This window comes from Ptychodera flava, chromosome 8 (genome assembly GCF_041260155.1).
Source record: "Ptychodera flava strain L36383 chromosome 8, AS_Pfla_20210202, whole genome shotgun sequence".
Lineage (NCBI taxonomy): Eukaryota > Metazoa > Hemichordata > Enteropneusta > Ptychoderidae > Ptychodera > Ptychodera flava.
Window position 1 is genome coordinate 29,217,422 of NC_091935.1, and position 57,580 is coordinate 29,275,001.

The following is a 57,580-nucleotide window of genomic DNA, read 5'->3' on the forward strand; positions in this document are numbered from 1 at the left end:
TTAAAAGTCTATGGGCGAATAAACAGGTAGCGTACCCAAGAACGTCAGGAAAAAGAAGTCTGATAAATATGTTAAATTTGAAATTTCGAAGCCAAAGAATGGTGAAATATCTGATATAACCTCAGAGTGATTATTTGCAAAAACAGCATACATCACCAATGAACAACGGAATAACCTTCGTAAAACTCAACGTGTAGGGAGCAATACTGAATCAAACTGAAAAATAAGGGCTTATCGTTTGACCTAAAGATAGCTTGACTGTGTAGCCTGTAATACCCATTTTTTTGTTCCACCAGCTATCGCAGTTCAACATCACCAATGCACCAGTGGGAAATACGTCGCTCGTGTGGGTGGAACATTTTTCAAAATGCCATCAACTTATGCTTACTTTTGATTTTCCAAAGATTATGCATTCCGTGCAAATATGTGTCTTCATCTTCTGTCGGCTGACAGTTGCTGACAATTTCTCTCAGCGTCAAGTCGGATACGTTCTAATAAATCAAGACCGGTCTGGCACAAAGAATCCAAAGTATACTTGCATAATGGATACCATATTATTTTCTGACGAAGGAAGGGATTGATAAACAGATGCATTCCATGAGCAATGCTGTACTTCGACTTTGATAACTTAAGCCAGGGAAACGTTTATTTGCTACTTGAAATGTCTTAATTCAGAAAGCTTCGCAATCTCAGGCTGAAATAGCTTAAATTTAAGGTGGTGTAATGGTCTTTCGTGATACATTACCATCAAAGACATCAGCTTTTTATGTTTTTGGGGATGAAAAGCCTTTGTGCACGACTTGCAAGCGCGTGAGCCTATGTTGCCGGAGTGTGGTGAAAGATATTAGGTACGGACCCGAAATTGAAACAAGGGTACATCACTATTAATGTGCCGTCCCTCAGTGGCTGTTGCTCAGTGCTCAGTGGAGGATGCTTCTCCTAAGGGACACACAACTGAGAGCCTCTGTATGGTGTATACGATGTGTGTATTTTGTGATTGAATTTGAGAAATTGGGAGCTGGTTTGCGGCATGCAGTCGAACAAGAATTTCTAAGAAAATCGGCATAGTCGTTTTACACTAAAAACTCAGTTGTACAGGAAAATTAGAATTCCTGTACACAGAAATGATTTTACAATAAAATCTAACAAACTTTGTGTATATATTTATGAAATTTTCTTGGATATATGAAAAGTTACTCCAACTGTAATTTGATGCATTTTACGGTATTTTCGTAAGTTTGTGTTCGTAAAATACATATTAATTAATTAATTGTTCTGTTAATTGTTTTTCTCCTAAAATAATGTTGAAAAGCTTGGATGTAAAACATGTCAACATAGTCTGTATGTGTTCAATGTTGTTATTAACAACTGCATTGATTTCAGTCAAAACTAGGGTTTTTATGTCAACACTAATACTTCATGTTGTACACAAGTCATTGGCAAGGCGATTGGTTTGTAAGTCAACTTAATGTATGTGGAGAAGAATAATAAATTAAATAGGTTTTATGCAAAAAAAATAATGAAAATACCATCAAATGTTCTTGTTAATGTTCCTTCAGCATAAACTCATGAGCTTCGTAGTTATGGGTGTATGGAAGTGAATTTTAAAACAAACTTTATGTCTGACATCAGAATGACTGCGCCGCCGGGTTTCGACCCGCAATCAATATAGGGACACCGGCGTCGAGATAGCTGTGTGTACAAGGTAAGTAATACTCCCACCGTTGAGATTAGCACAAATGCCGACGACATTGACTAACATGTTTGTCGGGTCGGTGAAGTCGTATTTTCGTGAAGTTGAAGGACACAGTTGTCATTTTGTCATCAATTGCGGATTTTACAGGACAAGAGCATGTAGGCCCACTACTTAGGAAATAGAATATGATGTCAGATTGCATATTACAACATCGGCGCACCTGATACAGTGGCAATACCTTCAGGAGACAGTCTCTCTTTCCGCTAGAAATTTATGTAGTAACGGCGCAAACCCAGGCTTTTAAGACTGGGTAAACAAGGCAACTTTTTAATAACTCTCTGTCGCCGGTTAAGTCGAGAAAGAGTAAGAGCCATTAGTCCGAACAAACACACTAGCAATCGTCTGGCATCGATGATAAAGGAGGACCCTACACCTAACTTGAACACCGACCCGGCACTGCCAATTTTCTCCCGGAGCCTCTGTGGATGATTATCAGTTCAGATAGCGAAAAACCATTTTCTAGATGATGGATTTCTGCTTTTATAACTGGAAATGCTGTTTGTTTAGAAGGGTCCTCGGAGACTATCACCGCTAGTATCCATTACCATTACCCCATTAAGATAATAATTATTCCATTTTGTGAGTCAAAGTGTGCTATCCCCACTTTATATCACTCAGTGCTTTGTCGACTGTCGAATCGCTTCCATCGATCATTACACACAACCTCTCCCAACAGTTTAAATTTCATGCACTATCACAACCGCTAGACTTGCCTGTCTTTTCTTTCTTCTTCCCTTGTTTTCCACCAGGCCAGAACTCTGGTGAATAGCTAGGCTTATCTAGCCAGATCATCGTGTGTCTTGTTTGACCGCGTGTCTAATCGACCACATAATCACTTTAGTACCGGTATATTCATAGCGTATTTTTTCGTTTCAGGTTTCTTAACAAGATCGCCATTATATAATGTAACACAAAGGTCATCTCGTCCTGTTATCTACCAGATAGAGACAAGCGAGATTTAATTTGGAGAGCAATAGACACAAGGTTGGTTTAATAAGTTGCATTTTTTTTCGTCTGTGCAAAGATAGATTTTAGATATGCACAGGTTAAATGTTGAACCTTAGATATATTTGTTTCAACTGTGACGTACTTACACCGTTTGAAGAATAATTGCTATGGTCACTATTTAGCTTTGAAGATACAGGTTAAGTCGACGGTAGTGTGAGTTTTTACGTCAGCTGTTTACCGTCAAAAGTCTTCGTGAACTCAGGATTGGCATCGTGCTTTTGTCGAACTTATTGAACACATAAACTTACTGAACTAAACAAACAGACGAGAGGGTTAATGCGGTGTGTTGTGATGATGATGATGATGATGATGATGATGATGATGATGATGGTGATTATTATGATGATGATGATGATGAGGAGGAGGAGGAGGAGGAGGAGGAGGAGGAGATGGTGGTGGTGGGGATAGTGATTATAGTGAAAGATTTATCTTCAGGTAAAAGTAATTATTGATAATTATTAGTAATTATTAAATGAAGCAGGTGACGTAAGGAAGATGTACAAATTGCCTGAGTATGATACCATTAATGATGATGATGATGATGACGATGACGACAATGATGGTGGTGGTGGTGATGGTGATGATGACGACGACGATGATAATTATGATAATGATTACGATGATAATGGTGGTGATAATGTTACCGTAGACAGTGTATCTTGCATGATACATTAAGCCAAAATACGGAAACTTCAAACTGATTTCATGATACCCTGCAAAACATGACAATGAAATATTATTATAAAATGATTGGTTTTCTTGCAGGAAGACGATGGCACCAATGAAGACGATCATGATCAAGTAAAAAGGTAGCGAGTTATAATTGATGTAACAAAGTTGACGAGATCAAGGTTTGTATTTTTATTCAAATCGCTGCACGGCACTGCCTGGAGTCAATAATAATTTATTTTAATCACTAAGTTTCGATAAATAAGCCAGTCGCCTCTCTTTCTCCCCATTATGATAAAATCGTTGTATTACTGAAGATATTGCACGATAAAGAGTAATTTTTTACCTTAGATTAAATTTCCCTTGATTTGATGACAATAGTCGATTAGATGTTACAGAAATCTTAATCAAACGGGTTTCGCTGTGAAGATTGCACGGAAACGATGCCTTACACTTCACAATCAAAGGTTTTTTATCGCTATCGACATACATCACGCTAGGTCTACGATTCCGATCAAGCCTTGATTTCGACTGCCTTGATGGCCGGAATGCGCTCAATGAGATCCTCTAACGAGCTCAAGCCCAATAAAAAATAACTTCAGAATCAATAGCGGAATAACTTACTTAGTGTCCTCTTCTCACGATCTAGGGGAAATTAACAAAGCCGACAGTACTGTCTCCTAATTATTAGAGCGCCCACGACAGCCGGACAGACAGACACAGAGAATATCAATACTAGTAATATCAAATTGTGGAGAGCATTGCCCATTTCGCGGATTTGTTTGATGAGCTCTTAAAGTGAAAGATATCTCAAGAAAATCTGATACCTTCTTTTTTTAAAAATGTAGGAAGAAAATTTTTGTCGTCCCAGTTTGTGCTGCTGTAAAAACAGATTTCATATGGAGCAAAGTTTAGAGACATAGTTATTCCCGTGTAAGGGAAGATCGTGAAGATCAGTATCTGGCCAGCTCCATGTCAACAAGTTTTACGACCTTGCACCAGTCGACAAATGGGCATGCGTTTTACACGGAAGAGAAGAGCATGGACATAAAATAAATGTTGCCGAAGAGAATATGAAGTAGTGAGCTTGAGCTTGGAGATGGAATAGATGACCGGTTTATAGCTTGCAAAGACACTGGGATCAAGAACAAGTATAGGATAACACAGTTACAAACTATATAGGCAGGCAGACAGACAGACAGACAAACCAATAAATAAATACAGTAAGTAATCAACGAGCATCATGCAAGAAAGCGAGCAACTGTATATAAATATATAAATATATATGATATATATATATATATATATATATACAGATATATATATATATATATATATATATATATATATATATATATATATATATATATATATATATATATATATATGAATGATTTAAGTTACACAAAGTGCAATTGAATATTAGGCTATCGATGGAGAGAAAAACAATAAAGAATGTTAGAAAGACACAAAAGGATTGGAGATGATTAAGGCCTTTCGTGTCTCACAGAAACTCACGGAAAACCAGGTTGGCCTGTACTTGTCGCCTACGCTAGATATGTGTTGTTTGTACTTGCTGTTTCTGTCAACCCAACTTAAAATAAACCAAAATGTGATAAATGCGTGTGCTATATTTAATTTAAAAATATGTAAATCTTTAGAGAAGTATTTTTGGAACATCAAAACGTAAGAACACGTCATTTTCCTCGTACGTCAATTAGATTTTAGTCGTAGATGCAAACAATGTACAACTTTTTGTATGTTTAAGTCATCGTGTACCGTCGAAGGCGACAACAATACTGAACTGAACAACAAACAAATGAATCTGAGTGAGACAGAAACTGCGGTAGTTGGGTAGCTCCAGATTCCGCCGCGGCAAATTTGCTCTTTGCAATGTTGACCTTGTATCTTGTTGGCGATATCAGACGGAACATCACAGACGGCATATCGCTTAAAGTAGCCGTAAAAGCTGCTTGCTAACTTGACCAACGATCTGTTGACTTTGACCGCTTGAACAGAGCCACTGGGCACAGTTCAGCTGCTCAGCGGGAGCAAGTTTTACCCAGTCTCAATATTTCCAGTATCGAAATGTTTCATGTGCCGATTGGATTCATACACAATTCTACAACGGGTAAAATAAATCAATTTTGATTCAATTGGTGGAAATATGAAGCATTAAATTTTTGGAAAATCTGAGGTTTCTAAGATTTTGCAAAAAAAAAAATGTTACAATTTACTAGTAAATGCGGTTGAAGTTCGAAACCGTCACCCACACCCAGCACCCACGCTCAGGCCCTGGGAGGGATATCTTGGGTGCTATTTAACTTCAGGGACGTACAGATATTCTTACTGTCCAATTTTCACAATCCTTTTCTGATCTACCACTACTGGGGACTCATTTTCAAGCTCTTTTAGTGAGAAATATTTTTACAATCCAAAAATCGAAAATTTTATGTTTCCCCATAGAGTTAACACAGGGATGACAGCCATTTTGAATTTCAAATATCGGTAAAAACGTCAGGCAATTTGTTTCTGTAGTACCAAACTTTGCACAGTAACTTCTGATATCTGTTCTCAATTTGGTAAGAGGGTGGTTAAAAGTTTCATTGGGGAAAGATTGAGCAAGTTTAAGTATTTCACTTTCGAGGCGCGTACATTTTCAAGTTTTTGTTGTTTTGAAGAAAGTTAGGTTGACTGAAATATTTTCAATACTTTTTGAACTCATATAAATTTCTATGACGTCACTAATTTCATTCTTGGATTTGTCTTGGAGTCCAGCTTCTCGACGCAGCTGGTATCCAAGTCAGTTCGTTCCGGTTTTTCAGACTATTTACAAGTCAAGACTTACATTTAAATGTTGCAAGTTAGGGATATTTGTACTAACTTTGTGTTCACAAACTTTATGTACAGCCGGCCCTGGGGGGGGGGGGGTACTCCTATAGAAAAGGTGTACGGGTGTGTGCCGCCCGAATGGGTCATTTTTTCACGAAAATAAACATGGGTTAATAACAAAGCAAAAGCTCCATGCTTTAGGAAAACCTTCACACGCAACAGAATAAAGGTGGAAATTCCCCAAATTTGTCAAGGAAATCCCTAAGGCCAAAAAAAAATTGATTTGTTTCTGGTCATCGCGCGCATCATTTCAAAGTGTGCGCGTCAACTCTTTTTTTCCTGTTTTTCATTTTCCCCTTTGGAAAAAAGGGAAAAATGTATCAAATTCCATCAAAGTTAAAAAACAAACTGAAAAACAAAAATCGCGTCACCGCATCATTTTTGCCACATGTCAATGACCACAAACAAACCTATAATTTGTTTTGGCCTAAATGGGTCATATTTTTGGAATATACATGAGTAGATGTTTTTAACTTGGGCGGCACACCCTCCGCATGAAATTATCAGAAGTACCCCCCCCCCCCCCCAAGGAAAGATATTGTTCCGATGAAGAAACCACAATAACGCTAAAACTCACACAATTCCGAAGGCCCTAGAAACTAAAATTACTACACTTGTGGTGAACGTGGCATGGAGAAAGTAATGTTAAGCCCGTCATTCTCCCTGTGAAGCTTCAGGCATCTTGGTGGATACAAGTGGGCAAATACATGAGTCTTTTTCATGTAATGAACGCGTAATGTAGACGTCACGTAGTTCTGGAGATGACTAGATTTCCTATCAACCACGGCACGTATGACGACTGCCTAAAACCACCAAAGTGTAAGTACCACCACAGACCCTAAAAAAGAGGGTCTATGGTACCACCTCACACGTTACAATATCACCACATCGTCGTTGAGGGCGATCTTCTCTCTGGAGGGTTCAGTACTGTGGACAATCTTTGCTGCCGGTAGATGTGCAACTCGCATGAATCCATTCTCAATGATGGATGTACATTCGTCTTATACTTTAACTTTTTAAAGAGTTTCGACGGACATCTATTCTTCTTGAAATGACCTGTCAAAGACAAAGCCTCATTCACGAGGTTCAAACGCTGAAACCACAGAGATATAAAAGATACTGCATTATAAAACTCAAATATTGTCTTCCTTCCAACCCAAAAGGCAGAGATGGGTGACAATATGGTGAAGTTGAACACTTGAGGGTAAACATTAAGAATTTTATGATCTATTCCAAGAGTTCGAATTTTATATGGAACATGAAACTGAGCCAAATGGGATTTTCCACCTACTTATTTGATTATTCAGATAGCATTTCAGCTGTTTTCAAATGGGTTAATTTTTATCTTGAAACATTTACTCAGCTATTAGGCTTGGATCATGTAATACTAGGTAATCATGAAAATTTGGAAAAAATCAAGCAAAGTATTTAAAATTTACCAATTTGAATTTAATGGCAGTTCTGTCAGAGACTCAACGATTCCTTGTCACTTATCCAGTCCACCACAACCAGTCCATACAAAATTTAAACATTTTTTTAAGGTAAAGATCTAGCACCATTTTTCATTACCTTTTTTGTAAAACAGGTCCAACAAAGATCTAGAGCATTGATAGTACAATAGAACAATTGGTAGTTCACTGGGGCAAAACACTTTGGGAAAGGGGAGGGAGGCCTTCCAATCAATGTGCAAGCTTCCCTACCCTTGGAAAAAATGAGAGAGACAAGGCAGTAAAATTCTTATACCAGTAGCTGTGGGTTTTAATACTTGGAATGTCAAGCATACTGCTTTGTACAACAGTATAACTCTCATTAAAGACCAGTTCATATATCTCCTACAGAAAATTGCAAATAAATGCAACCTTTTTTGTCTGTTAAAAAGAGAAGAAAGCAAACAAAAACTATACATTTAGTTCTCTGTACACATACATGGCAGTTTGAAATTCATTAATCTATCTATCCACCCTCCTCCCCAGTAAGCGATATGGTACCATTGTACAGGGAGGGGAGGAATTGTACATTTTTGGAAGACAGTACATCACTTTTCAAACTAGGAACACACAAAATATGAAAACTACAGGAGTGAAAATTACATTACACAACACCAGACAAGGATAAGTAGCAACAGTACTGAAAGGGGCATACAACAACAACAACAACAACAACAACACAACAGTATACAACAAAAACAACCTGACAAATTCATCACACAATCCTGGTCTGATGCGGCAAAAACACAGAAAGTAGAACACTTCATTTCACGATTCTGAAATGCTTAACTGGTGTATTAAGACAAGAGGTGTCACATTTTATCGTTTTAGAACATTCTCCCTTTCAAAGGGTCCACCATATTCTTTTGCAAGTTGAGCCGTTTTCCCACAATCCTTACATAAGATGCTGAAGCTTTCATCTGTGTCCATTGTGCTATTTTCTTTGCAGTCTTTTGTGAACTATAAAATATGCAGACAGTCTTTCTCCACTGGAGATTTTGAAGTAAGAAAGAGTAACAAAACATTACAGAGGTGACTTGGGACAAGTGGCCATTACAATTCTCCTAGACGGTAGATGCTAATTGAGTGTGGCTGAAGATACACAGGCCTTGGAGAAGGTTTACGTTTAATTATACATATATATACACAATCCAACATGATTCACTGGCTGATGTTTTGGGAATACTCCCTATCTTGTCTGGTGCACATACACATCAGTGTCCCCAATCTTCAAAACTCATAGCAATCATTTTTTTAGTGCCGGTAATAATTACACTTGAGGTACGCGGTACTCCTGGGCTGACCTTTTCCGATGGAGTTCAGCCGTCAGGAAGATGAGCCGAGTCTCAGTGGGAGCGCTGATAAGATCAGCGCAATTGTTGTAGTAAGAGATACATGCAGACCATTAAAACCTTACAGCAATAAAGATGAAGCAGGCTTGTTGTTTCCCCTAAGAGGACTCTTGGACAATGAAAATTTTTTTTTTTGTTCACTGTACCTGCAGGCAAAATGTACAGTAATAAAACAAGATTTGCAGCAACAAAGTGAATGATGTGAACCAACAAGAGGGTTTACGGTGCCTAAAATCATCTGTGGTTGATTAAATTAGAAAATGAACCGTATTATCAGATCAGGTAAAACTAAACATCCTCAATGAGCAGTTTGTCAGTTGGTCTCCCATTTTTCTGTCAATCCACAGACATTTCATACTTCTTTCAGCATGAGTCAACGTCTCATTTTCAAACTGATTCAAAATTGTACATGTAAATGAACTTGGTAATGATTAAACCCATGGCACAGTGCAGTGGTATAATATATTTACATCTCACAACTACCGCACTGAAGCTACAGGGATGAAAATGTTACAGTCGACTGAGATTGAATCTATGTGCACGCACTCACTTGCTGGCGAGTTTCTACCAGACTAAAAAGCAAAGAATGGACTTTGGCAAGCCTGTGTGAAAGCATTACTCGTATACTGGTGGTTTTTTTTTGCAGAGAACTGTCAAAGTTGATAAGTTTGTTTGTTTGTTTCTAACTTTCATGTCTTTTCTCCAACTGATATGCTGCAGTGGTAACATCAGAGTGGTCTCATTGTAAAATCTTGGATTATTGGGTTTCAGTAGAAAAAACTTTCGGTATGCAAAAAAATTTTTTATAGCTCACTGTTATACAAATGTTTATGCATATATTTTTCAGAGTTGTGGAAATTTTCAAAATACGCGAGTATTTTGAATATGTATAGTTGAGGAGATGCATTGTCTGTCCTTGATAAAATTGCAAGACTGTAAAGGCACAATCACTGACACACTTGACCTTGATAACTTGTACAACCAGTAACTGCCTCACAGAGATCACTTTCAAAGATGCTGTGAGTGGCACATTGATCTGGTTATCAATGACATCTAAACTTAAATACTGACAAAGAAATGTTAGTACCTCTTATTACAATATCAACTCCTGACATTTATCACAAATGACATTACGTTTTCTAACATTTCGATTCAAGTCCATATCATTATAACAAACTCTTCAAAGTAAGATTTTTCCTGATTTCTGTGTGTGTACAAAATATCCTGTCCATTTTGGATAGTATGTGACATTGTTTAGAGTTATTTCATGAAATTCGCCACATCTTGTGCACATCTGGATGGGTCACTAGACTGGGAAACGTTTCAATGGAAAACTTTATAAAAACACAGGCTGAAATAATCACTGATCTGCTTGTGATGATACTTTTGCTCACACAGAGAAAACGGCTTTTGTGTTTCTTTAAAGTTAAACATCAGAAGAGCTGAAAATGAGAACCACGAAACAGTCAGCCTTGTCCCTATAACCGTTTCTTTTCACATTCCTTTCTTAAAAGTAATTTACCTACACACTCTTATTTTGTTTGTGTATTCTTGACGCACTATAACCCTCTCTGCTAATTTGCATTACTTCACATGGCATGAATGGGATACAAAACAAGTAGCTTCCACATGATGAAAATATTCAATTCTTTTTTGGGAAAGTATTCCTCAACATAAGCCAAATTCTAACCATTTTATAAGACAGCATGGAGGGACACTGCCTTGCAGTAACATGCAAACATAGCACAGAAATACACTTATTACACAGTTGGTATATCTATACCATCTGACAGAACATACTAGTTTTTTCTTCTTTTGCAAGTTTCCTTTATCATATCCTTGAAAAAAATGGTAAGATTCCCATTACGCCTGTTTTTTCTATCTTAACTTGAGATTTTGCCACAACAGTAATAACAATCTGATAAGAAATAATAAGCAAGGATCAGTTTTTCATATTTCTCAGATACAGCACTGGCGAAATGAGACTCGAGGGGTTTAATATCATGCTGGATATTAAATTTCCTGAAAAACTAATAAACCGCGATAAGAGAATTGTTATTCTTGCCGTCTTATCAAGAGTTGCTATAGACTAATCGTTGGAGTTGTGCAAAAAACTGATGCAGACTGTATGGTGGTGGGTTGTCGTTAAAAGAGAAGTGCAGTTGGTGTCATTTTGCCTTGTGGTTGGGTCATCCCTTGAGGATAAAACTGATCACTCTTTCAAGATAGAGCTTAAGATGTCAGTCCTGATATCAGCAAAACCTGTTCTGCGTAAACCTTGCGCTTTATTCAAAATTTTTCACTTCGAGCACGCAGCAATGGTGTCGGTCAGTAAAAACTATTAATTTTCCAAGTCAGTATGTCATTGTCCTTGTCAGAATGTCTCCTAAACAAACAACGTCAGCAGTGAATTTTCGAGACAAAATTTCTTTAGAGTAGAAATGTTGCACTTGCCAGAAGGTTAAAACTTGAGTTGTTTGGAGATTTTTCCTGTCCCCTTTCAAAGATTAAAAACAAGGGAAATTTGTCTTCATCAGTTTCAGGATGATTGACAATAAGTTCACAAAAGATATTATAATGCAAAAACAAGGCTTTCATACAGGGCTCCTTATCTATTTTGTTCCTAACCTGATTATCAGCAGACTCCCTAGGTTAGGGGTAATATTACAGTCAACCGAGAGCTTGAACTGGTTTTGCAGGCTTGCCATATTTAGCACATGCTTCCCTCAAAAAAATTCACCCTTTGCTTTTTTGACAGAACAACTGAGACGTGACAACACAGTACACTACAAATCTTGCAAGACAAAAAGTGACAGAGACAAAAACGTGTAGGAAATGTTTGAAAAGAATATACTTGATGGATATCTGAAGACCGTGCCAGCACTAATATTTGCATAGGAAAATATTTAAAGATACAACTCACAAGACATCTAGAATACTCAGACATTAATAAGATAAAGAATTTCCCATATATTGCTGTAATTGAGAACATCTTCCAATTTTATACATATACATTTGTTATAAAACAACTTACTTGGACCATCCAGCAGAGAAAATGTTTATTTGAAAGTATCTTACAAGCCTATTCAAAAAAAAATTATTTAAATCTGAAAATATATGTTACTGTTTTGTAGAACACTGATAGTACAGTACAATAGTATTAGGAATGTCAGACATAATACTTCTTAAGTATCGGTATCAGAAATAAGTTCAGAGGGCTTGAAAAGTAAGTAAATTTTTAGAAACTTAGGGGAGCTTTACAGTGGTAGCACTGATTTCATTGGTGCATAGGTATTTTATAAGTGGGGCTCCCCCTAGCTTGGTGAAGATTATTCTTCTACTGAGGCTCTTGAGATCGACTAAAGGAGTAAATTTGATCAAACACAAAACCAGTATGTGACACATACCAATGTGATATTATCATTTTCTTTTATAAAGTTGCTCTTAAGTCGTATATTCTTTAAAAAAATATTTGTAGATGAAATTCATCTTACTGGTATGCTGGGTGTGCTTGTGTGCACACAAGTGTCAGTCATTTCATTGTCTCATTTCAATACAGACTCACACACAGATACACACACTCAGACACACACGCACACACAAACAAGCATGCACAGACAACCGTCTGATTTCAAAGTAAATGAAGCTGTAATTTTACACTCTGATCCCTTAGCGCCCCCCTCCCCCTCACTTCCCCCATATCTTTGTCCGTCAAGCCTATTGACAACACAAAACAGATGTGTCCGAGTGGTTGTGGATGGTAATCGCCTTGTGCCTAGGTCTGATCAGGAGGTATGTTCCAGAGAACAACTGAAGGTGAGAGTGATCGTAAAGTTCAATGTACCGACTTCAGTGAAACTGTGTTGCAACAGAATAAACAGACCCAGTGTGGATTATTAACAAGGTAGCTACTAGCTTTCTAGTATTTCTGGGTGTCTTTTTAGGGAACACCAAAATCCTGGTCAGACCTATTCAAATTGTTGTTCTCTAACTTCCTGTGCTATAACTACAGTTCAAGCTACACAACACATGACACTAAGAGAGCTTCAGACAAGACTTTGCAATGCAAAAATAGTGCTGCATTTTGCCAAACTGAAAAAAAGATGATAGATTTGGCACTTGGGACTGGACCATCCACTCCACATATCAACACACCTCTTGTCCAGCAAACTTGTGTTGAAGTTGCCTGATCATGCTATGAACGGTGGAAAATGAGGGTCTGTCCATGGGCAGCATTCTCCAACACATTTTCATAAACTGGTAGATCTCCTCAGGAGCATTGTCTGGACACTGTAGAATTTGACCCGACTGGACATGCCTGATTACCTCTGTGTGCGAAATGCCATAATACGGCTGAAGTGCGTATGTGAAAATCTCCCACAGCAGCACTCCATACGACCAAACATCCGAGTACGTGGTGAACTCATTATGAATCACAGCTTCCGGAGCTGTCCAGCGTATAGGGATGGCGTCTCCCTCTGTTCCTTTATAATGGGCGTGCTGGCCAATAAACCTAGCTAAGCCAAAGTCAGAAATTTTTACAGTCATATTATCACTAACCAAGCAGTTTCTCGTCGCCAAGTCTCTGTGCACAAATTTTTTGTCCGAGATGTATGCCATACCAGCGGCTATCTGTTGTGCAAAACTCAGCTGTTCTTTCAGACGTAGCCCAAGCTTTCTGGCAACTGGATGCAGATGATTCAGAAGTAGTTGCTTGGGATCCCGAAGTCGTAAAAATTCATTCAAGTCACCCTGTCCCATGTATTCAAGTAGCAGACACGCTGGTCTGCCTATAGAACACACTCCTAGGAGTTTGACTATATTTGGGTGGTTAAATTTTGATATAAGCAAAGCTTCTCTGTTAAAAGCCTGCAGCATCACAGGGGATGCTTGAGACTTCAGCATTTTCACAGCAATAATTGTGTATTCCTGTCCCGCCGTCACTCTGGGTGCCTTAGCCATGAAAACTCGGCCAAATGCTCCTTGTCCCACATCCTTGATATACACAATGTTATTCCGCGGGTATTCCAATGGTTCCAGGTTCTGGCTGAGAGTCCTCTCCATTATTGGTTTCTGGTACATGGGGTTCTCAGGCAGTTTGCTGATGTCAAAATTCTTTGGGAACTCGTACATAGAATACTTCCGGTGCTTTTTGCATTTGCAATACACAAAGGAGCCAGCCACGATGATCAAAAGAGTCACTACCACACTAAGAATTATGCTGATTTTCAGTACTAGGCCGTTGTTACCGCCCGGTGAGTGCCTTGAGATGGTAACTCTATCCACAGATGGTGTGGTCCACTCCAGGGTGTCATTTTCTGAAATATTAAAACAGACATGAATGAAAAAAAAAAATCATGATCTATTGCTCGTTATTTTCTCTATCCCTCTCTTCATTATACGCAATAATTCCACAAGGACAGACCACATCATTCTTCTTACAAGCCAAGTAAATCTAAAGCACTCAGCGGAGACTAGATTTTAAAACAACAAAATAAAGAAATATATCAAAGATGCCCTTGGCACTCAGCAGAGATTCCCTGTCAAGTACATGGATTGATATATCTTGATAATTATCTTTTCAAATGGGCACTGACAGACTTCTGCACCTTTATATCTGATGGACTGGCTTCATTTTTTACATATAATGATCAATGTGGATGGTAAAATCACTGCATTGCTGCTGCAATGCTTGCTGTCATAGCTGACTTTTTTTTTCAAGAGGACTTACCACAATGTGATATGTTGCAGTATTCCCATCTCTTCCCTTCCTGGGTGTAACACCATGGCTTGTTCACTTCACCGGCCGGATTCCTACAGTAGTTTTCAGTCTTTGGCAAATCAGGAAAGACATCTGGAGTATAGTCATGCATATTGGGTGTCTATGCAAATGAAGGAAAGAAATGATAGTTACTTGAAGACTTTGTAACCATCACTTTGTGTCACAGTTTCCTCTGGTACGATAGTGGCAATTAGCCTACAGCCAAACGGCCTGGCATTGTACAGTTACTTCAGCAATTTTTGGTTAGGGTGGTGATCTGTAAAATTTTCAAAAGATTCTCAATCATTTCCACAATGCCCCTGGACATCAAAGAGCAACGATATTATGGGACCATATACATGTCACCATTCTACCTCTCTTGTTGACTTACTGCCACAACGAGTCCACTCACAGAGACCTGACATAGTGCTATGCTTAAATTCAGTTGTACATAGTCCAATAGGCGTACAAAACAAATCAATTTAGAATTTAATTTCAGACGTTGACAGTAATAAACACAACACACTATATAATGGACTTGACATGTTGAATTCTGTGCTTCAAGTTCAAGTATGGGAGTGGAATGAGAAAATCGTTGATGCTGAAAACCCAAAATACTGAATTATTAGGACAGCTACTGATGTCATTGGAAAGATGGAATAGTCTAAGTCACAACATTGAAAGGACTTTTTTAACCATTTCACCACCTCACTTTAGTAGAATTCTGTTTTCTATGGCAAAGTTCAACAACTACACATGGAAGTGGAGGGGTGACTGGTTTTTAAGGTTGTTTGTGCCTGGAAACTAAAAGGCTTAAAATGTTGCTCGAACTTTCAACAATTGACTTTAAAAATCAAGAATAAAAATAGGAGGACAAGGTGCAAATTTGGTACTTGAGACATAAATTATCCAAAATTTACAGATATTTGAAATTCAAAATGGCTACCATCCCTTATTATCTCTATTGGCGGAAATAAAATTCCAGATTTTCACAAAACTATTAAACCCGGTTAACATGTTTTACTCTCGATAAGCTTCAAAATACTCCCCACCCAGTGGTAGGTAAAATGAATACTGTAAAAGTTTGAGAGCCTGAATATCTATCCCCGTCACATACTCTATAACTTAATGAACACCTCTTACGTTTTCCTTGGCATCTGCTGCTGCTTTCAGCTATGAAGACGCTTAAAAACTTACATCTTCCAGAGAGCATTTTCATTGCAACTCTAAGCGCCACTGAGCATTGTTTAACTTTGGATATTAGGCACTATACAAATTTGCTAGATAGATAGATAGATAAATAGATATGAAAGACTTACATTTATTGTCTGCATTCATATAAAACATTTTGAAATCCTTTATGTAGTAGAAACAGAGACTCCCCGAGACGTTATAGATATAAACACTGCTACATGTCCCTGTGCACTTACTATGGAAATGTGGCATAAATCAATTCTTACCTGGGACGACCAAGATTGACACGGTAATCCACTTTCCGTAATATTTACTTTTCCTCTATAGTATTCACCTTTGCCCAATACACACGACTCTGTAGGCAATGATAGCAAAACGTACAAATGTTACAATGCTTGATGAAAGGATACCAGAGACAAAAAGTTTGTCCTGAAAATTTTATAAATCATTAGCATTTTTTTTGGTATTAATTTTGTTTTTGGGTTTTTGAATGTATGTACTGAATTGTGAAATGTGACCACCAGAGGGCTCCCTTGATGTCGACAGTGATAAAATCCAATTTCTGTATGTATCAACAGTTTTGACAGATGCCCTGACATATGAAAGATGAAAACATTTTTGTTCGGTTGATTGAAAAACTTAGCATGCAGAAAGTGATATGTGACATTTCTCCTCTCTTAGGATAGTAGTTGAACTCCTGTCTACATTACACACTTTGAAAACCAGCACAAACGAAAGTACGAAATACATAAACTGACAGTTACATCACTGACGTGGGATGACATAGAAAGATGAAAGGAATGTTATAAAAAGAAGTGTGTGAAACAAGAAGCAACTGACCTGTAGTTAAATCTTTTCTCTCCTCTGCAATGGAAAAAATAACCTCTGAATTACAATCTACGACTTTGTTGGGAGAAGTACCAAAGCATGGCAGACACAATGTCATATTAAACATCCCTTTTCATGGTCACTGCATTTATCTCATTCATCTTCTGCCCTAACTGGGGCAATTTTTCAATGACAGAGTGCATATTAAAAAAGATTATTGATTTGATCATCATCTGAATTATTTCCAATCCCAGCAAACTTTGTGAAACAGACCTGGAGAACACAGACTGAAATACAACTTACCATAGATGTGTGATGCAGAACACTGTAGGCCCCGGCCTGTTTTGTCGTGCATACTTGGTAGTGCATAGCAGTCTGGAAGACGGTAAGGCCCCCTTGACTTCAGATGGATTCCTTGGCTGATGTTGTCCTCAAGGAGGGGCCAATCGATTTTGCAGTAGGCCTTCTGTACAGCGAGACACTCTTCTCTGTGAAAGAAAAGGACATAAAATGAAGGTTGAGTATTCTTTTATTGGTCTGTGTGATGGCAAAGTTAGAATATTGTGCATAATGTACTGTCAGTGGTGTTGAGATGCAAATGATACAACACAGAAATTGTTAGCTCTGGCTGCTCACTTTCAATACTTCAAATATGAGATTTTACACAGCGCCCTCTATCATTAGTTTTGCAATTATGATTCCAGCAATTTAAATTCCTTTTGCAAATCCCCAATCGCTATTGGTACGTAGGTCTGTTCAAATTTGAGTACTACTGCTGTTCACGGTTACGCCATATCAGCATACTGACTCCTTAGGCTTGATTTTAGTCTGACACATGGATGCATAGAAAGCAAGTAGGCCATCCCGTCTGAGCCGGCCAAGGTGATAATGACAATTTTTTTGGGGGATTTACAAAACAAACATGACATATAAGAAAGGACCGCAGTTGCCAGTCCCTGTTTTATAGGGTCTACGTTTGAACATAAATTCATACACTAAGAATATACAACAAAGTGAATTTGTCAACGTACTTGCATAGTGGTTTTGGCATGGGATAACCAGGGACTGTGTTGTCACAGTCTGGAAATGCATAGTGGCATAAAAGTTTCTCCGCTTGGTGCCTACAGCCTGGGTCTAAGGTGCTCAACAGTTCAACAGTGAGATTGCGCACTCTCACTTCACTGATGTCACTTGCATAGCTGTTGTTGAAGAATACACGCTGCCTGGCGCCGAAATGTTTTGCACACACGTTGCCTTTGTAAACGTTACAGTAACCGGCTGGCCTGCAAAGGAGAAAAGACAAATAAAGTTTATAAGTCCTGGTTGAACAAGTTGTTTGCAATGGCTATTACTGTACATAAGTGGACATAGTGACAGTCATTGGGAGATGAAGTAAGGCTTTGCTTTAGATATATGGGCACGGTGAACAACATTACAAATCATTGTAATCCTAAGGGGTCAAGTGGCTACAAAAAAGCAATGAAAGGGTTCCCTAAGACAACAAAACAGTATTCATGTGTGCTAATATATGTAGCCAGTTTGATCAATGCCTTACACGCAAAAATTCTTTATAAAGTTTTTTTGAAACATTCTGATGCACATAATGAGGTAAAATTAGATGCTTATTTATTTTCTGCTATCTTAACAGATTATAAATTGAAAATTACTTACTTTCCTCTGTCTGTTGATGCCACATGAAAATACAAATGGGAAAAAAAAATAGAAATGATACGTTAGTATGCAAGATGAGGTCACAAAGCCATGCAGACGTGATGTACACGATAGAGTCCAGTTTGCGGAATCATACACAGCGCCATCTAGAGACCAATATTGTGCACTGTCAGGTACATCACTTTCAGATCTGGCTTTACTTGTTGACTATAACAAAGAGACGTGCTGTATGCTACATAATTCCTATAAGATCTCTCAACAATAACATCAGAAGCTTGTCCTTACCTGAAACAGTTATCACAGCAACATCACTTTGTTCGTAAATGCTAACCATGTTGACTGGATCATTTGAAGCAGCACATGTGTAGTTGAGAGGCATGGTAACATTGACTGTAAGCACTGGTTCATCATAAGTTTTCGTTCTACTGGCAGAATACTGCGGCAAAAGAGTAAATAACCAAATCAAACCTTGAAAGCTTGATTTTTTGAGGCATAAATTCTTAAAAAACTTGTAAAGCAATGTTTCAGAGCACATTTTGTATTGATGTATTTTTGGGAATTAAATTAACATGTCTGCTATTGATGACATCACAACTCACATGTTAGAAGATTAAGTCAAAAAGCCCTACACATTATTAAAGGAATCTTAACTAAGGGATTCCCTCAACACCTTAAATTTCAAACTTCATTGTTCTATATTCAGACTTACCACTAGTGCACCATTTCTTTTCCAAAATAACTTTGGCGTTGGAATCCCAGTGGCCTCACAGGTTAGATTGACCACTGTGCCAAATGTGACATTGTAACTCTGTGGACCCTTTATAATTTTCGCAGGCACTGTAGAGGAGAGGAGAGGGAGGGAGGGAGGGAGGGAGGGAGAGGAGAGAGAGAGAGAATCAACAACAAGTTATAGAGAGCATAAAATACTGACGAAATGTAGCATTAACTCTCATCCCATCAAGCCTGTCACTTACCATCTGAAGTCGGTAAAAAGCGGCATGGCACCAAAACCATACATTTATTCAAGTATTTGGCCATGTATGTCACAGCAGATCAACTAGAAATCATGTTTACAGGAGATAAACGTACTACTGCAACCTCGTCTGGTATTTGTTCAAACTAGGGATACTGAACAACATGGTACAAGCTGTTTACTGAAAATGACACTGATATTGACTAAATTAAAACATACACACATAGTAGAAGCGATAGTTGTATGTAAATTATTACCACAAAGGGCAGTTATTTAAACATTTCTAAACTTCTCCAATTAATAAACTTGTCATAGGTTTGGACATGTTTCGCTCAATACATTATATTTAAACAGTGGGCACTGGTATTTTGATGGCTTTATGCTATAATCATATTATTATTCATCATCGCAGTCTACATCCCATTCTGATCAACTGATTGGCTGAACACAACCATGCAATACATTCATTTCACTTTGGGTTTTTTTCCCTGGCTACTAAGTTGAAAGATGCTCAGGCAAAGAAACCAACCTGATGATGTTTTTACAGTCATAAATTCTATGCTAGAGCAGAAAATCAATTTGAACCAACAGTTTCAAGGCTACTTCGAAATGTCACAAATTTCCAGGAACTCTGTCAGAAGGCTCTGCCATGAAAACAAAGAAACGCTGCCAGTTATGTGTTTATGGTTGGCCAAGTTTCAAATCTTTATGGATTTTATGTGTGAAAATCGTCCCTGTAAAACACTCAAAATGCAGATTCCACATGAAAAATACAAAAGGCAGCCATACTTACCATGCACAGTGAGATAGGCAGTCTGGGAGTAGGTCGTCCCCATCTCATTTGTTGCTATGCAACGATAAAATCCAGCATCCGCCGGTTCAATATTTTTTAATTTCAAATTTCCATTTTTTAAATTAACTCTACTCTGCATATTTTCAGGGAGCGGCTCGCCATCTTTCTCCCAAGACACAACAGGCTCAGGAGTTCCGCTCACCACGCAGCGAAATGTCACCTTCCCACCAGCATGCTGAGTTGCGTTGGAAGGATGCCTAGAAAATTGTGGTTCTAGAGAAAAAAAAAGGAGAAAAAAATTCCATCAATTGTAAATTACATGCATGCTACATATAACAATAAATATAGATCCTCTGATCATTAACTAGCTGTAAACAGGTTGTTTGTCGACACTTGTTTTCTTCACAAGTGTAAAATGCTGTAAAGTTCACATGACAAAGTTCAAAGGTCAACGACTTGATAAGACAGCTGTCATGTTAGGCGCTCGGTAACTCCTACCCATGACCCCATTCCACCAACATGGCCTCCAGAGATACACCTGCAAACATCCAAACTATGTGCTTTGATACACAGAAACAGGTACATTAATGTCTTTAGTCGGGTGTGCAAAGAACGGGAAAGAGAAATCAAAAAGCCCCATGATTGCCAAATATTGTGTTATAAATTTACAACAGATAAATATTTTAGGGGTGTATTTTAGCAGCACAGTCGTAAATTTTATGACCCTTGGATTACCACAATGCTTCAGGATACCTGTAAAGAGCCCCTCCACCCAACCCTGTCTTCACCTCTGCTACCTCAACCACAAACACCACCACAAACATACAACACACATTCTGAAAACTTTTTACACTCAAAAACTTACAATGAGCTGACAGGAATTTGTTTAGAACAAAACAGAAACGTTTCCAATACCTTCTGACGATGCCCACACCAATCCAATCACAATGACACACATTGATATTTCGATCCATATTTCTCATCTCAATACATAACTTTTGTCAAAGGTGGTAAATTTTTTCAAATAAAATTCACATAATTTGATTTCCCTAGTTTACAAATACTAGTATTATACGAAGGCAGGCACCATGCACATTTATTCTGAAATGTAAGGCAATGGGGAAGGGGCAAATAGATGATGCAAGTCTGGTCCATTTCCATGGATACTTTCTTAGGTTTCTCATTGACGTATCATACAAGGAGACAACAGTAATGATACAGATCTTTCCATCTAACTTTTATACCAAAAGTCAGCAAAACACTGAATTGAGTAATCAACAATGAAAGAAAGATATTCAGAAACAAACAAATGACAACATAGAGGGGCAAACAGTATTCTATTGAACTGGTATGAACCTACATATAGTAAGTCCTGCAGCCTACACAAAGTCTGCAGTCCCTCTAACATATCTATCATTTCATTCCATTGGTAATTATACAGGGCCATCTGCAAGGAAGATGGCAAGTCCACTGTTCTAGGCAAACTATTTGTTTATACCATGGGACTTGCTGAGCTGTCCATCATTCACACCTAAGACACACATACAGCTGTGACATCCCTGATCCATTCTCTCTTTCCCATAATACTTTTAATTTGCATATAAGAGAAAAACCACGATTCCATTCATTTTCCACAAAAAAGTGTACAAAGTGCAATGTTATTGGCGGACAAACCAGACTGAAAGAATCAAACTAATGCATGCACAGCTGCTGTACTGCTGATGTAGATACAAGCTGCAAGCTATCTGCCTGACAGCCCTGGCTATAATTAGATGGGACAATATGGCGGTAGTTTCTGATGCAGAAAATAAAAATAAACCATGGCATAATATCACATAAATACTGGTACAAAACAACAGCAGTAGCTATGCATTTGAATCGCAGTACCACTCAGAATGGTGTAGACATCATGAGATAACAGCCTTTGCAAGTACCCTACCGGTACAATCTGATTACAAGTAGAATTTATAGTGATTCACACGAGAGAGGGGGACATAGAGCTGGACAGCTGGATGGCAGAGATGGTTGAGAAAGAAGAGGTGACTATTACACACAACACATAGACTTCCTTATCTACATTCAGCAAATGCAAGATAAATGCGCTTTGCTGCTTCATCATAGTTGGAAGACCACGGCATGGCATGACTGGGTTTTGTAATCAGTCAAGCAGTGGAATGCCGCACATTGTTTACCTAGAGGTATATCTACTGTCAGAGGTGATGAAAAACGAGAAGTCGTGGTATTTTTATGACATACCTAACCATACCATCTTCCAAATAAACAAGTCTATACTCATGAGGTATGTAAGACCCCAAAAATTGACAAAGTGAGCGTCAAAGTGCTCGATCGAGCACTTGTGGAAAATGGCAAACTGAGCGTCAAACTGAGCGATCGCGCACTTTGTGGAAAATGTCAAACTGAGCGTCAAAGTGAGCGTCAAAGTGAACATGATGGCGCCTCCAACGATAGGATGTGGTATAATTAATTTTGCCATCAGCTGTGAGATTGCGTCCCGCCAGGTCGATGCTTACATTCACTATGGCGTTACCCAAGGAGTCGTCAATCCCGCAAAATGATTTGGTATGAGTTGACATTCCCTGTTACTGTTGCCCTGTTTAGGTAGATAATCTTTCCGAACAGATTTCGCTTCAAGGCCATGACATTATCATTTTTATACCTCTGCCTCGCTTACCGCCAGGATTACCGCTGCTCAGAGACTGAATATTCATGAAAGTCATTTACCACAGACTGGAAGTGAATCATTCACACCTCTTCTACTCCTAACGATCGCGGAAATACCAGCAGGCACAGCGCTAAATGGCATGAACGGCTACAGTTTGCAGTATTTTTTTGAGAGGAGAGAGAGAGAGAGAGAGCGTGTACATGTACGTCTTGGTCAAATAAACTAGTACGTTGTCACTGTTGCGTAGCTTATGTTCAGTTCTCTTCCGTCTGTAAAATATTGCAAACTAAATACCGAACAAAAGGTGCATTTCACGAACACCCCCTAACATGTCTTAGGTGTAATCGATGTCAAAAAAATAGTTGACAATTTATCAGATGTAAAGTTCAAGTTAATTACGACATCCAAATTTTGTTCAATTGGTGCGAGATCGGGAAGTAAAACTCTGGTCATACATCGGTAGAGCCATTCCATGACAGCAAATATCGACATCGCGTCTGGGGACAATTGTCGTGTCTATTTTATCTCTATATTTGATAGCAGCATGAATGTCCCTGTACTCAATAAAGAAGGCAATGAAATTACCAGTTAAAATTGGCTAACTGCTACGATGGGTTGCGACGGATACCCGGCCCAAAATGAACCAACGATTTTTATGAGCACGCTTCACGACCAGTCGTACGACCGTTATCAGTCGTGAACTGCTGCACAATGCTATGCGCCTTGTGTGATGAGATCATGTTTAAAAATACCCGGATGTGGGATTGATATTGACCGAAAAAAAAGTTTATTCATATGTCCAGCTTCTCTGCATCCCGGAGTTGTACAGATAGATGGAGATGGATAGATCTTTGGGTCGTTGCGATGCACATGGGTTGAACTAAAGTACTTTTTGAAAGTTTTGAAATCACTAGCGTCTTGGGTTCGTGGCGATAAATGTCGGGAGAAAATAAAATATGCTAAATCATATTTAAACAACATGCACAGCTTCTCTGTATCCCTTTGTCGTACGATAGCTCGTGGGGTTATTGCTGTGCAAATGGATAGAAATAAAGTGTTTTTCAAATTTTTTCCTTCGACACCTGTCGTGGGGTCGTGGCCATGCATGTCAGGACATAGCCTAATAAGGTAGTTTCTCAAAGTTATTCTTCAGCACTGGTCGTGGGGTCGTGGCCATGCAAACTGAGAGAAAATAAAGTAGTTTTTCAAAGTTTTTCCTTCACCACCGGTCGTGGGGTCGTGGCCATGCATGTCAGGAGGAAATAAAGTATTTTGTCAAAGTTTTTCCTTCATCCCTGGTCGTGGGGTCGTGGCCAAGGTTGTCGGGAGAAAATAAAGTTTTTTAAAGTTTTCCAATTACGACCGGTCGTGGAGTCGTGGCCATGCAAACTGAGAGAAAACAAAGTTTTTTTCAATTTTTTTCTTTCGCGGCCGGTCGTGGGGTCGCGGCCATGCAAACTGAGAGAAAAGAATGTATTTTTCAAATTTTTTCAATTTCCACCGGTCGTTTGGTCGTGGCCAAGGTTGTCGGGATAAAATAAAGAAGTTTTTCAAAGTTTTTCTATCACGACCGGTTGTGGAGTCGTGGCCATGCAACTGAGAGAAACGAATGTATTTTATTTCGGGAGAAAATAAAGTATTTTTTCAAAGTTTTTCCTTCATCCCTGGTCGTGGGGTCGTGGCCAAGGTTGTCGGGAGAAAATAAAGTATTTTTTCAAAGTTTCCAATGACGACTGGTCGTGGAGTCGTGGCCATGCAAACTGAGAAAAAATAAAGTAGTTTTTCGAAGTTTTTCCTTCACCACCGTCGTGGGGTCGTGGCCATGGACATGGACAGGAAATGAAATATATTTTCAAAGTTTTTCCTTCACCACCGGTCGTGGAGTCGTGGCGATGCGTGTTGGGAGAAAATAAATTAGTTTTTCAAAGTTTTTCCTTCGAAACCGGTCGTGGAGTCGTGGCGACGCATGTCGGGAGAAAATAGAGTAGTTTTTCGAAGTTTTTCCTTCACCACCGGTCGTGGGTCGTGGCCATGGACATGGACAGGAAATGAAATATATTTTCAAAGTTTTTCCTTCACGACCGGTCGTGGGGTCGTGGCGATGCATGTTGGGAGAAAAAAAAGAAGTTTTTCAAAGTTTTTCCTTCATCACGACCGGTCGTGGAGTCGTGGCGATGCATGTTGGGAGAAAATAAATTAAGTTTTTCAAAGTTATTCCTTCGAAACCGGTCGTGGGGTCGTGGCGATGCATGTTGGGAGAAAATAAAGTAGTTTTCGAAGTTTTTCCCTTCAGAACCGGTCGTGGGGTCGTGGCCATGGACACTGAGAGAAAATGAAGCATATTTTCGAAGTTTTTCCTTCACGACCGGTCGTGGAGTCGTGGCGATGCATGTCGGGAGAAAATAAGGTATTTTTCGAAGTTTTTCCGTTCAGAACCGGTCATGGGGTCGTGGCCATGGACACTGAGAGAAAGTAAAGTATATTTCCAAAGGTTTTCCTTCGAAATCGGTCGTGGGGTCGTGGCTGTAAAGTGTTACATTTTTCTCCGACATTTTGATCCACGACCGGTCGCAGAGATTGTTTGATTTATTGTCGTACTTTGGACACAAATATTTAACATTTTCACTTCATGGAGAAAAAGACAAATGTTCACGTCGACAAATACACGTATTTTCTGTTCCGTGTGTTCACAGTCCGTCTACCATGGCATGAGTAGAGGGACTGTGTTATGTTGCGTTCCGTGAACTTGACCTGCTGACCTTCGGACCTCTGACCAACATGGCGCCTTGCAGAGGAGTTTTGAATGTCCCGTGTAGGTATACATTGTCATCGTTTGTTGTCTTATTATATCATAACAATAGCTAATGCATAACAAACAAACACCAGAAACACGATGCTTTGATTAGGATGCCACCCAACCGCCTGTAAACGGCGTAAAATACTTGACACCGACTCTTCTTTTACGTCCGACACTTCGGTGACAGGAGGTGATTGCAAGCGATACGTGTTCGGCACAACGTGGTTTTTGAAAGTCATTTGCTCATTGCAACGGGTAGAGTTTTTGCAGGAACTGTAATGATGCGGCTATTGAAGACTATTTCTGGCCCCATTGTGATAGAGCAGGCTGTTGTCGAATCAGATGTTGTCAGCTCTCGAGGAGTTCCATTTCCACCCCTATGTTCCCAAAACCCTATGTTCCGATACGCGACACATCCCATATATGTTCCGAAACATAGTGTCAAAATGTGTAAAATCCTATCGGAAAGTCCATGGTTAGAGGGCAGGTGTACATTTCTACTCAATTTAAGTATTTTCAGTTCTATTTAAAAACATAAATGTACAGAAAAATACTCAATTAGAGCTGAGCGGTCTGTACCCAAACCATAGTGTTCAGATATTTACATCCAAAAGAGGTGATTATACTTAGGCTAATAAAAAAATGGATTTCACGATGTAAACAGGGTGGAATTTGTTACCGATTTCAAAACAGACAATGCACGTCCACTGCATCAGATTGTGCCCGTTGTGAAAATCAAACCCAGAAATAGGCTGAAATTAATTCAACACATGATTGATATATGTTCAAAAGTTACTTTTAAATTTCTTTGCTTGTAGCAAAGTAGTTTTTCTCGAGAGTCTATGCTTGTAGTTCTGAACGTTTTTAAAGACACACATTTCTCGTGACTGGTTTCTCCAAATGTATTATTGCTCTTGGGATTTTTGATGTGGATTTGATTTTGGTCGTTGCTCTTCCATTTTTATTTGAGAACAACCCGTCAATGTGGATAGCATAGATATTCTTGACGATATTATACGTAAAATTAATTAAATTTAACAAATGGGAACCATGCAATAGACAGGGAGAACATTCAAGTAATTCTCGTGATAATATTTCAATGTAAAGCTTCCCAAACGCAAGTAAAATATTCGTACATTTACAAGGATTGTATAATAGATGCATATTTGACATAAGCTTACAGGTGATATTCAGTCTCTCTTCCTTTCTTCCTTTATGACAAACAATTGAGCGTGTTTAAAGTCCCTGCATACTCCCCGACACTGTATTTTCAAAAACACTTTCAAAAATCCTTGCAGTAAATGTTTATGTGCTTTATTAATTGCCCGATCTGATACTGGGCCCTATTAACAAAGCAAAACATATCTAGAACTTGCAACTTGAAGAAACAGTGACTGCATGTTCGGCTGTGTTGATAAAAACGATTGTTTTTGCAATTAATATCTCCCTCTGCGAAAAATAACACAACGCAATCGAAAGGGAAAACAGAAAAAACAAAACAAGAGTCCTTTCAGTACCTCTCAACGTATCAACATATATCGTGGTAAAATATCTTAATTGAACGAATGTTTCCTTGATACTTACCAGTACCGCTTTTCAGTTAGTAGCTCACAGATGCAACTGGCCGTAAAATAAAATAACGGATTAAGAGTAGGCCCTAATTGCTTCTCATTTTTTTTTCATAATGCTAATCTGGATGAGAAGGGTGTCCCTATGACACGAACATGTTGAGATGATATGTGGATTCTACTGTATTACTATACAATCAAATGCAGTGTGGTCTTTATTTCGCAAATAAATATGACACAGTAATCGCTTTGTCAAGGTCCAACTCCCATTATTTTACGAAAGAGTAGATCATAAAAATATGGATCATCAGGAATGGATCAAATCTTTATTCCGGTGCAAACTTGTACGATTTTTCGTCTATTGTACCATGACTCTCTTGAATTGGAGAACACCAACCAGCGGCAAACCGGCGTCTACAGTAACATTTATAACTTTTTTACATATTTACCTATTACACAGTAAATAGGACTTGACAACCGGAAAACTAGTTCCTGCAGAACCTTTCCATAGCTGGGGGTGTCCGAACATAGGGATGTCGGAACATAGAGTTGTCGGAACATAGGGGTGTCGGAACATAGGGCGGTCACCTTAAGGGAGGACATCAAGCGTCTGATTTAAAAGACTATACGTTTGTAAGTTTTACGCAACGTAAACAAGCCCTCCCTGCGTTCTCCCAATGGATACCAGATTCAGGTTAATCCAGGTACCGCGGTTAATTACATGATCAGGTCAATTTTGTGAGAAAAATGAACAGACAATATCTCAAAATATCGGAGGAATTTCGTATTCTTCATCTGCCACTCGGTGTACATAGAAGTTTTGTCTTATCACACGTAATGACTGTATTTTTAGAATGATATATGCGATGCCATGTGCCAGGCGACTTTGAAATTTTTTTTCAGCTCGCAACTCTCTTGAACTTTCACAACCCTGGGCGATTGTCTGATCCGATGTCTTGTCTGTCTGTTGGAATGATATCCAAGGCTGCGTTCACAAATAACTTAGGGAGGGGGCTGGATAAATCGCGATTGAAATCTTATTTTTTTTTATCCGCCTCAATACCCTAAAAAATTTCAAGTTCCCCCGTCTATATGATAAAAATTTTCAAGTCCCCTCCCTTGTATTGCCGCATATTTATTAGGGATGCACGCAAAGTAAAAATAAACATGTTTTGGGCAGTTCTGATCGTAGATGTTCGACACTACCTGTCTTAGCAGTTTGTAGAGCCATATTCCCAGGCAAGTTCTTATGCTCGAGATGCCATTCAGCCTGCTCAATCACAATTATATGACAAGACACCAGGGCCTTTAAATACCATAATAATCGTATGTACACTGTCACTATGCTACCATATGCTTTCTTCTACATGGAAATGTTTTTATTTTTGTGGCTCAAACATTTTAGTCATGGTTTAAGGACTGAATGGTACACATGAAAAGCTTGTGGCCTATGGCAAGCTATCGTACAGTGTACACTGACTGAATGCCTCAGACGTAAGGGCTTATTTGTGAAGTTTTATTTTAAACGTTCTGTTTAGGTGACATTGTTGACATGCAAGTTGTGGTTTAGGAATTTCAACATGGGTTAAGGTGGGAATACAGTATTTTGAATTGGCTTTAAATGTATTTCACTCTATTTATGCATAACCAGATGCCCAGAACCATTGTACATAAGTTGATATCAATCACATATCAAAGAGAGAACAACAGTAAATCAAAACCTTTAGGTGGTCACGTGATTATGGCGGATTAAGTGAAAGCTGTGGCGGGTTGGCTCCCAAAAAACTTGCAAATTTCGGCGGTACCATACAGATCTAGTCGCATATCTCCTCTATATACTGTTTCTAAGAAGTCAGTGACACAACAGACGAGAAAATGATGAAGTCAGACGAGAGGAAGGCGGCTACAAAGAAAAAACTACTAAAATCAAAACGGGACCAGAAGAAGCTCACGGACTTTACAAACCCTTCACCACGTGACAAGCATACGGATGATGGGCGCGCGAGTGAGAAGAGCAGCGCAAGCGAATCCGAACAGGACAATACCGATCAGAATATCACGATGGGCATGGTATACAAGCAACTGTGTGACCTAAACCGGAGATTTACGGCCATCGAAGAGAAAACTTTCAACGATATTAGAGAATTGAAAGAAAAAGTTACAAACATATTTGAACAACAACAGACTTCGAGAAAGCGTGTGACTACGCCACCACGATGGCCGAAGAAAACAAGTCCGATGTAAAGCATCTTCAGCAGGAGGTTAACAAGTTGAAAACTGAACTGGAGCAGGCAACGGAAGAAACTATAAAACTGAAACGATACTCCCATGGTTTCAACCTGAGATTCTACGGCATACAAGAAAACCCCGGAGAAACAACGTTAGAAGTTATCGGCGAACTACTTCAGCAAAAATTCGACATTGACCAGTCCTGCATTGAAAATGCCCATCGTGTGCCTCAGACAAGAAAACCCAGACAAGGGACGCCACGTACAATTATAGCCAAAATCCTGTACCGTCCAAAACGAATGGAAATTCTACGCAAGGCAAAGAACGCATTGGGTACCTCGGGGATTTATGTGAAGGAAGACCTATGTCCTGCCGATTTAATCAAGAAGCGCAACCTGCATCCTGTCATGGAAAAGGCGTGGAATGAGGGTAAGAAACCAAGATTCAGAAATGGCAATCTGTACATCGATGGAGCGCTATATAGACCACCTGAACTAGACAATTGAACATTTAGAACAAAATAACATTCAGTCATTTCACTGTTTCAAGTTTTGCCAGGTATCATACTGCTTGAGTTTGCATTAACCCTGTAACATCAGCCTTCTGGCGAGATGTAGGGTCCAACTCAAAAAAGTATTTTGCACTGCGGAGCCAGCCGCCTGGTGATGGCACGTGTTTAGTGTGTTTGGAAATGTTTACTTTGAGTGAGGCGCCATTGTTTGTTTCTGTGAGAGCGCCTTTGCTGGTAAATTCTGCCAGCGCCTTTTTGTTCTGTAATTTTGTTCTCTATTTGAAAAAGAGGTCAACAATCAAAGCATGTATTTTTTATCACAATGAATTCAAACATCAAAATAACTAGTTTAAATGTGAGGGGTCTTGGAGACTTTAAGAAGAGGAAAAAAGTGTTTAAATGGTTGAATGAAAGAAAATCTAACATTATAATGCTGCAAGAAACTCACTCTGTTGACAAAACAACCACCTACTGGAAATCACAGTTTAAAGGGCATATGTACTTTGCACATGGGTCCCATAACAGTAGAGGAGTATTGACAATTATCAAAGGTATTGATCATGTTGTGAACAAAACTACCATTGACCCAAGTGGACGTTTTCTAATCATGGATATCAATATATCTGAAAGACATTTTATACTTGTAAATTCATACGCACCCAATGACCAACCTAATCATATGTTATTTTTGAGGAAAATATTGCATAATTTGAAAGAGTGCATTTCAGATCCAGATGTTGATATAGTTTGGGGAGGTGATCACAATATTGTGCTTGATACAAACCTAGATAGAAGTGGGGAAACCTTTTCCATGGGACCGTGCAAACAAACTTCTAAAAGAAATCATGTCAACTTTTGATTTAACAGATATTTGGAGAATACGTAATCCTGACAGAAAAGCATTTACATGGAGACGCTTCAGACCAACACTTATCCAGAGCCGTCTGGACTACTTTCTAACTAGTGATAGTCTTCAAGCAGATATACAAGATGCCTCTATTGAATCATGTTGTCTAACAGATCACTCTGCTATTTCACTACAACTTTCATGGAATGAAATTAAAAGAGGTCCATCCTATTGGAAATTCAATGACAGCTTACTAAATGATCAGGCCTATATTGATTTAATTGAAGATAATTTTGAACAGTGGGTCCTGGAGGGAGGTGATATTACTGATGCAGGTGTAAAATGGGATTGGTTAAAATATAGAATCAAACAAGAAACTATAAAATATAGCAAAACAAAAGCCAAAGCACGCAGAAACAATATTTCTAGACTTGAAGAAAAACTAAATTCTTTAGAAAAAGAAATCAGTAATAATCCATCAGAGAATACTATTAAGGAATTACAATCTACTAAAAGTGAGTTACAGGAAGAATATGATTATAAATTAGAGGGTTTAATTGTTAGATCAAGATGTAATTGGCTGGAATATGGAGAAAAAAATTCAAAATATTTCTTGCAATTGGAAAAGTGTAACCAAAAAAGAAGTCAAATTAATAAATTACTCAGGGAAGATTATTCTGAGATAGTTGGCCAGAACAAAATAAACCTTGAAATAAAAGAATATTATCAACATCTCTATAATTCAAGAATTTCAAACAATAACAATCCTGATTTTAATCAAAGTGAAACAGTTTTCCTAGACAATCAAAACATTCCCAAACTTGATGAAGATAAAGCCATGCTGTGTGAAGGATTAATAAATGAAAACGAGGCTCACTTTGCTTTGAAAATGCTCCCCTCTCATAAAACACCAGGAAATGATGGTTTGACAAGTGATTTCTATAAACAATTTTGGCATCTCGTTAAAAGTCATTTGATTCTTTCAATAAACACTGCATTTCAAAAAGGTGAATTTTCCCCTACTCAAAAGCAAGGAGTTATTACCATAATAGAAAAGAAAGGAAAAGACAGAAGATTTCTAAAGAATTGGAGACCCATAACTTTACTAAATGTTGACTTTAAAATAGCAACAAAATGCTTGGCTAAGAGGTTAGAAAAGGTTCTCCCAGATCTAATCCATGAGACACAAACAGCTTTTGTAAAAAATAGATACATAGGTGACGTCATTAGATTGATTGATGAAATTATGAACTACACTGAGGAACAAAATATGCCAGGTATCTTATTAACAATAGATTTCCAAAAAGCATTTGATTGCTTGGAATGGCCTTACTTAATTAAGACCTTGAAAGCTTTTAATTTTGGGCCAAATTTTATTCAATGGGTGGAATCTTTGTATAAAATACTGAAAGTTGTGTAATGAATAAGGGAGATCTGCTGGGTACTTTAAATTGTATCGTGGTGTTAGACAGGGTGACTGCATTTCTCCTTTACTTTTTGTTCTTGCATTAGAAATATTTCTTATAACATTACGTTTTGAACAAATATTAAAGGCATAACAGTAGATGAGGTTGAAATCAAAAACTCCTCCTTTGCAGATGATTTGACATGCTTTCTTGCCGATGTGACATCAGCAAAAAATTTGTTGAATTTACTCAAAAATTTTAAAATTGTTTCTGGTCTGACAGTGAATCCAGGTAAATGTGAAGCCATGTGGTTAGGTAAAAATAAAAATTGTAAAGATACTCCACTTCCAGTAAAATGGCCAAAAGAACCAATAAAAATAGTTGGTATTTATGTTTCTTATGACAAAGCTAATGCACTTGAACTCAACATAGCTGGTCCCTTGGAAAAACTCAGAGAAAGTCTTAAATTTTGGGGGAGCAGAAATCTCTCCCTTTTAGGAAAAATCCAAATAATAAAATCTATTGGTATATCGAGATTTCAGTACATAATGAATGTGATTGATGTTCCTTATAATAGATTAAAAGAAGTCAACAAACTTTTGTACAAGTTTTTATGGAAAGGTCCCGATAAAATTTGTAGACAAACTGTTATTGGAGAGATTGAAAAGGGTGGTCTATCCATGCCAGACCTTAAAGCTATTTATAAAGCTCAAAAACTAAATTGGGTTAGACGCTTGTGTGATGAAAATGTGAACCATCCATGGAAAATTTTTTTAAAAAAAATAGGAAATCTTGGTAACATTGATTTACTTTTAAAATGTAATTTTGACCTTAAAAAGCTACATGTCAAAATCTCTGGTTTCTTTTACACTATGCTTTCTGTGTGGTCTGACTACAATGGTAACAAGAATGAAACAAATGAAGATGAAAGTTTGAGCCAAGTCATATGGAACAACAAGAACATTCTCTTTGGAGGGAAATCAGTTTATTTCCCAGAATTCTATAATTGTGGTTTTATTTATGTTGGTCAACTTTTCAAAAACAATGGTAAATTTCTGGACTGGAATGAGGTGAGAGAAAAGGGAGTCCCACAATCATCTATTTTGAAATGGTTTGGTTTGATGAGGGCCATTCCAGCTAAATGGAAAGACATAGAGTATATTAGAAATTTCTCTGTTCCAGAACTGCAAACAAAAATTAGTTTCGACAATCTCTCCATAGAAGTTAACTGCTGTACAACAAAAATTGTTACAAAGCATATTGTAAATCAGTACTTTATTAGCCCAAAATCAGAATTTTATTTCAATTTTATATTTAACAAACACATTAATTGTTGGTCTACACTCTATGCTCTTCCTTTTAGGGTAACAATTGACACAAAACTTAGAGAATTTCAATTTAAGATTCTGCACAACATTCTGCCTACAAATTATTCACTATGTAAAATGAAACCACCCCGAGTTGTATCTAGCAAATGTACATTCTGTAAAGAAGAAGATGAAACACTGTTACACCTTTTCTACAACTGTAGATATGTAGCTGAGTTTTGGGATGGTTTTCTAAGACTGTGGGGTAGTAAAGCAGGACTAAACATGTTACCAGAAGCTAGTCAAATTATAATTGGTGATGTGAAATACTCTATATTGATCAACTTTTTGATATTGGTTGCCAAAAGACACATCTATCTGGCCAAATTTGACAATAAAAAACCTGACCTTTTGGTTTTCAAAAAATATTTACAAACTATTCAGAAGGTAGAATACTATTTGGCAATAAAAAAGAACAAATTAAGCTCTCACAACAAAAAATGGGGAGGTGTTCTGAAAACACTTATTCCTACTTCACATGGTAATGAATAATCCATTCTAGAATTTAATGATATTGTATCTCTGAGACTCTCATATAAAAGGACTTATTGGTATGTTTGATTTTACTGTATAAGGTTTGATCATGGAGGTGATTTTCTCCTACCTTCATGATTTGATAGAACTGTACTCACATTTCTACAAGTGTTGTAAGCATTATTGAAGACCTCAATAAAAAAATTCATAAAATACAAAAAAAAAAAATCAAAACCTTTAGCAGGTAACCAGAATGTTACCATCCATCATGCTTTGCGTATATAGAAGCCTGCTTTTCCAATTTGTGGGTACAGCTTCATGTGGAAGGGACAACAGCTGGATCTTTTGACATGTTTTCATGATTTTTATTCGGTATATTAAAGGGAGGCAGTCGTCGGAACTCTACTAAAAGGTTGCCAGGCTGAGGGACCCCTACCACCGATGTAAACACTGTATCTACATTACGCTTGCGAATGATGAATGTTGAAATATGTTAACAATGAATTTCGTAAAATTTAAATGTTACAGCTATGTTGACTTGATGCATCTAGATGTCATACATGAAATACCTTGTTTGTGAACAAGAAAGTCGCACACGCGCATCCGACGACTGCCTCCCTCTAAAGACAGAAATTCCCAGATTCTATTGGTCGACATATCATGCAAAAGAATAAAGTAGACATACCAATACATGAAATTTTGGTCTAAAATTCATTTAGGGTACTACAACATTAGTTTCAACCCTTTAACCATCATGGTGGACCTCTAAAAGAGCAAAATTAGAGTGAAGAGATTTCCAGAATATGAGACACCATGGTTGATATTATAGAACAAAAGAAACAACTGGAAAGAAGTCGTATGTAGCAAACTATAGCAACGCTCCCTGAAAGAAAAAGTGCCAATGACACTTTGCTCACATTTGATTACATATGGCAGAACAGAGTATATGTACGATGTAGTTTCTTTTACCGGTTCCATGATGCAGTGCGCGCCAGGGTATACAAAGCGTACGTTACGCATAGAACTTTTTAGCCATAGGGTACACGCAGGGTACGTTACTCATAGAACTCTATGGCAGATTACACCCTGACCTATATTTTCGTCGCTGATGGTTAGATTATACACGGGGCATTATTTGGTATTGCAAATTTGTGTCATTCTTCTATAACAATCCGTTGTACAAAACAAATCAGCATGTTTTCGCTGTTTTGAGCATATATACGGTGTTTGATAAAGTCACTGCAATGCATTGTGGGATAACCGGGAAAAGGTCTATTTTCTAGCTCTTGTGGGCCTTAGTTCGTAATATTCATAATGTCAAGTGCGTTTGAACACGTTTTGATGTCCATCGAAGTACGTATAATAGTCGGCAACTATTGCAACGGACACACATATACACCATCATGGCATGCGGCTTTGTACATCAAAAACAGGGACACAATCTACCATTACCAAAGTAAAGGTGTCCGTTGTTTATAAAGTATTTGCGTTTATGTTTATTTTATGTTTATATTGCATGGAATTAATAAAGACAATATTTTATATTTGGTCCCTTTGCATGGAATTAATAAAGACAATATTTTATATTTGGTCCCTCTTCCGTCTGTGGTCGCATGATCGAAGACGAAGGTAACATATCGCATGTGAATACTGGCATTCAGCAGTGTGCACTCTTGCAAAATTCATGCAGGTTCATAATCTTAAATATACTGAGTAAGCATAATCTTGAATATATTGAAGTAAATATAAGCTGTAAGCTTCAGCAATTTAGGGTTTCTTTAGGGCTGCCAGTACAGTTGATAATTGCCATACTTACATGATAATGGCATGTGCCAAACTGCCCCCATAATTAAAAGTGAAACCTTAGTCCAGCCAATTTCATCATTTATCCCTTCTGATAAAACCCTTGAATAAAATGCAGCTCAAAGTTGCTACATACTTGCACGCGCTGACGACTATGGCGCGATGAAAAAAGAGAAGTTGAAGTAGACGACATTTATGCTCGGAATCTAATGGAAGCGAAAGGGCTCATGGTAGCAGCGTGATTGACGTCATCGGCGATACAGACGATTGGAGCTATCAAGGAGAGGAGTACTGTCAATATGCGTGAACAGTTCAGAGCGTTCGTATGACGGACAGCGATATTTCTGACATCGATTATTACTTTCCCCCGACTGAAATCAAACCATACCAATTTGAACTAAGATATGTAATAATGGGAAAGCATCTCCACACATATCTTGGTTGTTTGCGTTTTGTAGATATATGATTCCGTGGAGGGAGCCACTGTGCTTGTACAAGACCCCGAACTGGATTGATGACCCTGCGATCCTTCAACGCTACATTTCGAAAAAAGTTTTCTTCATCAGTAGCTTAAAATTAATTTTTGGTTAGTGAATGATACGGAATGATTGACTGATTGCATGTGTTACCATGTAAATCGAGCTTGGCCAGATCTCTAAGGTTGCGAAATCTCTGATATATCGGAAAATATTTATCCGCGATTTGACAAATCTATAATATCGTCTATTTTCGAAGTTAGGGTCGAACATAGGAAATCGGGCTTGCTCAGATCTATACAGTGAGGAATGCTCCGATATATATTTACCCGCAATTTGAAAAATCTAGTATAATCTATTGTTGTAGGCCTAAAGAATGTATTTCGCGCAAGACCAGCAAAAACTTCTGATGATGTCCAATCGGTCCTCTGTCCAAGTCCCGATCATCAAGTAAAATGTATTACATGTAAAAAATGTATTTCGTGCAAGGCCCTCCCAAACTCCCGATGATATCCGATCGACCCTGTTGACGAAGTCCCAATAGTAATGTGAATGAAAGTTTCGTGTGGACATTTAATGAAAAAAAATGCATTAAATGTAAAAATGTATTTCGTGCATGAATAAATCTAATATTGTAAAACATGCAGGATTCTTGACTACCGACCATGGATGCTATTATTGAACTAAGAGTCGGACAGAGGTAGTCGGGTGGTCAGATCTGTTGGGTGGTGAAATCTCCGATAATAGATATTTACCCACGATTTTACAAAGTATCGTCCAGTATAATAGTTTAAGTCCTAAATCGCCATCTTTTATCTGGTTAATATCGGTGATTTCGCTGACGTGTGTCGTGTAGTTTCGTCTTCGGATATTAAAAGAGTCCCGAGATCGCCCATCTGCCAAACCAGTGATTTTTGGCTATGTCAAGATACAACCACATTGTGTAGTGTCGTCTTGTAGTGATATTGGAGTCCCGAAATCCCTTATAAAACAATCATCCTTTGAAGGTGCAGAGCATGCTCTGTCAAAGTTAGAAGGTATACATAACTTCTATCTTTGACAGTTTTTAACATTTTACTAGTACCTCGCCCGACTTTATTTAGCAACAGTCTTCGAAAAAGCTGTTCTGTGGGAAAACGGTAGAAACTAACACCATTTTTGTTCTTCCTCGAGTCATTTTTTGCGCCTAACTGCACAACAGTTAATCATTTTTCATGCCACTGAGCACTCGATTAAAAAGTTGTAACGTGCAGAACTGCACTACCAGTCATAGACAGTCAGACAGCCAAGCGCTCATTAGCATAGACACTATCAACCGATCACAGTACCTGGAGATTCGGAATACGTTTGCCGTCGAAAAAATAACGTAAAAGATGCGCTCAAATACATGACAGTCACCACATACGTAAATTACATGTTGAACTATGACACTCAGTGAATTTATTCCACAGTCTCCTTTCAGTTATCTTATAAATAATGTCAAACTGAGCACTCTCTGTGACACAAATTCATCAGCCGGGTTCTGGGCAATTTACTACAAAACCAGAAAGATAGCACAACTCAGAATTAAAGAGAGGTAATTCCATATAAGCTTTATCGAAATGGGTACTTTCTAAATCTTTAAATGCTTGCGCTATGGTAGGTGTCAAAATTAACGATCTGATTTCCCTATAAACTAAGAGGCCGCGCTGGTCGCCATGCTAATCAGACGAGACTAGCGACACTGGCAGGCAGGCTATGACCTCTGCCTATTCTCATAAAACCAAGAAATCTGGTTGTTGTTGTCTGTATTGTTGTTTATGTTTATTAGTCGTGATGTTGTTGTTGACAAAAAAATTCAACTAACATAAATGTTGTGTTGTGGCTGTTTCGTACTGTAGATGTCATAGAAACGCTACAAGGACACTATCATTCTTTGACACGATGTATGCCAACGTACACTCTCTTCATGTGCATGTGCATGGTCACGACCCCACGACCGGTCGTGAAGGAAAAACTGAAAAACTGCTTTATTTTCTCCCGACATGCATCGCCACGACCGGTCTTGTAGGAAAAACTTTGAAAATACTGCTTTATTTTCTCCCGACATGCATCGCCACGACCCCACGACCGGTCTTGTAGGAAAAACTTTGAAAAAATACTTTATTTTCTCCCGGCATGCATCGCCACGACCCTACGACCGGTCTTGTAGGAAAAACTTTGAAAAAATACTTTATTTTCTCCCGACATGCATGGCCACGACCCCACGACCGGTCGTGAATGAAAAACTTTGAAAATATACTTCATCTTCTCTCCATGTGCATGATGGCCACGACCCCACGACCGGCTCTGAAGAAAAAACTTTGAAAATATACTTCATTTTCTCCCGACATGGATCGCCACTACCCTACGACCGGTCGTGAAGGAAAAACGTCGAAAATATACTTCATTTTCTCTCAGTGTCCATGGCCACGACCCCACGACCGGTCGTGAAGGAAAAACTTTGAAAATATACTTCATATTCTCTCCATGTGCATGGCCACGACCCCACGACCGGCTCTGAAGAAAAAACTTTGAAAATATACTTCATTTTCTCCCGACATGGATCGCCACTACCCTACGACCGGTCGTGAAGGAAAAACGTCGAAAATATACTTCATCTTCTCTCCATGTCCATGGCCACGACTCCACGACCGGTCGTGAAGGAATAACTTTGAAAAAATATTCCATTTCTCCCGACATTTATCGCCACGACCCTACGACCGGTCGCGCGAAGGAAAAACTTTTAAAAAATACTCTGTTTATCCCGAATCATTTTTTCAATGTCGATACGGTCTACACTGTGAAGTATTGTATGACTTGATGATTTAGGCATAATACGTACAGTACACAATATGCGCAAATTGTCCTAGTCGAAGTATGAAACGTCTAAAAAATCAGATGGTAAACAAAATTATGAAAAGGCCTCCAAGAAAGTAATAATAAAATATGAATTTGTCGGTGATGTTGGAATCTCCAGGAATCACTCATCAGGCTGTACATAGGTAACCATGCTTTTAGGCCATCTGCACATTGCAGGCTAACCTTCGACCCATAAAACATTGCCAGCTGTACTCGTGCGCTACATCCGCTATTGCGGATTGCGAAGAGGAAACTGGCGATTAGTAGCTGCTGAAGCAGTGGAGAAATACAAGAAAATTCAGCTTTATATCATGTAACTTTATATCCATATTTATATAAAGCTGCGACCAGCAACCATTCATGGAGAAGAAATGCTAGTTAAAATGTCGACCGGTCGTGAAGAAACATGCAAAAAAATCTCTCCTGAAAGCCACGCACGACCTGCGACCGGTACAACGCCACTGAAGGGTTTTGAAAGAAAAGTCAGTGAAAATTTGTCCAACTTCTGGTGTCGGAAAGAATTACAACATATCCGGCTGAAAAAGATTGGTGGGAATTACCATGTCACGCATGCGTGTTTAAAACGGTCATGACTAACTCGAACGGCGCATATTACAAAAAACCCACGACGAAAATTGAGTCGTACGACCGGTCGTGTAGCGTGCTCATAAAAATCGTTGGTTCATTTTGGGCCACATATGCTTGCGACGTTTTAGCCACATCGTTCACCCCACAACTACGTAACAGCCTATCACCAACCCGACATGCGAACAACCGGGTAGGCGAAGTTTATTCCTTAAATTTATGCCATTTGATATTTATACGCCTACAGACTTGGAGCAATTCTACGATCAAGTTTATCATCAACTTCATAAACACGTTCAATAAAGAAAGCATTCTGCTATAAAGTTCGTGTCAATAAAATACCCTGCTGGTATAATTGTTCTGAAGTCCGAAGCTCTGCATTCAAGATTACAGAATGGTAGGTATTCTTTGAACTTTGAGCAAACAGAGCGATGAATGTAAGCAAGGAATAAACTAGAAATATTAGGCCTATGTGTTTATCACACGACACCAATGTTATGTCTTGTGTTGATAGCATTGTAGTTTTTTACAGAGTGATAGAGATATTGCAAATCTAGTTGGCGCGATCACTATGAAATAATCAAGAAAAATATAAATTGACCGACATATCGACGTAGTTTACGGCTCTGCACGCATCGATATTACCATAGTCGCGACGGGGCCCGGGATATGTGTCGCTACGGACCACGCTTCTCTAGATAAAAATCACTCTGCGTTTTGATGATTTTGAATGAATGTGTCTGTGGACTATTGTAGCTGCACAGTAAAATTTCTCAGATCATTTCAGCGCTGATCGCCATAAAATGCCGACGTTTTGTCAAGCGACGCCGCTCACCGGCACCATTTTTTTATATCCATGACGGCGATTTTTCCCAACAAAATTTTTGGGGACATTTTACCAATTTTCATGAATCTTCCTGTCATTTTTTATAATTATACACTGTTTAAGTGTATGAAGAGAGTGTACGCGTTAGCATATGGCCGGCAGTTGTATCGGCCAAGTGTCCTTGTAGCGTTTCTTATGACATCTACGTTACGCTTGAAACATTAACAACAACACAACAGTTATGTTCGTTGAATTTTATTGGTCAACAACAACAACAACACGACTAATAAACATAAACAACAATACAACAACAACAACAACCAGACTTCTTGGTTCCCTATGCTCAGAGGGTTGAGCCCACTGCAGCACTGAAAATTCCATGAACTTGATTTGTTTGAAGTCCTGTCAGCGTGGCTAAACTTGACTGACATACAGTTCGCGTACGTTCAATAATGATTCTACCTACATAAATCAGACTTGTTATCCAAAGACTCTTGATGTTGAAAGGTCAATTTAGACGTTGCCTGAATAAACACATTGTCTGGAAATCGTTTGCTGAACGTGACACTCTATGCGATGATCGTTTTTTTGACGTGGGATTCTGTGCATGTGATGACCGAGATTTTCTATCCATTTGACATCACGATTGCCGAACAATGTCTTATCATGACAATTGTTTCAGAATTAAAGCAATGTGAAAGAACATCTTTCATCGAAAAAGTGAAAGTTACAGTAATTTTTTCTGCTTCAGCGTAAGCTTATGATCGGCTCAAACTTTTCAGTCTCGGTCAACCCATAGAGAATGACGTATATTTGACCTCGCTCTGCCTGCCATTTGTCTACTCACATACATGCACACTACAGATAGTGATTGACATTGCTCCATCGAGGTCCGTCGACTGCAGGACCTTGACTCCTATCTCTTATTCTTTTTGACTACGAAGAGTAAACTGTAATTAACTGTAATTATGACACCAATATTGCGCGCATCATTGTAAACACGTTTTTATTAGCCAACTGGCAAATCGTGTACTATCCAGTACGCGCTAACTGAGCACCCATGCAAGCTATATTTCGCATATTCGCTACATTTTAGCACTCAGTTAGACTTCTTCTTTTTTTCGCCCACTTTGACGCTTACTTTGTATCAAACGCTGTTTGACACTCACTTTGTCAGTTTCCAACGCTCAGTTTGACGCTCAGTTCGACGCTCACTTTGCCATTTCCAACGCTCAGTTTGACGCTCACTTTGTCTTTTGCCACGCTCAGTTCGACGCTCACTTTGTCGAATTTGGGACCCTTACATACCTGAGTCTATACTCATGTCGTCTGTTCCCCCTCCAAAACAAAAAATGCAAAAAAAAACCATCATTCTCTCACAAGTTTTTTCATACGCACAGTTTGATAGAATGCATCGAGGAGATGAGGCAACCCCATAGTTGAAAAGGCCAGTGGTGAAGTGTCCTCACTGAACACTTTGTTTTTTTCGAAATGTTAGTCCAGATTTAGCATAAGCAAGTCTCTGATAAACACAGGTCTGTGTTTACATAGTTCTCTTTGAAACCCTTGCCTCTTCCCCAGCGGTGTTCATAAATTAGAACTTTTTATAAGACTTCATAAATCACTTCCACTACTTCCATAAATAGCATGAGTATGTCTTTTTTCTGAGGGGCTGAGATACGAGCTTCTTGGCAGCCTGCAGAAGTACCTGAAAAAACACAAACACTGCTCTTGCAAAGAAATTTCAGATCAGAGCTTTGAACAATATCTGCAATGCTGAGATAATGCTTTTGTGTGCCATTAAAACTTAAACAAGAGAACTGACTAGCTTGATTATGAACTATGGCATGCCTAATGCTAATGATGGATTTTGCGTTTTTTTCTTACTATATGTGAGTATCTAGCATGCAAACAAGTCAACATCACTCTCCTGTGGGTTATAAGAACTCATCATCTCCTTTCGAAAGCATACTATGACAGAACCCAATGGCGAGTGAGTGAAAACACGCCGTACTCGGGTAATTTGTACGAGGGTTTGACTTTGTGGTGTATTCTTTACACTCATTTGGGGACTGATGCAAAATACACTAAAACCCTCATTCAAATGCCCTGAGTATGCTGTGCTTGCACTCTCTCTCTCATGAGATTCTGTTATTATTGTGTGTGTTATGAAAGAAAACACAAAGTATTACGTCTAGTACTGTACGACACATTTTGATGTCTGAAGTTTGGCAGGATGATATACACCAAGCTCCTACTATTGTAAGCAGGTTTGATGTACGATGATGTCATCAGATAGGTTAAACCAAGAATTTGAATTGACCATGGTACAAAACTACATGCACATATGCACATCGAAATGATATATGTGTATATTTCCATACGCGTCGGTACACATGGGTTTGTTTGTACCGGAATCATTTGATCTCTTGGGCGTACTGAATCGGTTGAACACCCTGTCCTTTTTATTCCAGAGTAGAACCACTCTCATTGGCTATTTATGCCACACCCCCAGTTCCGATTGGGTAAAGTGTTGTTTACATGCTTACAAATGAAAGTATAGTGAATTTGCAGAATAGATCTTGCTAAAGCCTTCACAATGCAATCACTATGGGAAAAGAACAGCATAAAACAACATATGTTTTCATTACTGATATTAAATTTACAGGGTCATTAAAATGCTAAATTCTTTACAAACAGGAAGAAATACACACGATAAGGAAACATAGCTGAATTTTGATTTCACAAATGAGCTGGACAGATGTTGGAGGAACGAAAGGAGAGAAATATGGGAAAATAGTGGGTCCTAAACGTATCAAACTTTCTGAAATGCGATCTACTTCTCTCTCTTTGATATAAATATACCGGTACGATAAGTTTTGTTGTTTCAATGATCTTTGAAATCTGCAATGCCAAAAAGTTGTTTCTCATGCAAAGTAGTACAGCTTGCAGTTGACCATTTGTGGTTTGTTTATAAAGAACTAGTTGTTTACAAACAAAAGTAGTTGAGGTTGCAAGTGCTTATCAACATAGAGTTATGGCGTAGTGTTTTCGGTGTTTGCACCGCCGTGCCAATACCCATAACATGTTCACACTCCAGTTGCGCATAAACTGTGGTAAATATGTAGTAATCAATATACTTATTCTATTTTCCTGTTTATTTAAGTATTACCGCTTTAGACACAATATCTGAAATATACTTGAAAGATACTTTTCTGAAAATAAATGAATAATCATGAATAACTTGTTGTGAAGCCATAATTAGCCTGACATTATTGACCAAAATCTGTGACACAAGCACACATCTTGGTAAATGAGATTATGCTTCTGGGATGAAAAGAAAAAAATGTTCATCATACAGACTCCTTGTCATATAAACATAAGGATAGACAGACATATACACACACAGACATACAACACATGATGAATGCATTGACACCTCAGGCACTTTTCTAAAAGCACCTAGGTGGCAAATATTATCCAAATCAGTCTGATGTATTTAGTACCAATGGCGAATCCTGATCCCATTACAGAACCTCTAAAATACCTTAAGTAATTTTAGAGAATAATGAATTTAGATTTTCAGGATTTACAAGAACATTATTTGGAGCAGGGCTCGAAATTAACTTTTTCTCCTGGTAGTCCCATTGGGCTACCATTTTCTGAAGTTGGTAGCCCAGTGACAAGGTCTGGTAGGCCATACATGAATGAAAATTTTTTTCGTCGGAAATAATTCATAATACTCATGTTGACACATATCAGATGAAGTCGGCCAAGTCGAGTGTTGGGTTTAGTACTAGGGACGCTATTTATAATTTTGTGTTTAATTGTGATTGATACAGTGTGATTAAATAACTACGAAAATGAATTTTCATTGGCCATCATTTCCCGAGCCTGTCATCCAAGTACATCAGTTCAGATAATGATATTTCATTTAAAGTTTGTCGCAGCAAATTCGACTGCACTGTCGCCTTTCAATTTGCATGACAAAGTCATAGTCTAGCCTTTCTGTGTCCAGCTGGGTTGACTGTATCAGCGTCGGTCATCTCACAGCGATCAACATCATGTCAAACTAAGTAAATTCATGTCCCAGGCTTTGGTAGTCCGTGTGGGCTACCATTTCATGGGTTTTGGTAGCCCCAGGGAAAAGTTCGTAGTCTGTGGACGCGGGACGACTGCTAATTTCGAGCCCTGTGGAGCAACGTGTTCCTTTTGCCTTGATACATGTACACCTGTACTGGGGATATAACTGCTTTACTCAAAACAAATTTTCGCAAGCCAGAGCTTTATTTCTGCTCCACGGTGCTACACAAAAATCCTGGTTGACTAATGCCTGGAGCTGCTGCTACACAGAGGCTGGTGGTTTTACGATGATGAAAGGACCTGACTGGGAAATTAAGCTGGCTGGATGAGTGAGATAATGCCCACTTTGTTGGACATGGGTTTTACTATGGTCTGGGTGATACTATCACCGGACAAATCTTGTTTACACACACACACCTCTACATCAGGTGATGTAGTGACCTAATAATGTCAGCTCCTGTTTCTCAATGAAGGCATAGTATCTGTGACTATTAAAGTTGAGCCAAACTACAATTCTCTAGACGTTTAAGTCAGAGTATTTATTGTGTGTACATGTTGATGACACCAGCTCTACGTCTGTTCATTTTCTACTTTCATTTCAACCTTTGTAAAACATGCAGACATCAAATCATTTGACATAAATTGGGATGTTTTATTTTACATTTCAATATTTTGTTGTTTTCGTGAATTCCAGAGATAACCTGTTTGGTATGACAATACTTCCCTTTTCCCTTGAAAGTTATATAATATAACCATAGATACATTTGGTATTTCCTTATTTTCTACAGGTTCATATTTCAATATAATTTGGTCAAATTGTTTTGAACAAGCTATACACAGCATTTTCCCGCGTACATATTTGGACTTGTTCTGTACAGAACATATTTGACTGACTTTATCATTTATAAGAAAATGCACTAATAAAATAATTTTCAGTGACTTGGCTAGCCTAACACACTGATGAACATAGTGAATTTTACCAGCTTGACCTGATGACTAGTTTAGTAAGCAATCTTGATGACACCTTGTTTTGTTCGGTACTGATTTTCAAGTTCTTGACATTAAATAGATTGACAGAAATGAGAATTTTACGCGAATATAAAAAGCATATTGAGACAAACAAGCTTGAGGAAGTAAATGTACACAGAATGGCAAATACAAAGAAATATGACTGAATTAATACCAGGGAAGCCTTTTCCAGGCCAGAATCACACACACACCTGTCAACAAAAGTAATCCAGTTGTAGCTTGTAATCATTATGCAAACATACAAATAGAAACTTAAAGGGCAAATGCCAAATTTTGACAAATTTTGGACGAAAATATTTGTTTAATAGGAAAAGTCACTGGCACTGCTGTTTGCTGAGAGATTGAAACTGAATTGAATAGTATGAACGCTACTACGATTCCCGATGGATGGCATTCAACTCAATGACAGTGATGTCATCTTGTGATGAGGGATATTAATCTGATCATTCAAATTAACACCTAGCATTCAAAATCAATGAACTGATTTCTTCAAGCACTCAACATTCAATCATTCAGAAAACCATCAAACCTTCACCATCTTCTGGTGAACATGACCTCTACAATAAATGGAATCCCTAAAAATCTCAAATGGTTAGCAATTTCATCTCAATTTATCTGAGCCTTCAAAAAAAAATTATAAATTGGTTCTCTGATGAGATTAATATGAAAACATATTTTCCGAAACAAGTCTAATTTATTTTGAGATTGCCAAAATATGTCGAAGCAATCACTATGGCTGTAAACTTAGATTATACCTCACAATGTTGTATTATGTCAAAACATATCCACTGCTGCCTATACTACAATAATAACGTAGAAGTATCTAAGATCCCTAGCAAAACTATCACCACAGAAATTTACCCAAATATCAAAATATATGCACAATATTGGTGAGAAGATGGTAGATGAGAGAGATCTACAAACCAAGCAGATGTGGAACTACTACAAATAAGGAAATATGCCGCAAGAAATATAAACATATGATTGTACAGAAAAGTATGTCTGCAAAGTAAACATAAATGAATACTGATGACAAATGAAAATAACTTGTGTGTAGGATAAACTTGGATGGTGTTGCTTTCCTAATGAAGGTACAATACTTCTTCTGCAATAAATCCAATAAAATAACAGGTGTAAATGTTCAGGAAAGGTGAACTTCTCCACAGGACATCAGACTCAATTGAAAACTTCCTCCAACTCAGTACAGAATCAACACAATGGAACCTACACTGACTGGCGCAGTTCTGAATGTAAGCAGCTAGAACTGTTACTATTGGAGAATCCGGCCAAAGAATGGAATCTCATTTCAACATGTATCTGCATAACTCAAAGGAATTCATTCTGAAATCGCTGTCAACAATTTTTCGGAAGTACAGTTGAGTTATCATGATCACATAGGGAAATAGAGCTAGAGGGGTTTATTGACAACACAAATTATCAAGCGATCTGTTTACTGTTTGGTGGAATATTTTTGCAAATGAATCATTGTCTGCCAAGCATTGCTGTCCGATTTGAATCAAGTGATATAATTATGGTATTTGTGTGCAGAACCAAAGCTTTCATAATGTCATTTGTTCACACAAAAGCACACAGGTAATATGTAGAAGTGGATTTGGTCTCATCACCATGGACATACCAGTAACATTTCTCAGTGTGCATTTTCATTTATTCCCGGCAACTGAAACGTGGGGCTACAAATTTGATTGGTGGAGACTATGCAGCGTAAAGGTCAAACAGTTGCAGATCAAAAGAGCCAAAAAGTGGTGGCTATGAAACAGCTTGAATCACCCACATGTGAACCTTGTCATCTGAGTCTCCCTACACATATGGTTCCATCTGATCTTAAGGCAAACAACAGGCATATTCCATAGTGTGATTGTGAAAGAGTTATAGAATATGAATGAATTCAAATATAGTTGGTTTTAAACACTAAATCCTTCAGTAAAAGAAAATCCATATGTTTGACACTTTCCATCAAATCATGATGATGGAGGCAAAATTTTATTACATGGGCATTTGATGTATAGCAAGCCAGCCAGATAAATAAATGAATGTGTAATAGTAAGAACAATTAATATCTGGGCTTTGTGAATAATATAGTTTGGCTTTCTTTCAAACTTTTTTTAATGTGGATGATATTTTACGTCACATTGTTGTAAAAAGAATAGCTGCAATAAACAATTCAATGCAGTTTGCATTCTTTGCATTTTCCGAAGATCAAAAATTCCATCAAAACCACAAACATTCAACCAAAACACATATTTCCAAAATCAGAAATTCAAATCAACATACACTGGCTAGTGTTATTTTAAGATACACTAGGCCAAAAAGATACGAACCATATTTATGTTTGAACAAAAAAAGCCGGACAAAAGATGGACAAACAGCTGCGGGCTACGAATAAGTCTCTGTTACATGTTAAGTGTAATTACTTAATATTCATGTCCTGACAAAAGCTTTCTAAATATTGCACACCCAAACAGACTCGCTAATCAATAGATGAGCTTTGTGACACTGGAGGTTATCATCCCCAGGATACGAATCACGTCCGGTAAAATACTATTACACGGTAGCAGGAAACGATACAGCTTTATTCATGATGCAATCCATTGGATGAAAATAAAAAGAGAGTTTCTAGAACAAGTTGGTTGTTATTACACACTATTGATCTATAGAAATTAATGTCACAAGGCTGGCCACCTAATGCACTAATATTCACTGAGCTAGGGGGTGTTCATTCATTGGCAATTATGGACTGTGGTTATGATAATCAATTTATTACTTGCTCCCCTAAGCCACTATAACAGGACCTGTACTAATGATGTGTGTATGGATGTGCTTGTGGATTATCATTCATTAACAAAATACGGATGGTTGCATCATTATGATTTACTTAAAATTTTTAATGTATGTTTTATCAGTGTTCTCACCAGAAAAAAAATTTTGTGGGACATTTTGTCCCGCTGACCAAAAAAAAGCGGGACAACGGATGATTTTTGTGAGACAATATATAATATGTTAAAAAGTCAAACTGCGAATATGAACCTTATTCTATGCATGGAAAAAATAAAGGACTCAACAACTCATTCAACTTAACTTTTTTGTAAACATTCGGTGAACATATCAACTGATATTGAATATCAGTGCCTTTTAATGAAAAGTCTATGGGACTTTCGTTCTTTCCAGTGTGAAAGTCCATTTCGGGGCCCTCTACAATAACAGTAGTTGCTAGAGTGTCCAGCCGTTCAGCTCCCAGTTGATTCCTGTCATTAGTTACGTTTTTTTTCGCACACTAAATCCCCTTTCACAACAGGCCAAGTCAGCATTTATTTAGATCAGGAAACATATCCCTATGATGTTTGTAAACAATCATCAACTTTTGACGTGAAATTTTGGTCGCCAGCCAAGGCTACAAATTTAGTCAATTGATTGAAGCATGGAAAAAAGACGTCCATGTTCTCACGTATAAGTTCACCTGGAATAATATACTTATCACATGCGCAAGCCAAGAATTGATAATTTTTTGCATAATAAGAGAACTTTCCTCCAACTATTCCACATTTAAACCTCGGAACTACTTTTGAATAATTATCAATCGGCACTGGGCCAGTTGTCGATCATTTCCAGTCGTGGGTACTAGGTCTTGGGCGAGGAACGGAGCAAATGCCTGATAACATCACACAACACGTATCTCCCGCGAAGTTTATACATGATTCCAAACATAGCAAAGACCTAAAAATTATCTCAGACAAAGTTGCGTTATTTTTCGAGAACAAAAATTCACTGATCTCAACGGCACGAACACTTTAACGTCGTTCCCGTCAAGACCCTGGTTGCCATGCGGAACTCACAGTATAATGCTACCAGCTTCGAGTTCGTTGTTTTCGAAAAATCCTTAGGGATATACAAGCTTTACATTCTTGTGTTTTCGTAGTTCGGATTATTGTTGTCGTAGCCTATGAAATATTTATCGTGCCCATGACGCCTCCAGCTTCCGCGAATTCCGTGGACATGTACCGGTATGCATGCAAGGCGAACACGTCCAGTGCGTCAGACTACCACAGTCTCGTGTGGTTCAATACACGACGGCCGCTGTGTGGTATACGTAATGCATCCACACATCGGCCATCATGTATCGAATCGTAATCACAAGTGACTGTGGCTTAAGTACGCCCTCTGACGGGTATTGCCTCCAGATTGCCTCGGTTTCAACCAGGAAGTGTAATTACTCGCGTCAATCATTTACGTCCATGGTGAAAAGTATTGGCTGTATGATACGGCCGGCCGGCCGTACGCTGGCACCACGAAAGTTTATAATTTCAAAGGCGCGCCACTATTGGTGCGCACGCCCAACAGAAAAATACGCGAGAATGTCGCGGAATCGCGGCCTGGTGAGAACGCTGTGTATGTTTTATCGGTTTTTAAATATTACATCAGTCCCTTAACGTCATTTATATGCCAATGGGAATTTCCACAATACTTCCTTTCTTCAAGCACAGAATCTACTGCCAAAGAGAAAATCTGGAAAAAATCCCTTTGGAAAGTTACAAAAACTTCCTGGGATATTCTCTAAGCTCCCTTTAAACTTCTAAGCTATGTATTCAACCCCCTAACAAAGCTCCCCTCCCCATATGTGCCACACCTCAGTGCTTTCCTTAAGAAATCTTTCTTGAAATGTTCCCTGTCCTGAATCAGGGCTTCACATTGTCACTTTACAACTCTCCTCAAACTGTAGTTGGTTTCATAACCATGCTCCCTATCCATCCCGGAACATCTTCACTGCACCTCCTGCAAACTCCACCTCCTCTCATGACCATGTGGTCTTCAACATTCCTCTCCCTCACCCCTTTAGTAGTACCCTCCTCTCAAAAAAACCAACCCCCATGAGTCATAACTACCCCTTCCTTTACCCCTCCTTAGGAAGAACCACATTTCACTTGTAACCTTCCCTCCCTTTTAACTGATGCCCCGCCTCTGGTCTTCAAAAACCTGTCTTTCCATACTGTTATCTCTTGAAAGAAATGTTTGTGTAGCTCACTATAATGAAGACAGAGATGCACAGAACTGACCAAAGTAATTTATGCCTTTAGAACTTGTATTCATGGAGACTACATGAACACAGCAGTCAAAGAAAATGTAGCAGTGCATGGCTTATTTCTTCAAACTACTGGGTAGGGAACTGTTTTAAAGCAAACCTACTGGCCTAAACAGCCACATACATCACAACCATCTCAATTTTCGTGCACCATCACGGATGAAATACAGCTCTTCCTCCATAAGAAAGGTGAAGAAAAATCACGTCTTGCGGCAGACAGTGTGTATACTCATCTGCTCAAAACATAGCACTCATAGTCCTATAACCTTCACCTTAATGATTAACACTGGTACCCCCAGACAGACTTAAATTTTTTTTGTTTATCTTTCTACACCTTTGAGTCATGACATGTCATTTGCTTCTGTAATGAGAAGTCCGATCTAAATATCTCTAAATCTCATTTACTTCTGGAAATACATGAAAAGAATGCTAACAAAATAAATTCTCCCTTAAATAAACGACAATGTGGCTAAAATAGCTCTCTAAATATAGAAAATTCAAAAGGCAGGTTGTTGAAGCTAGGGAACCTTGCACTAATTTTGCACAGTTCCATTGCTGTTACCTTTCACACAGATACGATATTCCTTACAATGGCCTGTACTATAGAATAACCCAATTTCCCACATCAATTGCAATCTCTTTTTCCAATTTTGCAATAATGGTCATATTTTCTGAACATTTCATGGGGAGATAATTTCCCTGTCTTTATCTGTGTGTTTTGAAGATATTTTCAGTGTCTTTATCATCCAAAAAACACGTGACTTGAGGATGTATGTACTCTGTCAAAAGTGCAATGAGTTTGTCTTCCACATACATGTAGATACACATCTTGCCACTGATCTGTTCATGGTATATTATTATACAACATCATCACTTTGAAATGTCATGGATCTGGTTGATACCATCATAGAATTCACCCTTTCACTACCCTGGTTTGAAGCAATCATATTTGAAAGGTGGACCTCCAGAGAGGGAAATGCGGGTGGACGGGTCAAAATTAGTGTCCGTACTGCAGAATGAGTGGGCGGCCATCATCTAAGACAATAGAACAGATAGATGCTATTTCAACATTGATACAAAGAGAATTCCACAACTTCTTGACTCTTTAAGGATTCTTTGTAATCAATATTTCCGTTGATTTCTGTGGTTGAAACACACTGACAATAACTATTAAGCTAGACAACCAGTATGCTAGACCACCAAATACTGGTATTAACTACCGGTACATGAAGAATAAAAATATGTACTTTTTGTTACATTCCTACAACTTCTTCCAAGCAAAACATACATAATGTTATTGCTTTCTTTGCAATTACAATTTATAATAACAACTATCATTGTTATCAAAAAAATCTGTCCAAAATGTTCTTTTCCCAGATTATCATGGAAATGAAAAGGACTCAAGCTATACAGCGACAGTAAATTTTCCGATGATAGTTGTATGCTATGCCAGTGTGACAAACACAGGTCATATTAACTGTTGCTGTTCAAACAAAAGCTAATAAGTTTCATACCTGAGATCATTTAAAAGTATGACGTCAGAGGCACGTGCACACATACACAAACACACACACACGCAAACACACTGAATAGCCATATCCAAATGGTTCGTGTGAGAAAAAAATCTCTGTTTGGAAAATATGGACCTAAAAAATGCAAAGAGTGGGAGGGCATGCCTTTGACGGAATTGCCTCGGCCCACACCATGCAAATAGCCTTGTTGATTTCTGGCCAGTCAGTGCATTCACGATAACAAAACTATTCGCTATGCAAATATTGGAAAGCTTGGAACTTGATCAACAAGATCTGGCCACTGACTGAAAAACACCGCATTGGCTGGTAGTGTGAGGCAATTTCCTATAAATAGAAGTGGGATTAACGAACACACAAGTTCATTATTTGGCTTAATTACAGGAAAACAGTACGAGAACAAAAACAATACCAATAGCAGCATAACAATAGAGTCTAAACATCTAGCCATTCTCCAGAAAGCGTGACACTGGTAAATCCAGAAATTCATTGTAAATACATGTGTACAGTCTGTATCAAGTGCCCTTACTGTTACAACCTTGATATAAAACATTTGGTATGGTAGATCTGTGGGTGAATTCACTTCTCAAATCCAGTCAGGACTTGTCTTTCTACATCTGTTACCAAAGAGGATGAGTACTATTAAAACACTATCTTTCAACTCGTTTTTCATGCTCCTCAAATATTGTGATGATAAAAATGTAGCAAAATTAATCATAGTACTCTATTACTGTGTGTGATCATATTATTCAAAACTTGGAAAACCCCTGAAATTAATGTGAACTTTTTTAATGTGTATATATCCACTTTGTCAAGCATACACACCACACAACCAGTGCTAAAAGGAAAACTATTTCTCATATCCTACAAGTTTCATTTCCCCGTAATGTCCAGCTTTCTGATTGTCATAAGGCCAACACATTCAACAAGTGTGATCGTTGCAACCACCAATTTTACTCAAACTATGTAGGAACACCTCCAAGATTGTGAAAATCATGTATTTTGAGGGTTTTTAACATATTAAGGAATTTTGGCAAAGGAATCACTTCTGTGCCAACAGACTTGAATGAAGCTAAATGAGTCTGTCACTTTGTATCAGTATTACAGGTGAAATTTAAAAAAACATTCTAGTTATTACCCAATAAAAGGAAAGAGTGGCCCTCAAACACATATGGTGTTTACGACTGTCAATAATAAAAGGTGGTGTGATACAGAGTCTGCATAGATGTCGTAAAAGCATTACTATTTCAGATCTTAAATATTGGCTTGTCATTTGGCTGTGTCATGGATTTATGTCCACGTCTACAATGTAGTTTGTTAGATGGTTCTCAAGGGACATTCATGGATCTGGACGATGGCAATTTTCATTTGGAACATAAAACGTGGAGTGGACACTACAACACCTGGCTATTTAACTGGAATATCAGGAACTTCACATGTTATAAGACTGAAAACAGTCAAACCAATCTAACCTTCCTATGATACTACCTATCATCATCATCCTGCACCTCCATTGCAGTACTTCATCAAACTCATGAACTTGAACATGGATTTAACACTGTAAAAAGTGTTTTGACCTTTATCTAGCGCTTCAATTTTTATTTAAAAACAGTACTTAATTTGCAAATTTGGGCCTAGCATACAATAGTTACTTATTATTGGACTCTGTGAATATGTCATGAAATCCAGAAAAACATGTCAGATGATTTCAGATAATAACCATTGTTTTTCACCAAACTGACAAGTAAAAATACAGACTGACGACTACAGTCAGTATGCTTTACTGAATATGGTATCTCATTTTACTGTACTGGCCAAAATGGTAAAAGTTTTGCAAGTAGTTTCAACATTTTCTTGAATTTTTAAAAATTGCTGCAAAGAAATTCAATACCAATCACAATTGTACCTTTAAAGGCTCATTGAAGAAACTCTGATGTCCTGACCATTTTCATATATTCTTAGGATAAATGTCAAAATATTTTTCAGTACCACAGAAAAATTAACTGACTAGTTATGATGTGCAATGGTTGGCTATCACTACGAGATTTATCCTGAAAATTTGGCTGTGAAACATCCTGAAAATGCCATAGAGCTTTGTATTTCAGAAGTGTAAAGTAAGCCGGTGTGAAAGATTCTGTAATCTGAGTCATGACCTGAAAGCACAATATTTTGCTAACAGGTAAGAAATGGTGATGGTATTGACAAATAATCACTAATAATAATCAGTTCCTTAGATACCATCCTAATATTTCTTTGGCTTTCACATCAACTCAGTGTTTCTTATCTGAAGACAGTGGATTTCCAGCAACCAATATGAAAAAGGGTAGAGTGAACGCAACACTTTGATACGCTCACAGTCTGAATCAACTTACCTGTATAGGTTATTGTTGTTGAAGTCTGCAAAATTAAAGTTGTTGTAAATGAGGTTGTGTTCGCTTCAGATTGAGGTAAAACTGTGAAAAATAAAAACGTACAAAAAATAATGAGCTGAAATATTAATGCGTAAACATCTGATGAAGTAAAATTATAAATAACAGGGAAATAAATTCTGGAGACAGTCTGTCAATATAAATGAAATAAATTGTACAGCATGGGCCATAATGTTCTATTTTCACACCTTCAGTTTTATTGACAGCAAACCCTTGGAGGAGGAGGGGGGTCCAAAAATAACCAAAACATTTTAAGACTCAAGAATTTGAGAAAAACAAAAATCCTCCGTTGCTCTTCCATTTTGTTATTTATAGATGTTTAGTAGTGGCAGGGTGACACTCAAAGGGTAATCCATTTCAATGATGGATGTTTTTGTTTTCAAACTTTGGAACACCTGAATTTCTATGCAAATATGGCCCTCGTCTTTGAATGACCTACACAACCATCGACCCGCGGCCATGCCATCGCCGCGTTCATGCGATCCGGTTATGTAGCGGTCAGTCGGCAGCCGCGCAAGGCAGACTAACACAGTCTACATGAAAAAAAAACCGTTTCCCTGTCAGTTATATCAATGTCTGAATGAAAGTTGACCTTGAGCGAAACAGGCCGTCTACACCAGCACGATTGCGAAGTCATGCTCGAACCGCTATCCAAATCTTGATAAACGAAAAATTGCCCCCCTCGCATCGAAAAAATGTGGCCAGGCAATCGTTTCGAGAAACTGAATCTGGGTGTTCCTTTGAGCAGGTCAACATTTTTCTTTCTATGGCTGATGTTTTCCAGTCGCTTCGCTCTGATCGTTTGTAGACAGCGAGTGCTAGTGCAACATGTGAGAGCTTTGTTGTTGTTCCACTTGAGTGGCTTCGCCATTTTGCATACGAGACCACCGGATGGGCTGAAACTTCACTTCCCCGCCCGAACACCTCGTGCCCCGCCAAAGATACTTTAATGGGGTCTACGTAGTCCCATCATCCCATCAATTTCTAGAATTTTGATAATAAAATGACTTACCGGCTGAAACAGCTTTTCCCGCGATTTCAGTTTTGGTAAACAACTTTACGAGATTGGCAAATTGCCAGGGACAAATTATGTCGTGAATGAAATGCAAAAACACCTTGACAAAACCTCACTTACCTTCGTTGCCACTGCAGCAAACTTGGGCTAGACTTATCAAAAATACTGCTAATACCCTCCACTCATATGACATTCTGATTCTGAGCGTAAATTCGGCATCAAAACGGTGTAAAATCCCGGCAAAACGTGGTTAACTAATTCGCCTAGGTAGGTCACTCGCCACACTACGTAAACACTAACCGTCCCATCCACCGTCGGCACACACAGCTCAAATTGACCCCAATTTCTGCCGACACAGACGCCATGGTACACCAAAATCCCTACAACCGAGTCATTTTATACTCCAACGTCTCAGGTACACTAAATTATGAAACTACCGGTGCGAATCGCCGAAAGATTTTGTCATAGAATTCCACAGGAAACCGTGCGCAGTGGACCCCCTTAGCGGCTCGTTAAAAGTGAAAACAATACAAGTGGTATGTAGCGTTGAATGGGTTGTTGTCGTAAATATACATGGCGGTAAAAATACTTTGAAAACACATCACCACTCATTTACATTGGCTACTCCCATTCCGCCTCTACGTAAACAACTCAAGAAAAACAGGTAAACAGGGAAGGAATAAGAAATTGCCACTGTCACCATTAGCTCTGCAGGTGTCAGAGGAGGATTAACGACAACGGGATTCGTCTGAACATGTTATTATTTCGATGAATAACCTCGAAAATGACCATGACGATGAATAATATATTTACCGGTTTAACTTCAGTGGTGATATATATATATATATATATATATATATATATATATATATATATATATATATATATATATATATATATATATATATATATATATATATATATATATATATATATACTCATATATATAATGTGTGACTACATGAGCGTGTGATAATATCCATAACCATCTTTTTGCATACATACATACATATATAGGGCCTATATCTATCTATCTATCTATCTATCTATCTATCTATCTATCTATCTATCTATACATACACACATATATGTATATATATAACTTGAAGTAGGCTACTTTGTGTTATTATTCATATAACGCTCTGCTTTAGTATCGAGCACTGTAATTTCCACGAGGGCATCTGTAGGCCTATACTTCGAATATATATATATATATATATATATATATATATATATATATATATATATATATATATATATATATATATATATCTGATGAATAAATTTACACACGTCTACTGATCTGGTTGGATATTTTCTGTTTATTCTGTACATCTCAAGTATACTATATATATATATATATATATATATATATATATATATATATATATATATATATATATATATATATAATATGTCCATTCTTCAAGTTTCCTTTGCATACGTAGGCTACATAAATATCTACAATTGAAATGCACTGTTATCAGGTCTAGATAATGGTGTGTTTGTTGGCATTTTGGATTTAGTCAGCTAACCAATCGATACGGAAATTTCTCGACGTTTT

General features: G+C 38.1%; 1 protein-coding gene and 1 long non-coding RNA gene across 3 annotated transcripts; one reads left to right on the forward strand and one right to left on the reverse strand.

Annotated features, from left to right (window-relative positions):
• The first annotated feature begins 1,488 nt into the window (after window positions 1–1,488).
• Window positions 1,489–4,693, forward strand: LOC139138977 (uncharacterized). 2 transcript variants are annotated; one of them, XR_011553702.1, is made up of 4 exons: window positions 1,489–1,705; window positions 2,633–2,740; window positions 3,530–3,615; window positions 4,282–4,693. It is a non-coding gene; the product is annotated as an uncharacterized lncRNA (long non-coding RNA). The 2 variants fall into 2 exon arrangements; XR_011553701.1 differs by having other exon boundaries at window positions 1,489–2,740.
• Window positions 4,694–8,054: 3,361 nt separating this feature from the next.
• LOC139138978 (muscle, skeletal receptor tyrosine protein kinase-like) lies at window positions 8,055–56,559 on the reverse strand. Its single transcript, XM_070707634.1, has 11 exons — window positions 56,137–56,559; window positions 54,945–55,025; window positions 20,385–20,657; window positions 19,328–19,455; window positions 18,894–19,054; window positions 17,979–18,230; window positions 17,251–17,435; window positions 16,960–16,983; window positions 16,386–16,474; window positions 14,896–15,046; window positions 8,055–14,482 (listed from the first exon to the last, which is right to left on the reverse strand). The coding sequence occupies exons 1-11, from the start codon at window positions 56,207–56,209 to the stop codon at window positions 13,311–13,313; spliced, it is 2,589 nt and encodes an 862-aa protein (XP_070563735.1). The 5' UTR covers window positions 56,210–56,559; the 3' UTR covers window positions 8,055–13,310.
• Window positions 56,560–57,580: the final 1,021 nt, after the last annotated feature.

Excerpts from the sequence above, each read along its gene's own strand:
- LOC139138978 (XM_070707634.1), bottom strand. The coding sequence starts at position 56,209 with ATGTCATATGAGTGGAGGGTATTAGCAGTATTTTTGATAAGTCTAGCC. Across the intron at positions 19,055-19,327 it reads AAAGAAATGGTGCACTAGTG|TATTCTGCCAGTAGAACGAA; the intron begins GTAAGTCTGAAT and ends CTTTTGCCGCAG. Across the intron at positions 17,436-17,978 it reads ATGCCAAAACCACTATGCAA|AGAAGAGTGTCTCGCTGTAC; the intron begins GTACGTTGACAA and ends TTTCTTTCACAG.